General features: G+C 45.5%; 1 protein-coding gene across 8 annotated transcripts; it reads right to left on the bottom strand.

Annotated features, from left to right (window-relative positions):
- Positions 1-23,381: 23,381 nt before the first annotated feature.
- tle3b (TLE family member 3, transcriptional corepressor b) lies at positions 23,382-51,457 on the bottom strand (the record flags this gene model as incomplete). Of its 8 annotated transcripts, none has more annotated exons than XM_079998172.1 (20): positions 23,382-23,489; positions 23,865-23,941; positions 24,602-24,752; positions 24,928-25,075; positions 25,543-25,790; positions 27,479-27,728; positions 27,838-27,914; positions 28,429-28,604; positions 29,183-29,318; positions 30,727-30,882; positions 31,446-31,496; positions 32,932-33,054; positions 36,022-36,038; positions 37,523-37,727; positions 43,330-43,404; positions 43,519-43,581; positions 48,644-48,688; positions 50,060-50,123; positions 50,404-50,504; positions 51,434-51,457. In XM_079998172.1, 20 exons carry the CDS (start codon positions 51,455-51,457, stop codon positions 23,382-23,384), a joined length of 2,295 nt encoding a protein of 764 aa, XP_079854298.1. The 8 variants fall into 8 exon arrangements, with proteins under 8 accessions (XP_079854298.1, XP_079854296.1, XP_079854295.1 ...); XM_079998170.1 differs by having other exon boundaries at positions 28,384-28,604; XM_079998169.1 differs by having other exon boundaries at positions 36,022-36,083.
- Positions 51,458-72,089: the final 20,632 nt, after the last annotated feature.

Consider the following 72,089-nt stretch of genomic DNA (forward strand, 5'->3'; position numbering starts at 1 on the left):
AAAGTGCGGTGAGCATGGGCCACCAATCTGCATAGCATTTGGGATGGGGTGGGGTGGGAGGGGGGCGGGTGGAGGAGATGAAGGAGGAGGAGGAGAAAGTGATGAAAGGATGGTGGTGGTGGTGGATAATGGGGACCAAAAAACATGTTTGTTTGAGCGGCTGTCTGAAAAAGCCAAAACACAAAGAAAAACAGGTGGATTTCTATTCTCCCCGACAAGGTTTTACCTTCATCCAAGGGAACTTTGGACGAGTGTGTGTGTGTGTGTGTGTGTGTGTGTGTGTGTGTGTGTGTGCGTGCGTGTGCGTGTGCGCGCGCGTGCGATTGATGGAGAGGAAATACATATAAAAAAGGGCCAGACAATACACAGTTCATTCCTAAACATACACACACATACACACACACACACAGTCACACACAGACACACACAGACACACACACACACACACACACACACACACACACACACACACACACACACACACACACACACACACACACACACACACAGGGGACTTTACTCAGGAAAAAAAATGAAAAGAAGATGAGATTAAGGGGTGGGGGTGGGGGGGGGGGGGGTCTCATTTCCTGCTAAACTTGGACTCTAGTTTCCCAAATAAAATTGCTTTTATTCTTCACAACATGTGTTCCCAGAGATTAAGGCGCTGTAATCTTGCGTGGGGCTTAATAAGACTCAGTATGCGGAGTGCGCTGCTAAAACAGAAAATGTGGAACGAGCCACGCTCCCCGTTCTGTTCTACCCGACGACTCTAATCCTGTTTATTAAATTATAAAGAACCTTAAAGGATAAAGAATATTGAGTCGAGGATTTAAATGATTCAGGGGTTTTTTCTCTCTCTCTCTCTCTCTCTCTCTCTCTCTCCCTCCCTCTCTCGCTCTCTCCTGTCTTATTCCAAGTTATTTGATAGCACTGGATCATGTTCAAAGATGGCAGTAGTGGAGCTGCCCCCCCCTCCGCCCCGCGTTAAGTATGGAGTCAGCGTGCAGCGTCGGGCTCTGATTCCAGGGTATTAAAGTGTAAAGCCGATCCCATGTGCTGTTAATCCTCGGTGCCACGGATCCCTGTGACGACTTGAAATGGACAACAAACAAGTGAGAAGCATTTCGATATGTACGGTCTTAATTATGAATCGACGCCTAATCCAGATCCTCAACGAGCCGCGGCGCTCCCAATTTGAATCGGCGTCACCGGTGTGGCCGGGCGAGCCGTCCACAAACAAGATTCCGACGAAATTCACTACTGCGCGACGTGTTTACCTTTTCCGATTTTAAAAGGGCTTACGTATAAACTGTGAGAGTTAATGGCGGAGGGGGAGGGAGAGTCTACGTTAGACCGCGTGTTAACTTGTCGCCGGGGAGTTCCGCCGAGCTATCGCCCTAAGAGGATTCCCGGCCGCTAATCCAAATCAAAAGACACACCATGTGAATTATTATTGCATCCTGAGACAGACTATTTCACCCCGAGATTAAGGATTCACGCCGGCTCAATCTCCTCTCATCTTGCCCGATGCAGAATGGAATGGACAGACGGTTCAATTCTAGATTAGATAGATAGATAGATAGATAGATAGATAGATAGATGGATAGATGGATAGATGGATTTTGACTTTTATTCCTCTTCCTACAATTCCCAGTGTATCTATTCTTCTTTCTTTCCCTATACTCGACCCAACCCAATCTCTCCCTCTCTCTCTCTCTCTCTCTCTCTCTGTCTGTCTTTCTCACACACACAAGCTTACGTGTTTCTGTATATGTTCCCCCGAAGAGGAATCCAAACATTCTTATCTTAATCCATATAAACAGTGTGTGTGTGTGTGTGTGTGTGTGTGTGTGTGTCTACGTGCGCAGACATGTGCGCGTGTGCCCACACTACAGTAAGCCCTTTGTCATTTGGGAGCCCAGAACACAGGATCATGTTCCATTGTGACTTTCCCATGCTTGTTGGATCACCGGGAGGCAGAGCACAAACAAGGAGCTTTAATGCAAATTGCAGAAGGTGCTGCTGCTCGTCCTATTTGCATAGATAGCAGATAACAGATGGTCCCCGGTTAGACTTCCACATAAACCGCCGCTAAATACTTTAAGATATATCTGACTGTGCGACAGCGGCCTAACCACCCATATTGCAAATTAACCGTTCGCCGTTCGCCCCACACACACACACATACACACACACACACACACACACACACACACACACCACACTCACTCCCTAGCAACAAACCACTTAATATACAACCATAATATACCTCTGCATATTGGCCAGAATCAGCTGTAATGTTTATCAGAATGTGATAAATCAATAATAATAATAAAATCAAAATTAATAATAAATCCTTCAATAGTGAGCTCGCTAATTAATTTCATGTAAGACAATTAAGATTACAGTAACGTAATGTATTATGATTTAGTACGTCACTATTAATATTTATTTACTCGTTTACTGTTTAATATAGTACAATCCATTGTGAAATTACACTCATGACTAATGAACTGCTTTGTGCAAGCTGGTAGTACAGTAATAGTATTTGTGGCTGGGTGTGTATTTATATAATTATTCATGCTTCTCCTACAGTGTAAATAGATAATTATGTGTTTTTCAGAAATGTTTATTATTTGGTCATATCCTTTAAATACAGTATATCTAAATAATAGATCTTGATTTTTTTTTTGCCAGTGCTTATCTCTGGCAACATCTTTGGCAGCAGTATTCTTAATTTTTGTATCATAACGTCCTGCTCCCCCAATGGGAGATAAGTAGTCCGACACCTTGCCGCGTTTCACGTAATGGAGTGCTTGCGCAATTGTCAAGCGTTAACGTGCCCACGCCCACCACAGATCTCTGGGATTCAAAAGCCTGGGCACAAAGTGTGAAAGGGTTGGATGTTTGGAGTTTATTTTCAGACCTGCGCAATCCAGCTTCAGCATTCAGGGTTCACCTTGGCGGTGTATTATTTTGTTTTTCATTCCCAGAAGGCTTTTACTTTAACTCTGGGCTGGAGTTTACTCCACGGCCGCACATGGTACACCCAGAATTGAGTTCAGGTAAGTCACAGGGAGTTTTTGTCCAAAGCCAGAACTTGCTGTGCATGTGTTCCGGCTATGATGAAGGGGCTTTGTAAAACAAGTCCTAAAAAGAGTTAAAAACACAAAAGGGCGGTGGCAATTCTTATACACTGTATATACATAAATACTGTATATATACAGTATATTGCTCCTGACACTGTCTGTCTCAACCCAGCAACCACAACTTGTGCTTTATTTTATTTTGTGACGTCTAGAGGTCATTTGCATACTAAACCAACATCCTTCAGAACTCATTTGAATGTCGATGAATGAATTTGCATTTACCCACATCAGCTGCTAAATGGCTGCATTCTGCCGCTTTTGTGTTCTGCAACACACAGGAAGTATCTCCATTCAATGACATCATAAACAACTCAAATGTCCTCTCATCACCCTGCTAGGCTTTTATCCCATAACTTCTAAGATACCGTGCTCCAGTTCCCCTGCTTTTACATGCCGTCACAACAGACAGAGAGACATTCTGAAATCCAGATTATCTCCTCACGTCTCTCAACAAATAGCGAGGCTTTAGTACAGATCTGAGCCCCTGTCATCGGGTCCGCTGTATCATCCCAGATTGCGGAGAGTGCTACAATGACGGATTAGGATGATACCAGCGTCTCTAAATACAGACTTGTTGGTTATAATGTATCTGGCAGTGTGGCGCACTCCTCCCCAGTGTGCTGCAGAGGGTGGTGCACATGCTGGCAAACCAACTGCCGGGCTTTCCGTCATAGGGCACATCTTTGAATGAATAGATACAGGGACTGTGAGGAGCCGATAACCCTCCAGTTTGGTCAAATAAATGCATCTGATATGAAACAGGAAAGTACCTTCATTGGGTGGTTTTGTTTTGGAAAGCTCTTCAACTGAGCCATGCTCGATCTCAAATGTTGGAGCAAAACGGAGCGTAAGCAACAAAATATTCATTGCAATTCAGGTGCCAAGGATCCTATCTAAAGGGTTTTCAAGGCAACCTACAAGCATTTATTTGATTAGAAATAGCTCCACCACCCTCTTAAATTGAGACACTATTCAACATCGCACAACTCGTTCGCAGATGGATGTCATTTAGATCAAATACTGCTCAGCCCAATGCTTTTATACCGCCACTTCTGTGCATTTAAAAGGGTCAAACATCCTCCTTGAGGAAGTAATAAGATGGAATAGTAATGAAACATTATGTAATAGTAATATAGGTTGTTCCATTCTGCTTCCTATCGCATGTCATACTGAGAAGGAAGGAGGAGGGATCTTTCCAAAAGATTCAGATGGCAGATTTTATACTTTGAGCTCAATTGTTGTCATCGAGTAGTAAAAGGACTCGTGTTTTGAAGCACAAGGAGTGTCAATCTAAAAGGGCTTTACTGTTCAGAACAGCACCCCTTCCTGCCCAACCCTAAGCCCTCAGATGGACGAGGACAAACCTCGAAAAGGGGCACGTAAGAGAGAGTGTAGGGCAGGGGTGCCCACACTTTTTTGGCTTGCGAGCTACTTTTAAAATGACCAGCTCAAAATGATCTACGTGCATTAAAAAATGCAAAAAAATATGCTAATATAATATATTATTTATTTATATACTGAGTATACTTTATGTAAACAATATATGTTGGCGTGCTTTGCATCACTGCATGAACCCTTACAGCACAATACAATTAAATACATTTATGGTCACTACCTTACTCTGATGACTTGCGCTGAGTGGAGTCAGCCAGGGTTGCATAGTCCGGACAGTAGCTGCTGGTAGCCAGCCTCAAGCAGGCTTCCAAATGATCATCAGTCACGGTGGAACGGTATCTAGAGTTAATAATCTTCATGTGGGAAAAGGCTGACTCGCATAAATAAGTAGAGCCGAATAATGCAGTCAAGGAGGGAGCACATTTCCTCATGTTTGGGTAATTTTCCTCTGTGAGTAAGTTCCAAAACGGTCCATGAGCCCTGGACTTGAGCTGAATGTCAACCTGTAGTGTCAACATCTCATCTTCCACTGCAGGACAGTTCAGGTGAAACAGTGTTGCAATTTTTGATGCGAGTGAATCAACCTCAATATCTTCCCTAAATGGGCAGCACATAAATATAGCGATAGGCCCGAGTAAGTCTTGAAGCCGTTTGTCAAAGTCTGACAGACTATTTTAAATCTGCTTTTTGTAGCGCGCACTGTCAAGTTGCGCATGTCCGTCGGGGCGCTCCTCGCACTCCTCCCCTCCCTGCCTTCCCTTGGGTCTCCAGCTCTGACGCGAGGTTTTGAAAGTTCCCCAAATCATGGTGCTGCAGCTTTGAGGATAGAAGTTGCATTTTTCATTTGACAGCATTAACTGAACCGATCATGTTGACCATGTTTTTGTCTTTTCCTTGCAGCTCTAAATTAAGCTCATTCAACATGTTGGTCAGATCCGTTAAAAAAATTTAAAAAAATTGAATGGCTCGCTGCCCCTCTACCCGCACCACCTTTGCGATCTACCGCTCGATCGCGATCAACGTATTGGGGCACCCCTGGTGTAGGCCATCCGTTTGAATCTCCATGGTTGATTTGAATTGATTGGTGCATTTTTGATGTGTTTATGGTGGCCACGGAGAAAGTGCAGTAGGAGGATGGACTCACCGTGGTCTTGCCTCCTACTTTCTCAACTGAGGAGTCAGCCAGATCAAAATTTCAAAGCAAGATACTCCTCTTTCTTTCTTCTATTTCATTCTATATAGTTTTGACTTTCAAGTAATGCCCACATTATATCCCGCACAGCAACATAGACATAGACATGCCCAACTCCTAACCATGTGTAGATGTCCAGTCCATGCCCTCTGGTGTTGCTTTGTTTTATCCCGGTGGCTCTCTCTCCTGGTTAATTACTGGACGCCGCATGGTGTCCAGCGAGGTTCCTGACATGAACCCAGCATCGAGTGGTGGCGAACGGCCAGGTACAGGGATTTGGCCTTGACATTCTCTCCATTTCATCCCAAAGTCTTTGTTTATGCAAAAACAGTAGTGAGCCCTTTACCCCCAGATTACTCCCTACAGAGGGGATAAAGATACACACACAGAGCCTGGGAATGGGCCCAGAGCCAGGGTAAGCTTGGGCCAGGGTTAAGGGATTGAGGTAGGGAGACAAGAGGCTTGACTGCAAACTATCCATCCTTTTCCACATGGCCTCCACTTGTTTGCTCTCAGTTTGAAAACTGAAGGGATAAATTGTGGTGTTTTTTTTACATGTATTTTTTTCATGTGTATTAATTATTTTTTTTTGCTTTTTTTTGTCAACTTCAAAATATATATGATGCTTTATATTAGTGAGGGGTTGTCAGGAACAACAGATCCCTTGCTTTTGTCCGGTATTGCCCTTGTAAAATAATTAGTCTGTAAGAAATTGATTTATTTTCTGTTTAAACAACTGAGAATCTCTTTCGATGATCTATAAAATCCTACACCCCCCCTTGTTCAAATACCACAATCCCAGCAGAGAGTGTGTATGGAAGGCCAAGATGCTTAACTGATGGGGGGACACTTGTTGGGAAGACAGTGCCTTCACATGTCACCATGCATTTTAATGCAGTTTTATTAAAAATCTGAAGGGTTCCACCTACTATGGCTATAAAACTTGCATATTAGGTTTGTCAGGGTGTCAGGGCCTCCGTCACTAATGTACAACACAATGATACCTACAGGGGTTCTGTAGCCCACCTCACCTGCACCGCTGTTAGACCGCCACTCTTTTGAGACACAGCAACAATAGTTCTTGTAGGCCTCCAGCTCCATAATCCACCTGCGTAATCACAAATACCTCACTCTTTGGCCGCCCAAGCGCTCTCCTAGCAGTAGAGAGGTGGAGGTTGGGTGAGTTGGAAATCAGATTAGAAGTCCTCTTAAGGAACTTCACTCTACTCGTGGCGAAACAGAACTCTTTGAGAGAAAAAGCCTTTGGAACAAAGGAGTGAACAAAAAAATGATGTTTAAGCTTTGTGTGGCAATTAACAGATCATGGTCACGTTGGGCCCGGGCTGCAAAATGCACCATCCTCCCTGCAGAGCCACACAAATATTCACAGTTTTGTTTTTTTTATTCCTGGTGGTGGCGTAGATGGTGGATGTGATGATGCACCGCAAGCTGCCCGTGTAGCTGGCTGGCAGTTCTTGATGACAATAGCACATATTTTACCCGTATTCCTTTGTAGTTTTGATTCACTCGATACTAGCAGTAGTTATTGGGGACACTTTTGCCTCATCAAGTGTTCCAATCAGAGACTAAGACAATTAGACAGTGTGTGCGCACACACACATGCTAAAAAGACATTGACACACACTTTCTCCCACATTTTATTTCAGCAGGGGGGCACACATTATGCAACAGCACACATACATAAACAGAGCACTACTAACAGTTGGATGAAAAGATAAGGGGAAGAAGCCAGAATAAATAATAAATGACACCGCTCAACAGCGTCGTTAATGGTCTTAGATGATTGTAAATGGATAAATGGATGCAAATCAAGACCCTTTCAGCACTCCCTTTTGTATTACTATTTATCTCTCCCACTGGGTTGAAGGAATCAAAAGGGAGTGGGGGGTGGTAGTCTAAACCCAATCACCCACCCACCGACCCACCCATCCGTGCCTGAGGTCTCTGGAGGAAAGAGAAAAAAATGGAGGGATGCTTAAGTAAACAGGAGAACAAATGATCTCTGTGACAGCTCGGCGAGCGCTGCCTCCCTCCTCATCCCTCTCAAAGCCTGTCCTTTGTTGGAGCCTGAATGGGAGGCTGAGTATACCTTGAAATCACAGCCGCAGCCACCTCTCTGGAAGCTGCAGCTCTTCCCCTCTGATGCCGGGCCCTTTTCATATGTAAATTCTAACGGGCTTAGCGCTGGTTCTACCTCGGAGGTCGGCGTGCCATAATGAACGTCACATCGAGGGGTCAAGGAAAGACTAATGGAGCGATATTTGGGCTTCTCATCTTCAGCTTGCCTTTTTTTTGTCTTTAATGGCCTTTGTGAGATCATTCAAGTCAGTTTGACGTGATCCTATTTTTAAAGGTATAGGGAGGAACAGATGGCATAGGCCACAAACTGCAGGGTTTGGCCTTGCACTGTTGAGTGGCGGATTTGCCTGTGTGTGTGTGTGTGTGTGTGTGTGTGTGTGTGTGTGTGTGTGTGTGTGTGTGTGTGTGTGTGTGTGTGTGTGTGTGTATGTGTGTGTGTGTGTGTGTGTGTGTGTGTGTGTGTGTGTGTGTGTGTGTGTGTGTGTGTGCGTGCGTGCCTGTGTGTGTGCTAGTGTATGTGTGGGTGCTAGTGAAGCAGCCTTCAGTTCCTGGCGTGGCCATCCTTCATAAAGACCTAACTGACTAATTAATACACAATGAGTTCCTGAAAAGGCTTGACTCCTGCATACATAAGCACCCACAAAAACCACCTGAGGAAAATTATTCGTCACCATGACTTAGAAATAAGGATTATTTTAAACCTGCCGCTTGTAATATTGTAATAATACTGATATAACGCTTGACATAATTTAGTAATAACAGTAATAATTCACACTTTTTGTATACATTTGTATTCATCCTGTGCAGTATATCCATCTATATTTGTATTTTAGACCCACCACCATCCTAGTAACCAGACTGCCACCTAGCTGTTGCTATTGCCTTTAAATTATTTAATTTATTGCCTTAATTTATCCTGTGCATAGAACCGATTTTTGTATTTGGCTATTTTTATTTTTTATTCAACAAATTTATTTTTATATTTGGCTATATGCTAATTGCCTAAACTAAACTACAGCAGTGCACCAAACCTCACCAAGAGAAATTCCTCGTATATGAAAACGTACGCGGCCGAATAAAGACATTCTTATTCTGATTCTGAAAATCCCTGTCTCCTTAAACAGGGAAAAAATAGCTGCAACCTTTTGAAAGCAAGGTGCGTGAAAACAGGGAGAATGTGAGACTTTATAATTTTTCAACCGGAGGAATAAAAAACGCATTGCAAAAATAAAAATCTGAATCTGCACTTGAAAAGAAAAGGCAGGTACGCCCGCTATTTCTTTCTTGAAATGTTATTATGAGGAGAGCGATAGGCAAGGGGGTGGGGGGGGGGGGGACTCATAATATCCTGAAATAAGTGGTTGTCACAGGAAAAAAAAAAGTCCAACATACAATTTACCGTGGCCTTGGCGAACCTCCAAGTGGTACTCAACAGTTTACCGAGGGGCAGCCTGAATATTGGCTTTTGTCTGTGGCGGACAGGAGTGCAATTACCTGTAGCCTCTTTCAAGGCTCCCCCACTCCCACTACTCTTATCTCTCTGTGGAGAGGATGAGAGGAAAAAACATTGATGGTTATCCTGGAACACTCCATTACGACAGCAATCCAAGAGTTTGGGGTAGAGGGTGCACAACAAAACAAATGAATCAAGGTCACCATCGTAAAAAACAAAAAGTGGGATTGGAACAGAAACAGCCGTGGTGTCTCAAGTCGTTTCTACGCGGTGAATCCTGTATTGTGTTGTAGCTGGCGAGGCCCTAAAGAGCGGAGATGAAATCAAAGTCAAGCCAGCGTTTATTTCGGGTTGTATTACCCCGAGGTTCACATCATGAAACCTCCATTCAGGGAAAGGCAATCGCTACAATTTACGCTGCTTCCACAGTTTCCTTGTCTCAGCTTTACAATAATAATATATATAATGTTTGTTGGTGGCTAAAGAACATTCTAAGGCATAGAGACTAGAGTGTGATTGTTGACTTTTCAAAGACATTGTTTTCTTCTGGTGCATATACTGTAGGTGATGATGCATGAAGAACAAGTGTATAAGATACTATGTAGGATACTATGTAGGATAATATATACAGCGATGGCATACAACTTGTCAACTTTCTTGTTAGATTTCGCGACTTTTCAGACCCCCTTGGCGACTTTATTTACATAAAGCGACAGGTTTAGCGATGTATTCAGAACATCTGGGAAAAGGCAAGAAATATATTCAAATATCTTATATTGTAATTCATTTCCATGCATCATGCTGCTCAGAGTAATCGCAGCCCACGGCTCTTCTGCACAGCGCCAGGGTCTCCCCCTCTCCTCTGGGCAGTCAGTAGGTGTGGTCAGAGTCAACTACCAAACACTCATCACCATTTCTTTAAATAATTGTAAATATATACTGACTCATAAAAAATAGATACATAAACAAATTGTTTTAGATAATAAATAGTTGACTCTCTATAATACATAACAGTAAAGAGTAATATTTTCTCGCATGCAAATTCATGCGCAATGACGTAATCGATATGCAAGTGAGTGCATGACGTCATCTGGCAACTTTGAGTGACTTTTGGAGCAACTTTCATTGGAAAAGGATTGGCAACACTGAATATATAGGATAGCACTCAATTCAACCTGGAAGTGACAAAAAACATTTGGTGCAGCTTGTGGTGGTAGCTCTGTCAGACAACTTGACAGCGCCACATGCTTCCACATCCTCATTGCCCATTTACGCAGCCAATCCCTCCTGCTTTGCTGCCTGCTTGCTCGCTGTGTTGCCTCGCTCGCTCCACCTCTACCTCTCAGAGTCCAGACGGCCAAACTTAAATGATCTGTCAGTAATACATTGAAATATTACCACCTGTGAATGTTGAATATGTACTGCATGTAATGTAGTGCATCTATTATTGGATTCGATGTTCCATCATGTTACGCATGCACTTGCCTTCCTATCACTGTTATATTCAGCGGTGGATCTGTTCATTTTGGGACCCAATGAGGGCTTAGAAGCAAATTGTGGATTTTCATAACTTCTGAGTTACTTTAAAGCACAGGTTCCCAATCTTTTCATTATCAGGGACAGGATCACAGTGCACAAAATGTTCATGGATGGCGGGGGGAGTAAGAGAGTGACTGCAAAAGTCTCCCCGTTATGCACAGGGCTCTTTTTGTTTTATTCAATGAGGAAACAGAGTAAATTAAATACATCTACAATAAAGCTGCTGTCCAGGCTGCCATGCAGAACTTATTTGAATCATTCAAAAAAACGTAAATAAATAACATCGTTCGAGGCCTGTTTCAAATGAAACATAGGTCAGTCCGCCGATGGTTCTATTTTTGGTTCTGTACTCGTTCTATTCCTACGCCACACTGGGATTTGGGGTTCTAAAGGTATTTGTTTGACCTTAAGAGAGAAAATTAAAGTACAAAGCAGGTAACTAGGAGATTTGTATGCCTCCATTTTGGTCTTGTCTACTGAAATGTAAAGAGGAATCTCCTTCCATCTTATTTCTAAGGCTATTAATAGCTAATCGTGTCTAATTAGGGCAGGGCCATTGATACTAGGATTATCAACAGTTCATATTGTGAAATTAATTTGCTGATATGAGCATGTCATGAGGTAAACACATACTATCTTGCATGGATTGGGTATAATTAGCGTGTCGGATTTGCTAAATCCTGAATTCTGAACCGCGTCCGAACTCCCACTCAATCCTCTGGAATCACATCGCTATAGAAAAGGGCCACAAAACATGATTAATTTTTATAACCTTTGCTGAATTACTTTTTGAATGCTGGGAGCCTGGCGAGGGATGTGGGTGGTGAGCAGAAATACCAAATTAAATGAAATTAAATTACACCTGTCTCTGGCTCCCGCTCTCCTCCATCACAGTCTTAAGGCTGTTTCACATGGAAACGCAGACTTTTCCGCCCACGACGGTTCCTTTTTGGAAACATACACACCTGGTCCGGTGCGAACGTTCCGCACGTTTGCGTTTCATTTCGTGGCAAAACAAAAATAAATTGCTCCAGGTCCATTTTTTTCCCTGAGAAAAAGAAAAATTGGAAACATCTTTACAGTCTTTGGTCGGCGCTAACAGCTGATGCCATGCCATGGAAGCAGTTTAACTGAGCTGCTCTGTCTGGTTTTAGTTTGAATTGTTAATTAAGTGAGAGAATAAAACCGGTGGGTTTATAGTTGCACAGACAGTAAACCGACAAGGATTTAAATTTCCCAAATGCGATTTTTTATTTTATTTTTTTTTTGCGTTTGCGAGACAAAAAGATACGAGTGTTTTTCCCCCTCTGATCTATACGCTCCCATAGAAACACAAACGCATTTTCGATAAAACAGAACGTGTTGTGCGACAAATTCACATTCGCCCCAAATGCTGACCAAGAGATTTTGACCAAACAAATGTAACGCTGCCTCTAGTGGAGAACCAAGATATGGCTGAGTTATGATATATATGACATACAATACAGTTAAAAAACGGGGGGGGGACCTCACACTTCACTCACTGGAACCTGAATTCCTTTTTTTTTTTTTTTCCCCAGCAGGGGTCCCAAACTACAGGCCCGAGGGCCACATCCCACCCATGAGGCAATTTAGTGTGTCCCACTACATGGTGATAACATATTGATAAATCTGGCCCAAAAAAATGTTTTCAAATCACAATGCTTGGTAAATCCAACAAAAAAATGTACTTAATGTTTTCAAAATTGAAAAAAAAAATAAAAATAAAAAGCAACAGGCTGGTTTTCCGTTGAAGTGCAACATGGCCCCTCTAGAAGAAGACACCCTGGCCAGTGGCCCCTGGCTCATTTGAATTGGAGACCACTGATTTCCAGGAAAGTTGGACATAATGTAGAATGTACCCATAGTCAGAGCCTTCAGTGCTGTGTATAGCTGTAGCATGCTGATCCAGCGCCATTTGTCCTATAGCCTCCCTGTCTTAGCTGGTACGGCTGCTTAGACACGCACACGCACGCCCGCGCACGCACACACAGCAGATGGGCTCTGTGTACTGTCAACACACACATCTGCACCGCAGCCAAGCCGTGTTAGCTTCTCATCTGTAGTTGGTTTGTCTCTGTCAGTCAGGTATTATGTTTTTTTAAAGAGGATTTATTTTTCAATAATCTGCAGAGTTAAACTTTATTATTATTCAGAACTTTATTATTCACTGTTATATTCAGAAGGAGCACATTTTTAGGTGCATGACTAAAGGTTTTATGCACTTGCAGTATGTGGTTTATATGGTGAAACACACAAGTGCATACATTTACACACACCGATCAGCCACAACATTAAAACCACCACTAATAACCACTGATATTGTGTAGCTCCCCCTCGTGCTGCCAAAACAGCTCAGACCCGTGGAGGCACAGACTCCACAAGACCTCTGGAGGTGTCCTGTGGTATCTGGCACCAAGACGTTTCTTTGATGATCCTTTAAGTTGTGAGGTGGGGTCTCGGTTGATTGGGCTTGCTGTTCCAGCACATCCCACATTCATATGATGCAGAAGAAAATGTGATTCATCAGACCAGGCCACCTTCTTCCATTGTTCCATGGTCTAGTTCTGACGCTCACATGCCTTTTGTAGATGCTTTCGGCGGTGGACAGGGGTCTGGTCTGTGGCTTTGCAGCACCATACGCAGCAAGCTGCAATGCACTGTGTGTTCTGACACCTTTCTATCATATCCAGCATGAACTTTTTCCGCAATTTGTGCTACTGTGGGATCAGACCAGACCAACAAGACTTCAGTCTCTACGCACATCAATGACACCACACACCGTTGTCCTTCCTTGGACCACTCTTGGTAGGTACTAACCACTCCATACCGGGAACACCCCACAATACCTGATGTTTTGGAGATGCTCTGACCCAGTCTTCTAACTATCACAATTTGGCCCTTGTCAAAGTCGCTCAGGTCCTTACTCTTACCCATTTTTCCTGCTTCCAATACATCAACTTCAAGAACTGACTGTTCACTTGTAAATATAAATAATAAATAAATATAAATAAATATCCCACTCCTTGACAGGTGCCATTGTAACAAGATGACCAATATTCACTTCGCCTGTCAGTGGTTTTAATGTTCTGGCTGATCGGGTGTATATGTTTAAGTGTATATATACATAGATATTATATGATATATATATAGATATATATATACAAGCACAATCTCTTACAATCAGCCATCGTCACACACAAACACACACCACCACAATTTCCCTCTCTTTCCAGAGGACAATAGCCGGGCAGTGAAGTGAGACAGAGGAAAAGCATTTAGCCTTGTCCGCTGGTGCTGATGATCCTTCCTCCCCCCCTCGCCTCTCTCTCTCTACCTCGGGGTGAACAGTGGAAGCTTTGTACTGGTCCTCCAGTCAGGAGGGAACAGTGTGTGTGTGTGTGTGTGTGTGTGTGTGCGTGTGTGTGTTTGGAGGGGGGCAGTGGCAGGTGGACTGTTGTCACATCGCACACAGCTTCCTCAGGCTGTACTTTTGACATGTGTCTAGTGACATTACGCCTGATGCAGCATACCCCCCCTACCCCCACCCCCACCCCCTACACACTGTCTCCTCACCCCACAGGGGTAATGGGGTGTGAGACAGGTCGAAGGAGGGACGGAGGGTGGGAGGGAGGGGGAGAATATGCTGTGTGTGTGCGTGACGGGGAAACACAGAGAGAGTGAGAGAGAGGGACAGAGAGATTGGAATGGCTCTGTTATCCTGCAGGATACGCTGATCTGTCCATGCCACTTCCACTTAGATCACCGCTGGATGGATGATGGATGGATGGATGGATGGATGGGTGGGTGGTGGATGTTGGATAGATGGATGGAGGATGGATGGATGATGGATGGATGATGGGTGGATGGATGATGGATGGTTAGATGGATGGATGGCTGGATAGATGGATGGATGGATGGATGATGGCTGGATGATGGCTGGATGATGGATTGATGGATGATGGATGGATGGATTCTACCTCATATTTACTATTTTGGTGGATGGATGATGGCTGGATGATGGATGGATGATGGATTGATGGATGTTGGATGGATGGATGGATGGATGGATGGGTGGATGGATGGATGGATGGATGGATGGGTGGGCGGGTGGGTGGGTGGGTGGGTGGGTGGGTGGGTGGATGATGGATGGATGGATGATGGATTGATGGATGCTGGATTGATGGATGGATTGATGGATGGATGGATGTTGGATGGATGGATGGATGGATGCTGGATTGATGGATGGATGGATGGATGGATGGATGGGTGGGTGTGTGGATGGATGGGTGGGTGGGTGGGTGATGGATGGATGGATCGATGATGGATTGATGGATGGATGGATGAATGGATGGGTGGGTGGATGGATGGATGGATGGATGATCTTTTACCTTATCTTTACCTATTCTACCTCATATTTACTATTTTGAGTGCAATGTGTACACATTTCAGTGTTCAGTCGTTGTATTTATATATCTACATATTTTTAATTTCCATGTCAACATTTTCTACTTTATTTTAGGATCGCTTCTCTCATCTGTATATATATTTTTTTCTTTCTTTTTTTTGTTTAACAGCTGTAAACATAAAAAATACAAAACAAACTAAAAGAATAAAACACCCTTAAAGCCTCTCTGCTTCCGGGTTTGAGACCTTGTTCAAGATGATGGATCACCGCAAGGGCTTTCCAGAGCAGCCTCGGGGAGGAGGAACAAATCTTGGGAATAGAGATGATGTGTTTTATTTCCCGGGATGAAACTGTGGCCGAATTTCATCACACAACTCCAAAACTAATCTGCCCCAAAAGTCATTTTCTCCGTGCATCTCTCTTACTCGACTGGCTTCGCTGTTTGGTTCGGCACTGGAAGTAAGACTAGTGGGCTGACACTTCCAGCTGCAAATTTAATTAAGTCATCTTTTTTTTTTTTTCTCTCCAAAACATTTTTTTATTTCACTTAAATAATAAATTACCAGGAAGCACGAAAATTGGCCTGACAAAAAAACCCCAAAACAATACTTTCTTTACTTGATTACAATATTTGTATATTTTGACAATTACTATCACAACACCTATACTATTTTGGATCATCTTTTCTATTTTTTTAATGTGATTGTTGGGTATAGAAGTGAAAAGGCGAACGTGAGGATGTGAGCCAGCAGTTATGTCTAGAGGGGGCACAAGAATAATACAACAGCCCAGGAAGGGAAGCAGAATGTTTTACTGACTGTTTTGCTCAGCGTGTCCCCACCGAGCTGAGAGCACCTGCTCACCTGCTCACCTGCTCACCGCAGCACAAAGCAGCGCGCCACGCAGCCTTACATAAGCCCCGGCCCAAACCATCTAGGTAATACACACAGGGGTGCCACAAAACACCAAGTGATATTCAAGGTCGGCTATTCCACAAAAGTTACTTATTTAGTCGTTTACAGAAACGATACATAAACAGGCCGGGGCTGATCCGAATATAGCCTGGTGGGCTAAAATGAAATAAAGGAACAAAGAAAGAGCAATCTCCGCCCCTCGATCCCACGTGGTGGAGCCCCAGCTGGAGACACCTGGGGCAGTCTGCGGCGGCCATGTTGCCTCGTTCGTGAGCGCGCCGTCTCAGCCGGGATGTGGGAACAACGGACGAACAACGGTTAGGAAATGGAGAAAAGCGAGTACAACAAACACACTGGATGACTATAATAACTTAACAGATATCAAAGAACTATAGGGAACTATACCCTCGCGGGTTTCAAATGACAGGTTCTAATAAAACGGCTCACCCTATGTGTGAGGGAGTGGGTGCAGCTCTCCCACTGAAATACAGTACCACTTCATGATGGTTATGGTCTGTTACATTAGGGCACTGGATTTGATAAGTACTGTATTTTTGATCCTGATACTTTAAGGTCATGTACACGACAACACTTACACACTTTTACCGGAGTGGAAATGTCAATGCAGGGGTCACTTTGTGTCGGGGGGTTTGTACTTTTACTGAAACAAAAGCTGTGAGTGCTTCTTCTGCGTGTCCACCTGGCTCGCTGGGCGGCTCCGTATGATGGTACAAAAAAAAACAACCTCTCGTCCCGAGGAAGGGCCCCCGTGTCATTCTCCAAACGAATGGAAAGACGTGTTGCGGCGGCGGGGTGCACGCAGCTTGCAGGCTGCATGGATTAAGCGTGCGGCTCCGTGCGCTCACCCGCGTCGCCGGGCGTGTGCGGCTGTGGACGCGAGTGTCCGCAGGTGCAGGCGTGTCAGCGCGCACACGCGTACCTGTCGCCGGATCCCCGTGGCTGTAAGCCCGGACGCCCGTGGGCGTTTGCCTCTCCTTCGCTCAAAGGGATGGTTTGCGTTTGTCGTATTCTGCGCGCCCCTCCTGCAGTACGTTGGTCGGCTTCGGCCATTTTCTCTGACTGGACGTTTGTCTCCATCTTGCATCGATCCTCCCGTCGGGAGTTCAACGCAAGTAACGGCGGACAAATCCACAATCTGCCATAGGTGCAAAAAAGTCACTCCAGATTTCAGGCAAATGTAACATGATGCCCCGGCGGATTGACTTTGCAGACATGTGGTGTTTTATTGTAAAATTGACTATTTTCTTTCCGCTACATTCCTTGCTGTGCCACAGTGTTTCTATCGGCGTTGCATCCAACCGGGTGAATTCCCTGTGAATCAACTTCAGGTTCTAAAATATTACGGGGCACAAAGATGAGAAGACGGGCGTCCCAGGAAAATGAACACGTAATCGACATATTTAAAAGGTCTTTTTTCACCGGAGTCTGAGAACATAGTTTGAATGAATCTGCTGGTTTGTGTCAAATCAGCCTTCTTCCTCTTTGTGGCCCCAAGCCTCCATTTTACCCCTCCTTCTCCCTCATGTCTTTCTTGCCTGTTTCTCCACTCACCCAATTTCACGTTTGTTTCGTGTAATTTTAGAGCGCATCTCGCTCATGCGCTAAGTTAAGTGGCGTCACGCTGGAAAAAACCTCTGGCTTCACAAAGCACCAGGTTCTGCCTTTTTTTTTTTTTTTTTTAATGTCGGCTCAGATCATCAAAATGCAACTTCAGTGGATGTTAAATGTATGTGTCTGTCTGTTGGACATAGGCTTACTGGATTTGATGTTGTCTCTGTTGTTTTGTATTTATATACATTATATATATATATATATATATATCTAATGTAATATTATTATTATATAAATGTATTTGCATTTCATTGTATTCTCATTCTATTTTAAGCTTACTGTTTACTATTTAAAGAAAATGATGATGCAATAATGTCGTAATCTCATGTTTGTTACCGCTGTAGCGTCTATTTTTGTTTAAGAAGAAGTGAGGAGAGATGAATATATTAACCTTCAAGCGCTGGGTGTGTTAAAGGAAAACACACAAGGACGTACTGCTGTCACACACACACGAAGATGCACAAACATGCGCACTCCCACACCGACACGCACGCACGCACGCACGCACACACACACACACACACACACACACACACACACACACACACACACACAGAGACACCCATGCACATACAAACACACGCACATGCACGCTCACGCACACACACCATCTGGCATCTGCCACTGATCCAAAGAGAAGCCAGTGCAGAAGGCAGAAGCGTCAAACTTGTATGTTTACTTAGTGTTTATTTTGTTTACTTGTGTGTGCATGTGTGTGTGGGTGCGTGCTGTTTGTTTAAGGAAGGGGGTTTCCTTGTGTTGATCCACCAACGGTCACAAAGGCCAAGCAAACACACCTAGACATCTGTGGATGTCCGTGGCGAAGCTCCGTGTGAAACCATCAAACAGGACGCCATCCAGCGCACACACCTCCACTTACTATTGCCCAAATGACAGAAACACACACACACACCCACACACACACACCTCGCAAGTTCACAGAATCCACACTGCACCTGCAAAGCGTCTACTGACCTGATTCTGTTGGCAGAGTTTCGGGTTAAAGTGGTATTTCCCTCAGATTATTTTGTTTATTTATCTCATATTCGCTACATTTATTAAGCCGCCACTTTTTAAGAAACTGCCATTAAATGTATCTGTGCTTCGCGTGGCTCCTCTATAAGCCGTTTACGTTGACGGCGGGGTCCGCCTTTTCCTGGCGGTGGGTAAAGACTGCACCGATCCGAGGGAAGGTATCCTGAAACTAGATATCTGACCCGCACATATAAATTGTCGTTTAGGGTAATTAAGAGAACGTCGCAATATCAACCTTTTCACTCTGCTAAAGCCAGCGGTGAGCGCCGCTCTGATCCTAATCGGCGACGAGGGCGTCGTCGCCGCTCCTCCCGCTGATGGAGGAGGAGGGGAAAAGCAGTTTACAATCATGTTCAATTAGCTTCTCCTTCACATTTCATCTCAGCCTTTCCAGCGTCTTAATGACTCATTTGTACTAATTATTTGCTTTGCCGAGCTCGTTAGACCCCCATCAGCTTCACCTCGGCGGCAAAAGTGATTGCTGTCCTGAGTGCCTCGCGCTTCCCCGTTCTGACGAGCGACTTTCAATTTGTGGAGGGATACGACTTGTTTTGAAGCGGTGGGGGGCGTAGGCGTGGGCTGCGCATGGGTCGCTTTTAACGTAGAACAGATACTTGGGTTTTTTTTGGGAACCCCCCTCCAAAAAAACCCCGCCAATAAACGCAAATGGAGTACCATCTTTTCATATTAGTTGTAAGATGACTAACTAGAGTCAAGAAGTAACTCCTTGTTCTGAGACGCCGGAAAGTGTGAAATTTCACAGGAGCTAGGCTAGTTGCTTCCCTCTGCAGCCATGCATTACGCTAACACAGTCAGCATGCAGCCCATCGCTCCCTCAGTGCTGAACACTCCCTCGTCTGAATCCGGGTAAGACAGACAAAAGATAAAGACGCATTTCCCTAAAAACGTACAAAACGACGACCTTCACGAGCCAATCGCATGGTTCCCCCCCCAATCACCCTTTTACGTTTGAATGGTATCGCAGTAAAAGACCAGGACATACCCTCGTTATTTGCCAATATGAAAATCTAAAATTCCATCCGGTATATAAAAGGCGAGGCTGTGAATCCCTAAAACACAGCACAGAGCGCAAAACAAAGCCTCCCTAATTTAAAGTGAAGTGGGCTCTCGTGTCCGGCGGAGGCTGATGAAACCCTCTCGTCTCTGGGCCGGGTCAGGAGGATGAACGGGCGCCATCAAAGGCACCCAAATGACCTCTGGAGCAGACCGCTCCACTCCACGCACTCCCTTTAATCTCCCGGCGCTCTCTGCGGCCACTTGGTTATCCAGCCATTGAGGAAGAAAGGGAGAGGCTCTCATCACCCCCCACCTTGTTTTTTCCCCCCCCTCCCCGTCCCTATGTTTAGAACACACAGAAATACACACTTTGGCTCTGACCTCTCACTACCCTCTGCTCCATCTTTCACCCAACTCATTTTTTTATTCCTTCTCAATCTAAGCACTTAGAGGAAGAAGCCACTTTGCCGGGGCAGAAATAAGCGCGGGAGGTGGATGGGGGAGGAGGGGGAAAAAAAAGCATAACTGAAAAAAAAGATGAGGAGAGGAGGCAAAAGTGGTAGATAGCAGCTTTTTGGGGAGAGACGGGGGGGGATGCACATCTTCCTCAAAGAGAAATGAAATGGGCATCAGCACCGAGAATGAAACTTTTGGCAGGAATGGAGGGCGGTGGAGGAGGAGGAGATGGAGGATGCAAAGGGCCCTTCGTGGCTTCCCTTCTCTCCCTCTCCTGATTGTTGAAGAGAAGAGGAGGGGGGAGAAAAATGGACGTCTTGTTGGGAGTGTTTTCTGCCGCGTGAGTTTGTGAAGGTCTTCCGAAACCCCCTTTCCCTGTTGGGGGGGGGGGGGTGTGGAGGGGCGTAGGAGAGGAAAGTCGGCGAGAAAGAGACAGGAATCAAAATCAAACACCGAACTACGACAGTAGTTCGCTGACTCAGCAGATTCGAACATAAAACGCAATCATCGACTTTTTGGGAGGTTCAGGAAGCAGCGAGGCTAGGGTGCACGCGAGGGCGGGTGTGAGGCAGGAAATAACCTAATTCGTGGTTTAAAGAACGGTATAAATACGGATACGGGTGGCGGGACGGAACAGACGTATCCGTCTACGTCCAGGGTTCTTGGGTTCTCGAGCTTCCTGGGTCTGCACCGGGGAGGTGGATTTGCTCGTCATGTATTTGTTCCAGAGAACGAACCCGTCTGGGAGAAGGGCAGGTTGCTCGGCGCAACCCCAAAAGGTAAGAACGGCATAGAAACGCTCTTGTCTGCCGCTTGGTCAACACGTGTTAACGCCGTTCGAGCCCAAAATAAATGGACAGATTTGCATTATCACTCTCGTTCTGGGGTCAACACTGAAGTTTGGTCACAGTAACTCAGAGGGTTAAACACGTGGGGAGGAATATTCCCACATGGATCTCCCAAAAAATGCCGCACTTGGCCCCCGTAACGGAGTAAAGGTTGGGGACAGGGACAAATAAAACAAAAGAAAATGGAGCAAAAGGATGAAACACTTCCAGATTGGTCACAGTGCCGAGCAACAAAAGGAGTCTTGTTTTTTTACAGAAACGGCAAGATAACGACTTTGGAGTCCATGGGACCACAAATGAGAGAAAAAACAAAACAAAAACCTTTAGCCCAGAGGAACCGCTTTGGAAGCGTAAATAAAATGGCTTTGGGGACCCCCCGTTGACAAATAAAAGCCTCTTCATAATTCAACCCTGTACGTCGGCCGCACTGAAGGGCGTTTTTCAGTTTTCACCCTCTAGTCCCGTGTCTCAACACGCCGCACATCATTGCGACACAAAGCCACAAATTCCCCAAGAAACTAGCACGGCAATGTTTTGTTTTTTTCCCTCCCCCCCCTGTTAGAAGTTTGTCACTGCCTTCATGTCTCCATTTCTTCTGCGGTTACGTGTTTAGCAGAAGTATCAGTCAGGCCACATGACCGTGTATGCATCCCATCTCTCCCACTGGTATTCATGTCAGCAAGTCACAAAAATCCCACAAGCCAACTCCGCCTGCAAACACGCCCAATAACTTACATGACTTCAACTACACCCATGGATCCTGGTCCAGGCTTAAATCCCACTGCAAGACATCATCCGTCCGGTCGTTCAACGTTGGCACACTACCCCGACCCCAAAGGTTTATCCTCCGCCAGCGGATCGAGCCTCAACAAATGTCACCGTTGGAGTTACAAAAGGAAAAGACTCTCTACAAAAAAAAAACAGTTTTATTAATTTATTAACAAATGTACAGGTCTATTCAGTGCTGACAGTATTCGCTACATACTTTGGTGTGAATCGGAGGGACAAGCAACGTTTCATCCGCTCGTATCGACAGTGGGGGAAAGAAAAAAAATAAAAATAAAAAGGGCTGATGAGGATCAGCAGCACGGGAAAGTAATCGCACCGTTCGCCGTGGCCTTCCTCCCTCCCTTCTCTTTTCTGTCCGTGAGCTCATTTTCTCGCGTTCATTTCGTTCGTGACGATGTTGGATGAGTACCATTCCCCTGCTTTAATCTCAGAGGCACCTGCCACCTCGGCAGGAGCGTTGGGTGGGGCAGAAGGACTCCAGAGAGGTTTACGTCAGGATCAAGCTGGCGAGTACATCCTCAAGCGAGGTCCTCGTCTTCGGATGAGGACGTTGCCTCGTCCAAGAAAAAAAACAAAAACCCCAAAAAAACCAGGGGATTGGATGAAAGCACTGACAGAGTACACTTAGAAAAAAAAAAAAATAATAAAGAGAAAAAAAGATTCAATATGGATCAAAATTTACATTCCTCTCCCCCCCAAAGCACAGCCTTCATGGGAAGGTCCGGCTGGGCTCTCGTGGAAAAGGCGGATCAATCCCAAGTACTGCTGCTGCATTGTGGGATGTTTAGTAGTTCCGTGAGGACGTTGTATCCAAAGGACGCCTTTTAAAATCCCGTGAGACTCCCATCGTGCTCCTTTCTGCACTTTGAAAGACATCCGTTTCGTTTCTGATAAGGACTTTAAGTCTAAAATGTGTTCCCGAGAAGAGAAAAAAAAATCAAGCAGTAATAAAATTCTTAAAAAAAAAAAAAAAAAAAAAAGAAAAAATGAAAAGTTATATTATTTTCTGCTCTCTTGCTCTTATCTTGCACGTGGGAAAGAGGCAAAAGAAAAAACCACCACAAGCACACCCAGGACATGAAAATATATATATATATATTTATGATATATATAAAATGTCTTTTCTCCAGTATGTACACTTTTAACAAGCAGTCCAGGTAACAAGGTTCTCAGATGTGAAGCACCGCTTCGTATGAATATGTTCATCTGGTTAAAAAAAAAAAAAAAAAAAAAAAAAAAAGTAACCCAAAAAAACAGAACCTCAAGACGAAATAAAAATCCAATTTTTCCCTCAGCCGACGTCTTCGTAAAATCTCATTTTAAACACATCCGATCCTCGGCTCCGGCCTTTGACCCGGTCCTCTCCGTGAAGGAGGAGTCACGGGGCGGCGGGCGAAGGGGTCGCGGGCGGAGGGAGGTGCGTGGGGTCGGGCTCCCTAGTAGATCACCTCGTACACCGTGGCCTTTTTGTCGCCCGAGCCCGTCACAATGTATTTGTCATCAGCCGAAATGTCACAGCTCAGGACAGAGGACGACTCCTTGGACTGTTGAATCAACACAAGAAGGAAAAGGACTCCGTTAGATTGAATAATATTGTCATTTCAGTTTAAGTAAAACATATAACATTTTGACAGTAATTGCTTGTGTGTTATTACATGAAGCGATGATTTTTTACTTATCCTGACATTGCAATAACAAAAGATCAGATTTCTCTTTTTAAAAGCATCTACAAACTATGGAATCATTTCATTGTTCGATGGTTTCGGTGAATGCTTCAGGGACCTTGTTTTACTACACAGGTTGTACATCATGTTTGACAGTAAACATCCAGCCACATGCGGATATAAACAGTTCCACGGCGCCTACCAGTTTGCCAGTCAAGGAGTCTGATCAAAGTATCTGATTGAATTAGGAGTTACCTGGAATATGCTGGCGCCATATGGAGTCCTCCATGCGTTCAACAGGTTGTCCTTCCCTGTGCTCACGAACCATTTCCCTGGGAACACAAAGAACACGTGAGCATATCCATACAAAAAAAACCCCCCCAAAAAAAACAGAAAAAAAATAAACACAACATGAGGGTTGCGCTAAGGTTTGCATGGATCCGTATCTCCAACCCACTGTGACGGCAGTCATAATTCCGGGTAATAACCTTATCAATCAATGACTATTAACAAAATCTAAGATGGGGCCATTACATAAACAAGCGTTAAATAACACATAATAAAGGAAAACCCAAAGCGTTTACACTCCCGTAATTATTCAAATCAACCTCTGATGAATTAGCCAACTCACTAGTCAGATAATGATTTAATTAGTGACAGTAAGAGGCTGTAAAGCAGCGTGCCTTATTTGAATTAGTCAGCTCTGAAACGTCGGAGATATAAGACTAAGCTCCGTACGGCCACGGAAGGGGGATCAAAAATGCCAGGGAAAATGGAATGGAATGAAGTATAACGCTGTTTGGCCAAAAGTAAAAACTGAAAAGCAGCTACCTTGTCTGAGGCATAATAGGTTTACACGAAACAAGGTGATTATTGATACAGACCAAACACTTCTATTTGTATATCTGGTTGTAGTTTCGTCCTCGAAGATCTACACACGAAACGCTGTGAAACACCAGGAGAAAACGAGGGCTCTCCGCATCATCACTCACCACAGTAGGCAAATTTGAGGGAGAGGACGCAGCTTTCGTGCAGGTGGAGCTGGTACTTGTCGGGCTTGGTGTGGTGGAGCACCTCCACGTTGCTGCTCTCCATGCCAACGGCCAGCCACTCCCCAGTGGGACAGTATCCCAGAGAGAAGATCTGGAGCAGGGGACAGACGATGGCGATCATGAGCCAGAGCAACAGACCAATGTTCAATACAGCGAGGTCACTGGTCCAATGGAAGTGCTGCATCTGTGTCAAAGCCCCTTCATAGCAAACACAGCTTCTTGTTTATCCCCCCTCATACTTTATCTGTAGTGCTCAGTGTGTGTACCTGGGAGGTGAAGTCATGCTGCTGGAGCTGCCGTCCCTCCCTCAGATCCCAGGAGCGCACGGTGTTGTCCAGCCCGCCGGTCCACAGCTTGGTTCCATCGTGGGAGATGTCTATGCAGCTGGCACCGTCCGTGTGGCCCTGGAATTGCCTGGAACACCGGGAAAATATAACATCTGAGGTCAGCGTTGGACAGGGAAGGTGGAGATGTCTACAGAAGCACAATCCGTAAGGAACCATCGAGGTCGGAACTGTCACTTCAGTCCTCAATGTCCTGCAAACAGAGTTGCCTTGGAAATGGCTGCCGGGTGTTGCTTTTGCCTAAAGTCAGGGCGCCAACCGAGAGGTTCTCCAGAATTGTGTCGACGAAAACTTGGGGTTGAATGATGAGTTTGTGCCAAAGTCATAAATGTTGTCTTTAACATCCAAGGTTAATACTAGAAAGGTGAACAATTTTTGCCTGAATTAATGGAACAACGATGAGACCTTTTGGAATTCTCTAACTATACCACACCCCAATCCCAGATCCCCAAAACCGAGGTTCACACCAAACACTGCTGACCTCCCTCCTCCAATTTTTAGTTTGGGTGAACATGCTACCGTTTTGGCCGCGCTCACCTGACCAGCGTCTGGTTGTGGAGGTCCCACACGGCGATGTTTCCGTCCGAGCAGCAGGAGAAGCAGACCTTGGCGTCGGGGCTGATGGCCAGGGCGTAGCAGGCGGGGGCGGATGAGGTGAGCTCCGCCTTGATGCGGGGCGTCTGTGATGCCAGGTCCCAGATGGTCAGCGTGCTGGCCTCGCCGCCCACGATGAGGGTGCGGCCATCGGGCAGCAGCTTGCACGAACGAATGTAATTGTCTCTGTTCTGTAGGGGGGGGGGGGGGGCAGAATGTGAAGAGATCATCAGGATGCTGGTACCAAAAATGACAATATTTGAGTTCGATAGAATAAATAACTGTGACCTAGTTATTATGTATTGCAGGGTTATCACAATTCGAAGTTTGATCAAGTACTTAAGTATGACACTTGATATAATTGAAGACAGCCTTGTTGGTGCACCATTACACTTTGCATTGAATTATTAAATATTCATCATTAATTTTAATGGCCTAGTAATAACAACGTAATAACAAAAGTTGTCATCATGTAATCAATTACTACAAAATGCGGTAAACCTTGTTACGTATTGCATTCCAGATGTTTATTACAAAATGCATTTGTCATGTATGTATGTGAAGGTCAAATCTATTACGATTTGGCAAGTAAAAACAATTTAAAAGCACAAAACACAATCGCCAAGCTATTGGGCTTGAGAGGGGATTGGCATACATAGAATTGTTTTCAATAAAAAATGGGTAGGAGGTGAAACTCAAACAAAGGCAATAAGCATCTTGGCAATAAACCTAAAAACACACACAGATATACATAGTATATACATAGTACACACACACACACACACACACACACACACACACACACACGATTCAGAGGGGACGCAACCTCCTACTCAATTATGGTGCGGCTGTGTGGCACACAAGAGTTTTGGGGTATACATTAGCGAATCCTTGAGTGAACTTCACTAACTCCTCTGCTGAAGATAAGTCCCATCCCTACTTATACACAAGAACAGCTTTTCGCTGACAAGCAAAGTAAAAAAAAAAAAAAAGGAAAAAATGCAACTCCCTCTGCGTCGCGTTAAGAGTGAAGTTGCAGTTGTCAGCTTTAAGAAGAAAGGCAGGAGGGAGGGAGGGAGAGAGCGAGCGAGAGCGAGAGAGAGAGAGAGAGAGAGAGAGAGAGAGAGAGAGAGAGAGAGAGAGAGAGCAGAATCCAGGTCAGAGAGTAAGGGATCAATATGGCTAGGGAGGCTGGCGGTCAGATTAAAAACACCACTCTGACGGCTTTGTACGACCCCCATCGTGCCCTGATCTCACTTTACGCTCCAGCGACATATGGCTGGAACACCGCGGAGCGATGGTGTCAAAGGAGCACTCGGGAGGAGGTAAATGGACCAAGTAATGGCGGACTGGGTTGACCAATCAGAACGCTGCATTACGTTTCATTTCCCTCCTCCCTGCTAAATATTATCACAGCGTGATACTGGGGCAGTAAACTGGGTAATTCACCGCATTTGACAATGGAAGGGTAACCGGGGTCCTTTTTGGGGTGCCATACAATGGTTTGTTTTGAGGAGCTCCACTTACATCCGCGTCAGCATAAGAATCACTAAAAACGGCAACAGACACGGAGAACCTTGCTAATTATGATGGCCTAATAAAAACGAGTGATGCATGAATATTATGAGAAGTCAGAGGTGAAGGGAGTCGTCACCGGATGGTTCACCGGAAGTCAAATCAAACGACAAAGAGCCAGAAGATTGAATGGATATTCAAAATCAGGTCGAACCGCACACCGCTACTACCAGCGGTCGAAAAACACTGCCGCGGTAGTTCTACGTGGTTGTGCGACACTCCGTTTTCCATTGAATCCATATCAGCGCCAGACTCATCCAATAAAAAAATCAGCTGGATTGTAAAAGGAAAGCGGTATTTTTACCAGGCAGTCCAGCTGGGACACGGGGCTCTTGCTGCCCGGCTGGCTGATGTCCCAGATCTTGACGCAGCCTTTGCCGCCGGTGTAGACGTGCCGTGTGGGGTTGCTGATGGTGACGGCGCACACCACCTCGCCGTGACTCAGCGTGTTGATCTGGCGGGCGTGGCGCGGGATGCCCGGCCCGATCAGCGCGTCCGGCGGAAAGGGCACCGGCTGCATCTGGCCGTCCGCGCTAACGTGAAAAGAATAGGCCCTGCAGAGGGACGAGAAGAAGGGCGGGGCTCGGGTCAACGGCTCAGCAGAATAATAATAATAATCATAAGATTAATAAGTCTTTGGATGTTAACATGGCGAGTACTCACGGTTTGCCTCCAGATATGGAGGTGAGGCTGGCTGGGAGGCCCGGGGCTCTCATGTGGGGGTGAGGATCAAACCCCGCCTACACAAGTGGGAGGAGCCAAAAGGTTAGGCAAACACCCGGTAAATTAGGCCCACCAACTTAATTGGGCTAAGCTAATAGTCAAACAGCAGACTTTGCTCAGCTTCATCCGCGGCGGGCCCCGAGGCACGCTCGCGTCTTGAGTTTCGAGGCGAATTCCTTGAAAGGCACAGATTTCGCCGCATATATAGAAGAAGCTTTTACACAAGACTACACAACACCCCCACGTGCTAATGCTAATGAAAGCCTGGGAGATTTTCAAACATGAAATGCATTTTAGAGGAAGAGACTCCTTTTCTTTTTTTGCAAGGCAGCAGCATGCTAACTAACCAACATCAAAGCAAAAAAGGCACCCGGGCTCCTTCACAGTTTTCCATTATTTACATACAGCAAACCAGAAGAAGAAGAAATATTGAAACAGGGAGCTACCAAAAATGGAAATGAACGTTAAATGTGAAATGATTCATACAGGAGCGTACGAGACACATGTGACATCATATCCAGTTCCCCTCACCATCGGCGAGCGTCCGTAGGCGGCGGCAGCCGCAACGCTCATCTGCGGCGAGATATGGAGGCCGGCGTAGACCCCGGGGCTGGTGAGCGAGCCGTTCATGTCGTGGTGGCCCATCATGGCGAAGGGCGTGGCGTAGGAGCCCGCGATGGAGAGCGGCGTGCGCAGGGCGGGGGCAGCTGGAGGAAGAAAAACGTTTAGTTTTTTTCCCCCATTTGATTTTACAGAGAAGACGCAGATGTGAAGGCTTCTGGCACTGAATTTCCAAGCAATAGTCCAGTACTTATTGGCATACGTCAGATTAAAGTCTTCGTTCATCGTTTAAAATCTCTGATGATATGAGATGGTGAATGCTTTCTAAGGGAGTGGATTTTTTTCGGTTGAGATATGGACATGAGTTCTGTTTAGATACTTCACTTGCATGCTTTTTGGTGAGGGTCGGGTGTTGGGCAGGATCTCACGATTTGATTTTGATACGATTCTATGTCAATATATTGACATTATATATAATTCAATCGATTTTTTGTAATCCAGCCCGATTTTTTATGTGATTTTGAATACACAAGCAGATAATGATATATTTCTATACATATTATTATATATACATCATTATAATTATTATTACTATATTTGTAAATTTCCCCGGTGGGGGACTAATAATGGTTTATCTTATCTTATTTCAATCATTATCACAGTGGTCAACTCTTCCCTTTACATAACAATATATCCGCAGGTGTGTGTGTGTGTTTGTGTGTACCCAGTGCCTCCATGCCAGGCGGCTTGCCCATGGCCAGGGGCCTCAGTCCTGGCGTGCTGCTGGTGCCAGGCGTGGGCCCCTCGTTGCGGGGCGTGGGCGTGTTGGACTTGAGGCCGGGCGTGGACGACTTGTCGTTCTGAAAGAGAAAGAAAGACACCCATTGACTTTCTGTCGCTATCGCTTACCAACAGACGTGGTCACATGAAAGAAACGGTGTCCCTAAAATAAGGGGGGGGGGCTGCGGACACATCCCTTAAGTGAGTTAAAATTGGTCCCGATGGAAAGAGGAAATCCAGAGCGACAATTGGAGTAGAATGCACAGGGTAATCCAATCTACCAGTGACACTTGATTACCATGAACACTGTGTGTGTGTGTGTGTGTGTGTGTGTGTGTGTGTGTGTGTGTGTGTGTGTGTGTGTGTGTGTGTGTGTGTGTGTGTGTGTGTGTGTGTGTGTGTGTGTGTGTGTGTGTGTGTGTGTGCCTGTAGGCGTGTTAGTGGTGTTAATAAGGGGAGGCAGTTGTAGATGCTGCATCATCCCCTGCTTAGAAACTCAACTCAGAAATTACATTGTAAAAAAAAAAAAATATATATATATAATTAAAAAAAAAAAAAGGAAAATAAGGAAGGTGTCAGCCAAGATGGCTGCCCTCGTTTTTCTCTAATTTGCTAATCCCAATTCTCTCTGGACGGGCAAACGGGTTTAAGTCCACTGACAAACAAGGTAAAAAGGCAACAGAGAAATGAGGTGTTGGAGAAAGCAGAGACCCTCAGCAACATACACGTCAAAACACTTTATTACTGTTTAAGGCCTGCCAGCCTGTGTGTGTGTGTGTGTGTGTGTGTGTGGGGGGGAGGGGGGTAAAGGAAGAAAAGGTGTAAGAGAGTGGGGGATTAAGGGTGGGGGAGGGGGGGTGAGACAGAGAGGTTGCACAGTTTCCCCTCACTGTGTCCAGGTTATTTAATGGGGGGGTCAGGCTCAGGTAAGAAATCGCTGTTTATGGCTGAGGGTGAATATACAGCGCAGCAGAACTTTGGATCTCACAGCTTACGAGACACGGGCCAGCCATGAGCTCGGAGCTAAAAGGTTTCAAAATGTCAACATCGCCACTTTCAAAACCTCTGAATTTCTGGAAATTGCAATACTCCCATAATAGCAACACGTAACCCAATGAGTAAGCTAGATACTGCATTTATTAAATGAAAAATTACGATTTTTCTTTCAACCTAAACCTTATATCCCCCCCGCCCCCAAAATCATTGGGGGTCAACCTCCGTGATTGCTGCCGACAACATGGTGCAATGGGGCAATTGCGACCATGATTGCCCCAGTGCGTGGCAGTCGGCTCAAGCTACTCTCTCAACGCTGAATCAATTTAAAATATTCTGATGCTGAATGACTCCTGACGATCAAAATTCGTATCAAATCAAAAAGAAAATTCCCTGAGACTTCTTAAAAATAAATAAATAAAATAATTTCATAAAAAAATTAAAAGTTTATGCCGATGCCCTGCCCCTGGTGGCGAACGGGGACAGCACACTCACGTGGGCGTGGTCCTTGGCTTTGGAGGAGGGCGTGCTGCCCGACGACGCCACGGAGGCGGGACTGTTGGGGGCGCCGTCCTTCTTCAGCACCCGCGACTTATCCAGACCGTTTTCCGGAGGGGAATGAGCAGGGCTGACTCGAGGAGTGGCAGGATCCTGGAGAGGGAGAGATTCAAGATGTTTATTTAGGACATACATACACACACACACACACAGTGACATGTCATGGGGGGGAGGAAGACAAAGAAGGACATGCTGAGCAAACAGACTGGAGGAAAGCCACTGGCATGTACATGTAGGTCAAACAAACTGGAGCCACATGGGCAAATAGTCTCACACACACACACACACACACACACACACACACACACACACACACACACACACACACACACACACACACACACACACACACACACACACACACACACACACACACACACACACACACACCCCCCTCTTGGGATTCTTTGTCTTCGTGTCAGTGTGTTGAGAGACAAGGTAAACACACACACAGTTTCTAATACATACAAAACACTCACTAAACACACACACGCATGATTTTTAGAGACTTCTCTTTTTCCTTTTTGACGAGGGTGTGAAATGTGTCAAGGCATCCGGAGAGCGCTGTGTTTTAATTGCTGTGCGGTGTTTGTGCTATGGAATGTGGCCAGGGCACAGTGTAACTTACACAAACACACACACACACTTCACCTCACCTCGTTGGAGACGTCCACCACCAGGTCGTCACTCTTCTCACCGTCACTGTCCTGGAAGAAAGAACAAAACAGGCTCAGCTCGTCCTCCACCATATGGGTGTAACGGGCTACATAAGAAAACATTTCCTTTGTCCCTGGAGGGAAATTTAACCGCTTGGCACCAACCCAGCGGCTGGCCCTGGGCAAAATCAGAAGCGGCACGTCAGCGTCACAAAAGCGCTTCAGATACGATGCCGTGTTCAATATGGAAGGTCACACCAAGCAGAAGAGTCATTGTCGCGAAAGTGACGCCCCTAACTGTTTTTTCTTTTTTTCTTTTTTTAACGCCTTGGCTATATCATTCCGGGCGCAAAGCATAAACTGGAGCGTAAATTCCCATAGCCGGCCATTCCAAAAAGACCAGAAGATTAGTGAAAATATTGAATTACCAAGCCTGGAATGCATTAACCACATGTATGAAATACAAATATGAAATACGCTGACGTGCATTCCGGTGGATTACCGAGTTAAATTAACAAACACGTTTTAAATGCAACTTGAAAAACGATGTAAAGACAATATAATTCCAGCAGGAAAACAAATACCACACCCAGGAATAGTCTTTAGATTTTACTTGGGGAGCAGTTTGATGAACATTATTGGTCTGGTATACTGTACCTGCTGGCAACACGGAGGACAATGGAAGGGGCGTGGTCTCCTTGCTGCTTGTAGTCACTACACACAGGCTCTAGTTAAACTGACTAGAGCCTGCACGGAGACTTTGCAAGGAAGCAATAGATTTTGTAGTAGAGAAATCTGTCAATTTATTTTTAAGGTATTAAGCTTATTCATATGTTTTATGGAATGTGCAAGAATATATCCATTTCATATTTTTCTTAATTTAATAATCAAACCACAAATAACTGATAACAAGAAAATTATTGAAAAACACTTTATTACAGAAACAGCTCAATAAATACACATTTATACATTGTGAAAATCTCCTTGCATCCTTCTCTGGTTAATGAGATGGACCCACTGCTGCTGTCCCTGACTTCTCCCTCGGAACCATGGAGAAGAACCGGCACCGCCTTCCTCCTGTCAATAACCGCAATGTGTTTATAGATCATAACTCAGTCCAGCAATAAAATGTGTTGTATTCAAGCCAGAGGCTGCTGTGTGAAATATAAACAATAAACGCTAAACTCACAAACTCATCCAACTACATTAATAAACAAACGCAAGACGTTGAAAAGGAAGCAAAGATTCACTTACCCATTGAAAGTTGAGAAATTTCAGAATTTGAAGTTTAAAGTCTCAAGAACGCTGCTCACGCGAGAGCGTCGTGGGCGGAACAAAGACGGATGGGGAAAGGAAACGACCAATCGTCAAATGAGGCGCCGCTTTGGTGTTGCTGACGATGTCGCTTCTGGTGTGGCCCCAGGGGTACAGCAGAAGCACACCATGGGGAAGAAAACAAAAAAACAAAAAACAGCAGAGTGCTTACATATCGGCTCATGCTGTCCTTGTCGTCCACCTTGCGCTTCTTGGGGTCCATGCCGTAGTCAGAGGAGCCGCGGTGCTTCTCGCTGGCGGTGCGCAGGCTGTCCGACGGCGACACAGAGTTGTTCTGCCGACGACAACGCGCAAAACAAGTTTAAATAACAACACAAAAACATTCATCCAAAGAGCAACGGCCCGTGTCTGATCTCGTATGGAGTCAGGATTCCTCACTCTCTCTGCGCAGAAGCACAGGATATTAGCGCAGTGATGAAGAGTAATACACAGACACATGCATCTTATATATTACGTGAGAAATGTGTGAAATACATTTTTCCTTCATTCAGCACTGCAGAACCAAAGAAGAGTCGAGGCTCTGTCTTCCGTTCCACATGATACGAGGCTTAAAAGGCCTAATGACTTTAGATAGGACGCTCGATCGATGGGTGAGGGGGAATTCTGGGAAGGCTCAAAACTGCTGCAGCCAACGCACTGGTGCATGAGTACAGATAGAGCTGAGGAACCCCACACACACACACACACACACACACACACACACACACACACACACACACACACACACACACACACACACACACACACACACACACACACACACACACACACACACACACACACACACACTAAAATTAGCCCTTAAGCGCTCGAAAAACGAAGGGAGAGAACATTGCAGCTCGACATGCGAGCGCATGTGAACGCTAGCGTCACGGTTCCGATTCGAAAATTTATCGAAATCACATAACATCTCTGCGCGGGCCTGTAGAGCGGGGAAGTGAGATGTGATTCTTCCTCCCCCCTCTCCCCTCAGGGAAAATAAATACATAAAAATCGTCTGTCATCAATATCAATTGCGAACGAAAGAGTCGATCGCTGATAGACGATTAAATCGTAAATCTGCCAAGCCTACCTCTAAGCACAATATGAATGAGTGCGGGCAGATAAAACAATAAAATACAGCACGACAATTATCGCCATATTCTTTTCCCTCAATGTCGAAATAAAATAGACTTCATCATTTCGATAAACAGTTCTGTTAATTTCCATGTTCAGCAAGTTGTAGCAGAAAGCCAATCAGTTTGGACAATGTAACGCTGACCTTTCACCTCTAACCAATCAAGTGTGTGGATATAGAAATAAGCCCCGCCCTGCGCTTGTAAACACAGTACACAGAGCGGAGACAGCCGCAGCGCAAATCATGCCTTCATGATTTTATTATTCATATAGCCTGCCTATCAATTGTTTTTAAGCTCAATAAAACACAGATCATATTTGACCGGAATCCCTCCCTTTTGTCCAGGACACTGAAATCTTCCAGGACACGTGGACCAGCACCAATTTTTGCGGAAACTCTGCCATGGAGTGGATTTGGGTGTGTGTGGGTCTATATGTGTGTGTTTGTTGTGGCAGGGTGTCGACTAAGTGGCAGAAAACGAGTGCTTGGAGTCCATGAAAAAGCACCCGGGGAAGCACAGGAAGTGGGTGAACAAGAGGGAGGCCTGACAGAGAGCGGCATGTGAATGGGAACAAAAGAAGGGTGCGGAACAGTGCCAACGCAGAAAAAAAAAAAGAAAGGGCCATGAGAGAGGCAGGGTGAAAGATGAACAAAGTGGGGGGGGGACAAAAAAAAACAAAACAACAACAGGAAAAGGGACTTAGCCGGTTAGAAGCCAAGCCGTGTGGCACAGAGCTCTCCTGCTAGCGGGCCATGCCTGGACAGGCTGGCACCCTTTTCACAAGCTGCAAGAGGGGGGGGTTTATAGTCTGGGTCATGCTGCCAGGGAGCTAGGAAGACACCGAGAGAGAGCTCCGAGGCCATGGAAGGATTTTCATGCCAATCCGGAAGAGAGACGGACGTGGTGTGGGGTGATTCGTTGGCTGTACTTGCCACATTATTGAACCCCCCCAAATGAAAGGGGGACGAGAGAGAGAGAGAGAGAGAGAGAGAGAGAGAAAGAGATTTAGAAAGAGGAGCCGGTCAGTGTTTGGCCAGACTCTTTCCCGCCGCCACTCCATCGCTCCCACATCACCGCTTAGATGAACATGTATACCATGTATATAACGAACCATCAGTCTGACTATTTTTTTGGCCAGAAACTAGAACATGTAAAATGGACGTCAAGCATTGGATGGAACAACCCAGACACCACGCTCAGTCTTTACTTATTAATGGGGACGTTTCAGTCCGTGACCTCTTAACGTGTGTGAAGAAGCTCTCAGACCTGAAATGTTGAATAAATAAAAATGGATAACTATTGGGCAAGGCGGCTTGGCTAATGCACCCGTCAAAAAGACTCCCATTCAGTTATGTAAGAGACTGGGGATCGTATTCGAAGCTGCTAATCGCCAGGAACGTTGAAGGGGGGGAGGGGGGTTAAGGTTCCCTTCAGAGATGAGTGGGTCCATTCAGCCGGGCCGCTCAATAGGAACTCAATCTGTCTGGACTGAGTGGACAGAGCGTCGCGCCGTGGAGACGATAGAGATTTAGGAGACAGTCCGGTAAACAGGGATTTTAATATGGGGAAGAGAGAGAGAGAGAGAGAGAGAGAGAGAGAGAGAGAGAGAGAGAGAGAGAGAGAGAGAGAGAGAGAGAGAAGGAGAGAGAGAGAGAGACCAGAAGAGCTACAGGGAGATGAGAGGGACACAAAGAGTTAGAGAGGAAAAGGTAACAGCAACGCATCATGTAAAAAATTGAATGAATTAAAAAAAAAAAAAAAAAAAAAAAAAAAGTCTAATGACCCACGATGGAGCAGAGTGGACTACGAAGGCAGTCAAAGTCTCTTTTAATTGTGTTGGAATTTGAGACGTGAGCCGACTGCTAATCCTCCGCCGGTGATTTGAGTCGTTTTCCGGGTGGATCGGATGGCTGCCGAGTTCATTTTTTGATTCCGGTCGTTTAAAGCCTCCAGAGCGGGACACAAAAGAAAGTCCATGTTCCGACAGTGGCGGCATGGATCTGTATGGAACAGCTGACTTCAACACACACAGAGACAGAGAGAGAGCGAGAGAGAGAGAGAGAGAGAGACAGAGAGGGAGAGAGAGAGAGGGGGACGGACTGAGAAGCAAAGTGTCAACGTACCGTGCTCGACTCGCGCTCTTTCACCAGAGGAATGGCCAGGGGCGAGTGAAAGGATGACGGGCCAAGAGAGAGAAAATTAAAACACAAGTTAGTACGGGTGTAGCTTCAGTCCAGGAGGAGTAAGAAACTGAACAACACCCGTGCCGTCGGTGAGAGTCACAATATGGCAACAACATAGTGTAAATACATAAAAAGCATACATCCCTTATTTCACTTTTTCAAGGGTTTTTAAAGCTCCACCTCAAAGCAACGGTAAATACCTTCAGTCCACCTAAGGAATCTATTGAAAGGGGCACTAAGCCATTGTGAGGATTATTTGGAGTAGTCCAAGACTATTCATTTGAGAGACATGATGATTGAAAGGCATTTGCTGAGGAACAGTCGTGATCCCTCAATGTCTAAATTGATATTGATGACAAAACTGAAATGGAATATAATATTTACCTAGTTTGATACATTTTGCTTGTCTGGATTATTTTTTTTATTGCATTGACACATGAATTGCATTAATGTTAAGCACCTTAAGTTTCTTGGTATGTATGAAAGGTGCTATATAAATAAAATGTATTCTTATTATTATTATTACTACTACTACTACTATCACATTCTTTTAAAAAGTTATGAAGAAGTCCCACTGGCGTTTAGCTTTATACCTAGATAGACAATAGACAGTTTAGCAGAATTCCATTGGTTGTAGAGGTAAAGCAGGAAGTCAATGCACAGAGCTACTGCAGCTAAATGACTCCATCAGTTATTCACACCATATCCATCTCATAAAGAGGCTGATGCCATTGTATGCCAGCTACTATGGATAACTATAAAGTATACAAATTCATATCATTTGGATATATCCCTTGAAATGCATCATCTTGCAAAGTTAACCCATGTTTACCAACTAGAAATGCACTGACTGCAATTTTCTTGGCCCATTCCTATTTCTGTTTAAGTCTAGACCTGCAGATTCCGATTTCCAATCTGCTGTACATCAATGACAAATACATCACGCGATCTGATCACACTCACGTGAATGGACAGCTACCACAAAGGTGAGACTGCTGATTTTGACACTGTGTGTTTATTATTGTTCATTATTCACTATGGAACAATAATAGAACATGAAACTGTCACTGAGTACCAATAAAATTGAATATAGGACTGTCAACAAGTTTCAGTATAATTCAACCTGTAACTCTCACTGAGTTTTAGGAGGGACCTACATATAAAAAAAAAAACATGGAAATGTCCAGTTCAAACTTCAAATGAATGTCTCCTTCACTTTAAGTGCAAATATACATTTATATAATATTTTTATGGTACTTCGCAAATAAATTGCAATAATAACAAAAAAATAAACATAAAATAACCGACTAATTTTTGAGGTTCAACTACATAACTATGTTACATTATGTTGGTATCAGGTTTGAGTATTGGAGTATTTTTATCAGTACAGTACATGATCACAGTATCAGGTGTGAACATTTAAGCAGGCGGTGCTCCTCACCTCTGTGCTCTAGGTCGTGGTGGTTCTTCTCGTCCTTTACGGGCAGGTGGGCCTGGCTGCCCAGGGCTCCCAGTGCCAGCAGGCCGGAGCCGGCGCCCGTCACCGGGGGGAGGCCGGGGGGCTGCAGGCCCGTGGGGTGGGGCGGCAGCTGGATGGGCGGCCCGTGGGCGGCGTGAGAGAGGTGCTGGGCCTGGAGCTGCTGCTGCTGTAAGGGTGGAGGGGGAAGGGGGAGGGCGGGACAGAGGACAAGTGGGTCGGCTGGGAAGACGCTCCTGGACAAACTGGCTTCTTTGGGCAGATCTGACTATTTACACCCGGGCAGAGCAAGACTGCCTGCCAAACTACTTAACAAGATTAGTGAAAGGCTGTAAAACCTGCTCACTGGTATACACACATTCTTATGCACATTTGCAAGTAGCTGGCTCAAAGGTCAAGTCAGCAATTCATCTGTTCATACACACTGAAAAATAATGGTTCTTCAATGGTTATATTTGGGACCATCGTAGTCTGAAGCGCCACTTAATAAATGGATAGTTGTTAATAATGCTCATATGGTTATTTGGGATGCTATTTCAGTTATTGGACGGTGGGTGATGGCACACCCTCTCTATGTTCCTGTGTCTAATAGCGGATATTCCATATATGTGCAGCATCTCAAACTGGCCTGTAATGAAAAATACAAAGGCAAGGTTCCTCATCGAACAAAAAAGTTCTTTGACAGCGCCACTTGAACCATTTCTGGTTCCAGTCGACACCTTTGACACACACATTTTTCACTGTGTGTCACCGAGTAATTCAGCGAGAGGCTATATTTGTGGCCAAAACCTACACATTTCACATTTTTATACAGCGAATATGCTTCATGGACCAAATCAGTCACTATGTTCGTTTTTTGGGGATGATGTGGCCAGTTTTGACTATGTATATCTGCATCTTAAGCTTTGAAAACAACAACCTCATTGAGCCAAGAAAGTGCACCCCCCCCCCCCCAGAGAGAGAGAGAGAGAGAGAGAGAGAGAGAGAGAGAGAGAGAGAGAGAGAGAGAGAGAGAGAGAGAGAGAGAGAGAGAGAGAGCACAGAGAATGGGAAGATGGACAAGAGTTAAATAGCCACTCAAGCCGAAGGGAAGCAAGTGCTTTAAAACAAGGTTAAATAACACTTAGCACATCCATCAACTGCTGCGCCAGAAAAAGAGAGAAGGCTTGCTACTCATACACAACAACAATTACACCCAACTCTATTTTGAAACTAATTACGATCAATAATTGCTCTTTAAGTGGGTTATTGAGCTTTGTCCCAAGATATTCTTCAGCATTCTCATTATGCAGACCTGCCAACCTTTGAAAATATTTTGAGTACCACAATAGTTTAACGGAGTCTCTGTGGCGTTGGAGTTAGTGCAGCTAAATGACTCCACCAGTTATTCACACCATATCCATCTCATAAAGAGGCTTGTCACATTGTATGCCAGCTACTATGGCTAACTGCATACAGTATACTAATTCACTGTATTGATGGCTGCATCTCAGCGTCAAGCATCTCATGGCGCGACACTCTTTATACTATATACATCTCATCACGGTTCTCAATCGCATTCCCGCAGTCTGTCAGTATTCACTACACTACCGTTCACAATGGCCACGCCCCCTTACCGTGAAATAACACGGTCTGCTTATCGACCAATTCACTTAATGACCTGGTCCTAAGAACGGAACTCGGTCGTTAAGTGAGGAGTACCTGTATTGGAGCATTTTTACATTAGTGTACATTTGACCGGCACAGAATCAGAAAATATATCTGACACTGATGGGCTGGTGAAAACCGACCAATTCACGTTCTGTATGTTAACATATAGGTCACATTTTTGTGCTTAATTATAACTCTCCCACTTCCCATTTTACCTCTCAATGCAACATTACACCTCGGTGGATAATAAAGTACCGCTGCCTATATGCGGATGTTGAGTGAGAGGAGAGGGAGGGCTTACAGAACCACAGGTCATAGCATCTAGTCAAATCTGAGGGATGTAGTTTAAATACCCAATAAATGTACGCTATTGTTTTGTGTTGATTGCCGTCATTAAATTACAATTTATATCTATATATAGATATAAATGAATAAATAAATAAATAAATACATACATACATACAATTCATGTAGCTTCAGCTGGCATTTAATACCTGTGTATTTTGTCTAAGAATTGCGTAGTTGGCACACAAAATGCATGCAGGTTGGCAGGTGTGATTATGTTGAGCTGGACCCAGAAATCTGACACACAGCTTTGTTGCAACCATATTGTACGGATGTGACAGGCAGAGGGCAATCGTGAAAATAATAAGTGAGCAAAGCAAAACAATTTATATATAAAAAAATAACTGTGGGAAGGGAGAAGACAGGGGTTAAGAATCTGAAAAATAACAAGGAAATGAAAGAAAGCAAGAGAGAGAGAGCAAGAGAGGCAGGGGCATCCCTGTTGAGTGTGCCTAATGAGGAAAGCATGCAGGGATCATCATCAAGAAGTCTCATTAAAGAACCATCGCTGAGTGAGAGTGAGAGTGAGAGAGAGAGAGAGAGAGAGAGAGAGAGAGAGAGAGGGAGAGAGAGAGAGAGAGTGAGAGAGAGATGGTGAGAGAGAGATGGTGAGAGAGAGATGGTGAGAGAGATGGTGAGAGAGAGAGCAAGATGGAGAGACAGCAAGATGGAGAGAGAGCAAAAGAGAGATGGAGAGGGAGAGAGAGAGAGCATGCGCGAGAGAGAGAGGAGACAGAAAAAAAAGTGAAAATAAATTGCTTCCAATTCAATATTCACAGATAAAGAGCTGGCTTCGATTCACACTTATCTTTTTTCATTACGTGTAAACGCCGCCCCGGCTCAGGCAACTTCCACAGGAAGCAGGCAATTAAAGTAAACTAGGTGAAGTGGACTCCCTGCAGAACACCACCGTTAGGTGGAACAAGCAGTCGAGAAATGAATGCCAGGCCACCCATTCATCCAAAGCCCCGGCACCACCTTCCCTGGCTTTAGCTACTCTACACAAAGTTCGTAGAGGCAAAGGAAAGAGATAATAATGTGGACCAAGAAGACCCAGAGAATAACTCAAACAAATGCCTGCAAAGTACTGTCAAACTGCTGTTTTTGTCCTTTGAATCTTTCGTCAAACCTCTGACCATAGTAAGAAAATTTCAATGCCAACATGTCCATACACACTTTTCATGCTTTGGCACATGGAATATGTGCCAAAGCATATTTCCCCAAACCAAAATTCCTCGTCAGCAGCAGGAAGAGTTGAACACGCTTTAACAACAAAATTGACACTTTAGCTCCCTGTAAATCGACCATTACGATTGGGAGGAGAGCCTGTGACTGCTCCCATGGAATCGGTGACACTGAGCCAATTTTATCATTACAATCACATAACAACCTATAACAGACACTTGCATCCAATAACACAACAAACAATGTCAAGTCATTAAGTATTTCAAAAACCAGGACTGGGCCGTAAGGCTCGCACAATGAAAAACGGAAAGATCCCTTATATGTTAACGATTTTAATAAACCCTATAGATGCAATGGCATACCACGTGTTGAGGTAATGCTTCAAAATTGGAATACTCATGCAAAACAGAAGAAATCCCGCCAAGTTCCTCCTTATCAAAATGTGCACAACCAAAAACAGGTATAGTCAGGGATGACATTGTGTGTCTGACAGATTAGTATTCACAAGGCTTTGGTCCGATAGATAAGCTACGCGGCAACTGTAACTGATTTACTCGTCATTATCAAAAGTACAACCATGCGCTACGTTAACGGCGTAAAATATGTGGGTGTTGCTATGGAAAGAAGAGTGGTCTACCTTTTAAACCTCCTAAATGAATGGCAGTACTTCTGCCCAGCCATGTTTGACAGTAAGCCGGGAACCATAGTGGGCTGCTTCGTGGTCGGGCTGAACGCTCCATGTCAACAAATGCTAGAAGAAGCACTTTCTTATTCATCAAAATACAATGAGCCGCATTATGACGGTCTAAAGCGCCACAGTGGCCAGGGATAGGTGAGCAGTAAGTTGCAATAAGCACTAAAGGAATTTATTGTTCATTCACAGTCACCTTGACGGTGGGAGGGGGAGGATGAAAGGTTGTGCGTTTCCTCGTGTTACGCCGTGACACGAGGCACCTGGAGCCCCCTTCCTGGCCCACGTTCAACAGCGGATTATACTCTGCTTAGAACCGCTGCAGCGGGCTGCCAACTCCTATTGGCCACTAAATATCACAGGGAATTTAATGACTAAACGCCTCCACCTCTCCCCTCAGTCCCCAATGCTGGGAAAACATTAAGATTGATCACCTGCCATGACTTCTGACTAATTAAAACCCCTTTTTTCCTGCGTGAGTGTTCGCAGAGGTGCGCGTGCGAATGTTCTGGCAAAGCAGTTGAGTTAGTGGCCGTGCCCCACTCCCTCCGTCTTAATGAACGGGGAGGGGGTGGGCTGACCGGTGGTAAGACAGTCCGTCAAAAACAGAGGAGAGGAAGTAATTACCCTGGAAACAGGGGGTCACGCTCCTGGCTCATTTCCCTTAATTGAATTTCGATATCTGCCTCTCATTAGACTCGACTTCTACTGTGGGGAACGGCTAACCGCTGGCTAACCTCCGTGACAGAGGGCTAATCAAAGGGGTCAGCTATTGGTCTGGGTCCAGAGTGGCTATTAAAACCCAGCAAGCCTTTTAGCTTTTTAAATAAGAGCAGATGGCGATGATCTGGGAGAGACAGAGTGCGGAAACCCGATCACTGAGAATTCTGTTTGGCTACAGGGGGGTGGGACCGGTAGGGTCAAGGACTGGGCCAGCAATTCAAGGTTGGGAATTGCCAGAGTTTTAAAGTACCAACTCTTCCTTTAAGGTGGTTTCTGCTGGCATAGTGGCTCTCAAACTGTTTGTAAGTGTAATAATCCGTTCAACATTTGTAGTTGGCAAAAAGTTCAACTTTCCAAACACCTTGAAACCCGGACTTGAAGAAATATCCCAGCGCCAAACAAAACGCTCCATATCTGCTCCGATCTCTGTATGAGACTGGATGTCAGCTCCCATCCTGACTGCTGTAATTCCTGCGTGCTAAGGGGTCAGAGGTAGGGAGGGGGGCCCTTATCCAATTAAAGTGGCCCGGCAAATGTCTAAGCCAGACACTGTGATACTGTCGTGGTCTGGCTAACACTCCATCAGGAGTTGTGAGTCTCCTGTCTACTTTGCCTAAACAAAACCAGTGAGCTGCTTTGCAGGACTCTACACTTGAGCACTGGCCCAGACATGATCAAAACAATACATAAATGATCAAAAGAATACATTAAGTTGGTGAACCATGACACCGACAGTGCTAAAGGTTTATGAACACACATAAAATAAACAACAACACAATAATAAACCATTAGAGACAGGAACAATTCTGCACGGGGGTGAGGTTGATGGCGTTGCCAAACAAACTAAAAGATGAAAAATAAATTCAAAAAACTTGTAAAGATCTGGACGTAAAGTGCAAATTGGGGGAGATACAGACCCAAAGTAAATGATTAATTCCCACTGCGACTGCTGTCTGTTGCACTCCTCCAGATCACTGCCATGTTTTAACAGCCACTTTAAATCACTTTGGTGACCATGACCCATCAAGGCAATATGTTAATCTTGAAAAGCCTTCATAGCCTGTACTGGTGCACCACCAGCCCCTGTGTGTGTGCAGGTTTGCCCCTGTTCTAAGGTCAAATGAAGGAATAAGAGGGGTATACACACGGTGAGAGGCAGATTGGGAAGTCCACGTACCCCGATGATGGCATTCAGCTCGGTCATGGTCACCTGCTTAGCCCGCTCAACGGCCTGAGCCACCTGCTGCTGGTGCTGAAACGCCCAGAACACGCTTCATTATTCAGGGAAGATCACATTGACTAACCATTTCAAAAACATTGGAAGTAGCACACACGCACATCCACACACACACGCACACGCACTCACCTCTTGTGATAAGAAAGGCATGATCTGTGCCAAGATCGCATTGAGCCGCTTGGCAATCTCAGTCTGTGAAAGAAGAGAGAGAGTAGCATATGCATGTCAGTGACTGGGTATACTGTACAGGACGAGGACACCGCCGAGATGAAGAATCTGCGCTACTGGACCTGCATATCGCAAACACTCATTTTCCCACAGTCCATCTGGCATGTCTAATTGTTAACTAAATGGGAGCTGTCCATGAATACATTTGGTCACTCCTATCTCCTGCCTCCATTAGACTGGACCCTTATTTCATTAGGAGACTAGAATATGCTAATACCATCTGGCTGGAGAGACCGTAATGAGAGCCATACTTCACAATTACTGCCGATGGAGAGAGGAGGAGCAGGCTGGGGCAGCCCGGAGATGTAAGGCAAGACAAGTTAACTTACTGGCCTTATCCATCAGAGCCACTGAGTTCCCCCCCTCTGAATCGAGCAAAGGGATAGACACTGCGAGCGTAAGACGATACCTCGGTGTCAGACTAAATGCGGAGCACTTTACAATGCTGGCATCGGACAAATGGGATATGCTGTACCCTGCGCAGCATCCAAATGTCTCAGGAACCGACCGCACCGTATCCATTTCCCCTTTTAAAAATCTCTGGTTTCCAAAGAGGAAAAGAAGAGGCGGGGGGGGGCACAAATGGAGAGAAAGGGACAAAGGAGCGAAGGAAACTGGAGATGTGGCGAGCAGGACGAATAGTGTTCAGCTCAGATTTGATACAAAGGTAATGTGGCTTGACTGAAGCGGGAAAGGTGAACTAATTGATTGGGAGGGATTAGCTCAGCAGGTGTATGTGTGTGTGTGTGTGTGTGTGTGTGTGTGTGTGTGTGTGTGTGTGTGTGTGTGTGTGTGTGTGTGTGTGTGTGTGTGTGTGGAGGGGGGGGGCTAAAGGGTCTTTCCTTTCCCCCTCCTCTTTGTTTTGCCACAACTACAGTGTCACTCACTTTGGGCGAGGGGGTGGGGGAACGGGAGACCTTTGCCGGCCTGTCAGGAATTATCTCACAACCCCTTGTCTGACCTTAAGCCCTCTTCTCTCCCTCTCTAGCCTCAACACACAACCCCCCTTCTTTCTAATCTTTATAACCCCCCCCAGCTTGCCCATCCCACTCCCTCCCCCGGTGCTCTGTTGCCGGGGCAACGCTATCTGCCGCAGCTGATCGTTATGTAAATTGGGCTTGGGCCCCTGACCAGAACAGCCTGTAAAATCATATTAGGCACACAGAGGCAGGTCATTAAATTGAATTTTCGGCCTGTCGATCTGATCGGCACGGGAAATTAATGAGGGATAACTGGGAGACATGGGAAAAGAGGGGGGAGAGTAGGGGGGTAAGCCAGACAGGCAGAGCGAGCAAAAGAGCTTGAGGGAGAAGCGAAGGAGATATGGAGAGAAAGGGAGAGCAGAGAGTGCGATGGAAACTCATAAGCCACCATCGTTAGCGGGTTGGGGAGGAGGGAGGGGGTAGGAATCCGATGACACACAGAAGGATCAGAGTGCTTTAATATCACGCCGTTGGTTTTTTTTGTTTGTTTTTCTGGAAATGGCTGCCAGGGTGGGAACGTGGCCTTATCGCTCTACACTCAACCCTTTTTCGCAATAGTATAAGAGCACGTGCACCTCACAGTAACACGCTAGTGGGGGGGGGGGGGGGGGGGTGAATATTCTCACCACTCAAAATGGATTGTTTGAAACAACATGGCCTTTTACCGTCTGTATTGATTTTTCCAGTATACAGGCTCAAGCTGTTTTCTTTTTGTATTCCTGGTCCGGATAACCACCGACTACCACAGCAAAGACCTGCTTAGGTCCATGAGGTAAAACGTTGCCAAAATGCATAACATTTTCGGACAATCAAGCGTGTGAACCATAAAGACACAGGCTTTTGTGTTTTATCAGATGCATCACATCCTCTTTTTCAGATCCAAACAACTCCGCCCTAACAGACAACCATGTACACACTTATTATACAGGGTGAGGAAAAGCTATGCGAAAAAAAAGGACCTGGATCTTATTTATGCATGACATTTTGAAAATCAAGAAAAGGAGAGGGATGAGAAAAAAAAAAAAAAAAAAGAAAATGAATATATAAATAAAACACCACAACCGACGATGCCCAGAAACCCCTCAATGACTTCCACTTTTCTTTGGAGGCGCCATTTTCGCCAGAGTGCTTTTAGCTGCAGGGGCAGCGGCTGGATATAAGCGTTTGTCACTTTAAACCGAAGCCCTTGAGCCGACAGAGGCTTTTCACCGGAGCTCCACAATTACAGGTACTCAGGATTGTCTGCTAGCGACAGAGCTTGGAGAGGCGCTCGCTCTCTTTCCACGCCGCTTCTCCCCCCGTCAATGGTTCCCTGAAAGCCATTTGGCTGTTTGTCGCTGCAGCATTAAGCGCCCCCCTCCCCCCTCCCCCCGAGCAGGGAGGAAAGACTTTGACGAGGATTCAATTGACGAGGGGAAACAAGTGGCGTATGATGGCAGAAGGAATGAGATGTTTGGGAATAAACCAGTGAGTACACGTGCATGAAAATAGACCCCCCCTTATTTTGAAGCACGCCGTATTAAAAACGCACCATTACGGTTAGATGCAACGGAGACACGTACGACAAATACCCTTCTTCCATTTCGACGACGCCGGCTGCTTGGGTAAACACGGGCCGCCCAGACTCCAATCGTGAAGCCGTTCTATCATGATAATTCCTCCCTCGCAGCCCGCGGTAACCTCGCCAATTTCCTGTGATAGACCGTGTGCGGCGGTGTGTTCCTCCGGTTAGTTTGTTTTGGCTCACAGACAAGTCGGACATCATCACCTGGGCAAACAGTTCCAAGAATCCTGAATAAATTGTTCATTTGCAGAACCCCCACCCCCACCCCACCCGCCCAAGGAGACGTCACTTTCCTTGATTAACCATTTCTTCGCTTTCCCCTCCCCGGCCAACCTGGATGGCATAATCCCAGACCGAATGGCATCACCAGAGCAAAAGTGGTATTGGGGACTTCAGTGATACACGGAACGGAGTGATTTCATTGACAAAAGTGGTCTTTTTTTTTTTTTTTTTTTTTTTTTAATCAAATAAGCAGCGGAAAAAAATAAAGGAAATTTTATGATTGGAGATTTGAAGGTAGGAAACAACGTTCTGGCAAAGAGAGCCGAATAGGGTTTAGGAAACAAACACACACCCATAGAGTGGGGGGGGTGCAGTGCGGAGGCAGCCTAATGAGTTGTGCTAATTAAAATCACTTATTGACAGCGAGCGAGGGCGATTACCTCCGCCAGCGTCATAAGAGGCGCTGTCAAAACAAATCACCCCCCTGGCTGCCGTACACAGCAGCTCTACCGGGCTCTACGCCTCAGATTACTATATACTATAATACATGTCTGTATAAAACGGGGATACAGCCCAGCCCAGCCCCACCCCCACATTTAAACTGGACTGTTTTTCCCTCTCTGTTACATAATAAATCTTCGGCACCGGGGAAGTAATATGCCTCTCCTGCATCCAATAATCCACCCCCCCATTCCAATAACGGCAACAGCCGCGGGCTGTCTGTTTACCTCTCGCTGATGTCATCACAAATACTCGTTCGGCGAGGGGGGATGAAGGGGAGTGGGGGATGAAGGGGAGTGCGGTGGTGGGAAACATGCATTATTCACAGCCCTCCGTCGACTCCGTGGGGCTTATTGATAGACCGAGGCGATGCGTGGCAGAGCTGGGAGAGAGAGCCAGTCGATTAACCTGTTTACACCGCAGCCCCTCCTCTCCTCCCCCACCTCCTATCAACTCATCCGTTAACAAAAAGAAAAAAAAAAAAGAGAGAGACGCCACCTCCTTTGCATATACACACACATTCCAACCCCCAACAACAAACCATCCCTATGCATCATATCTCACAGCTAATGACACAGGGGGCTGTCGTTGGTGGAGGGCCGTGTAGGGAACGGGCGGAGATGAAAATTGGATGGATACAGGAGTGGGAGGGTGGGAGGTGCCTCAAGGGCATGAGGGGAGGAGGAGCAGAATCAGAGAGAAAGGTGACATGAGGAGAAAGGACAGGCCTGAAACAGGAGACGTGAAAAGCGGGGTGGAGGGGTGGAATGGTGACGGAAGAGCGGACAGGCACCAAAAGAGAAAAAAAAAAACACCCTGGCTGAGCTGAGCAGGTGTTTCCTCACTCCACTGTCCGTCTACAGTTGGTTCTGTTCTGAAGACTCAGAACAGAACCATTCCTCTTTGAAATCAACGGATTAAAATCATCAAGCCCCGCCGTTATGAACTTAAATGTGGCATATTTGGGGGAGATCTTGAGTCCGAAACCACAGAGTTGGTTGTGATTCAGTACCGGGAGAACTTCAGCAGATCAGGTTCTTGCTGATGGAGCGCCCCCTGATCAAAGGACCTGCTGGCTATCTAGCCATTCTATGGCTATGGCATCATGCATCTCAGTGGGGCGCCTACACCAAACTCCACATGCTACCTGTTCACAGTAAAAGCTCTATAACAACCACTCTAGCTAGAGCTCTGCAGTAAGCCAGGTGCACTTGATGCTTTTGTGATACCCGGGGGCTTTATGACTCCACGTTTCAGGTCAACCGAAACCTCTGCCTTGTACCAAACATGTCTGGGTTCTATTCAGCCCCCGGTCCATGTCTGCTCCCTGCCAAGTGAAGCCGGTTTCTGGGTGGCGGCTGAACTAATGAGCTTTTAGCTTAGCCGGCGCTTGTTGCAGCCCGGCTCCAATGTGTGCGAGTGCAAACACTCTAGCGGCTTCGAGTGTGTGTGTGTGCACGCCGAAGTACAATCAACGGGGGGGGGGGGAATGATCCTCTCAGACTGTCTGCCAAAGCTTTCACTTTAATCTTATCAAGGCAAGCCCATCAGGCAGCCTGCCCTTCGTCTTGTTTAGCCTGTCAGCGTTTTCACTTCAGGAAGTCGGTGGCTGCATCCTGAACGCATTTGAGGATGAGGGTAGAGACTAAGGTCAGCCGTGTGTGTTTGTACTCTGCACGCCTCACAGGAAAAACAAAAACAAACAAAAAATAAAAATAAATTGTGACACGGGACGATGTGCGGGGTGTGTACCTACCTGTTTGTGCATCTCAATGTTGAGTCCATAGGACATTTCGTAGTACTGTGAGAAAGAGAAGAGAGAAATGCTTAGAAGACGCCAATGGGAATCCCAACAGAATTACAGTAGGAAGTACAGTACAAAACACCCGCCCGCCTGATCTTTTACCCCTTTGTAGGCCAAGATTCCACGGCATTCCCAGCATTCCATCTGCTTAACCGCTCTTTGTTCTGCCTTTTCAAATCTCAATGGCCTTTCGCTGCACACTGCTAATCCCTATCCCTCAACGCCAACGGTGCCTAGAAAGGTGCAGTTTGTAATTCCCCAAAATGATGGCGTGCAACCTACCGCCGACTGCCATTTTGATAGGAGCAGCACAACACAAACTGAGGCCTTATAGATTTTTCCCCTCGCCCCCCCCCCCCCCCCCTGCTCCCGCACTCCCTCCCTCCTGCCCGCCCAGAGCCCTGGTTTCCTCGAAGAGCAATAATATTTAACAAACATACTGAGTAGGGCGTTTGGTTAAAGTCAATCCTTCCCGTGTACAAACAAGATAAGCACGCACCTACACGGGGTAAACGTTTGCCCTTAGTTCCAACGTGGGGCCGGAGTGAGATTGACTTGGGTCATTTTCCATGTGTTTGCAGAGTGTCTTTTCATGTACTACCCAGAACCTTTGAGTCAGATCAATGCTGCAGTCAAACAGACCCTAGAAAGTCACTCCCCCGCCCCCTTTCGTCTACAATTGACCAGCAGGGTGCTTTGACAAAAATGCGAGACGCTTTAATTATTAAAGCTAGTTTCCATTTTACATTTTCTGAGCAGCCCTGAAACTGTTATGGGAACAACGCACAGGAAAATCGACACAATTTTAAAGGGTGGGTGACATATCTACAGCATATCTAAATCTTCATTGAATAAACAATTACAACACACACAGACACACAGTTAGGTCCAAAGTGTCCCCTGGTTAGCCTTGGAAGTTATAATAAAAAGAAGAGAGGAAGAAAAACCTCCCATAAACTGCCTGATTCAGCAGGCCAGTCATTAACCCCCGGGGGGTCATGAGGGCTGGGTGGGAGAGGTGGGGTCATAAAGAGGGCCCTGGAACAAAAGGAGCTGGGAGGGGGAAGGGGAAGCCACACACCCCACAATCAGCAGTCAGACATTTGACCCCTGCCGCATTCCACACACACACACACACACACACACACACACACACACACACACACACACACACACACACACACACACACACACACACACACACACACACACACACACACACACACACACACACACACACACACACACACGTGTGGAGCATGCTAGCAAACATGCCCCTCAGCCATACACTAAATAACACCAAGTGTTCACATAGTTCAGCTACCGCTTTACACCAAATTCAAATAACTAAAAGGCTGTTTTCCTTACCATGACGTAGTGGCGCTGCATCTCTGTCTTCTCGTTAGCCAGTTTATCGTACTCCACTTTGAGACTTGCGGGAAGAGGAGAAAGGTTAATTGGACGGGATTAGAAATGTTTAATGGTTTAAAAGGCAGATAAGAATATAGATATTTAGTAAAGCATTTTAACTGGGCGTGGATTTATTGTTAAGTCACGACAGGATGTTAAAACGTATTCTCGACATTTCACCGGTATTTTCGCATCCAGACCATTAATAGAGCTCTACAAATATAGAACGACTCCAAGCCACAAGACAGAACAGGCTTCCTCTTCCTGCTCTTTGTGTAAAACCAACGCTGCTCAATGATTACCTGTGGTACTGAGCTTGCAGGAACTGAAATTCGTCTTTGATCCTATCGCAGGACTCTGCCACTGTAAACTTGAAGCCAGGCTGTCCTGGCTGGTGAGGTGCCTGCGCAAACAAATTTAAAAAAGAAAAAACAACATAAATAACGCCGCTGACACAAAACGAGCTGGACACATCCTCTGGCTCTGCACGACCGCACCACGCTCCAGATTAGCGTCCAATCGTCGGTGACCGGCGCCTCGGCTGTGTTTTTATAGGCTCTAATCCATGCCTTTCCGTGCAACCTGTTTCTTCCCCGCCGGCTGAGCGGTGGTTTGTCGGTGTGCGCTGTTAGCCGCCCAAGTGTTCCCAAGAGCCCTGCCTGGCGGTCGCTCCCATAATAGTGGGAAGAGCCACTATCACTCAGCAGCGTGTGCGATGACAGAGGCGGGTCATTGAATCGCTCTTCAAAGCACACGGTCTGGGGATTATGGAGGAGGAGGGGTGGCGGCAGGGAGCGGGGGCACCGGAAAGGAAGAAACGTGCATTCACACTGCTTTGGGGTTTTTAAAACGCAGGCAAATCAAGCCACAGCCTCCATGCAGCTCTAATGATTCAGGGTAGTGATTCAGTGATTTTTTTGTTAAACGTGGACCACAGAGCCCAATTTGTCTCTGGCAGCCCAATGTTACTGTTGAATAGGATTTAGTCCAAATTGCCACACCTGTCAATACTAAAGTTAAGCAGATAAGAACAAAACTAGGATCAAAACAGTCGTTATTGTGCGTCAGCTGATGGTGATGATGTCTTGTAAATGAAATAACGGTGAGGTTTGACTATTAATAATTTCGATGGGGACCTCCTGGAACCTCTGGAAGGACCCCGAGGGGGGATCCCAGGACCCAGGATTGAGAACCCACTGTTGTAGGCCAAGGAAGAAAGTGTGGGTCATAGTCAAAGAAGTTATTTCGGACGGATGATCGCCTGGAATTGGAAGGTGTAGATGCCTATGAGGCCACTTCGAAAGCAAACAGTGACAAAGGGGGTCTACTCACCGGGTGCCGGCCTTGTGGATACATGTCGAATCCCTCCCCTCGGATGGATCGGGTGTTATTTCACTGTGTTTCCCTCTCTCTCAGTGAAGGTAGGGCAGCTTATCACCACCACCGCCGCCGCCACCACCGCCACCACCACCAACCACCACCCCTCCCTTTGCACGCACGGAGGCGGTGGACAAAGCCCTTTTAGTGCGTTACACCAGCCCCCCCACCCCCCAAATCTCTGGATAGCCCCCTCGTCCTCGATGGCCTTTCACTGTGCCTGAACAAACACACAAACAGAAAAACACCGTCAACGACTCATTGTGGTTTACGGCAAGAATATTTCAGAGTGATCCAGGATTCAGGATGTAACAAGTAATGAACATAATCTGATTTTGCGTCACTGGATTTTGTTTTTTTGGGGGGGGGGGGTGGTAATGAAAATACTTATTTGTAATGTACCCATGTTTATCTGGTGCACAAAGCAAATTTAGCAGAATCTGAACATATTGTATTTTTGGATTATTTTTTTTTTTTTAAATGATCATTTTTTTATGCGACTCCTCTGTCTGCGCTACAATGCACCAACTCATCCCAACACCAATCCCTGTTTATGAAAATGTACTTGGCCCAATAAACACATTCTGATCGACATTTGTTGTTGTGTTATTGTTTCGCTTGTTGGCCCATTGTTGACCATTTTCACCAGGAAATAGCCGGCACCGATCTGCTTTCCAACAAGCGGAAAGGGCAAACACGACAATTTGTTTGATTTTTTTTTTTTTTTTTTTTAATGAATGATTCAAAATAAGATCCCGGGTGGACTGGATTGAGCCATCACAGTGCGGCCCGGGCTCCGATCTAACGAACCGTCTTCCCCCAAAGTGAAAACAGACGCAGGTCCGGAGGATCACAAATACAACCAACACCCGTCTAGTTAGCGCGCGCACGCACGCACGCACACACACACACACACACACACACACACACACACACACACACACACGCGCACACACACACGCACGCACCTTTTTTTTTTGTGTTTGTTTTTTTTGTTTTACCTTTGTCTCTCCTCTCTTCCACCCCGGTAGAAGGCTTTCTTTTTGGAACATCCAGAGCGGAATAACGCTCAGTATCCTTTACGCCGTCCACGGAGCGCGGGGGGGGGGGGGGGGAGAAAATCGCGGATCGCGTCTTCACCGGAGAGCGACTCTCCGGTGCGACCGGGGCGGCGGAAATCCCTCGATTGGAAAGAGTTGTTGCCGTCGCTGTCGTTGTTGTTGGGGGAGAAGGAGAAGACGAAGGAGGAGGAAAAACAAAAGCTTTTACCGGGTCCCGGGAGAAGAGCGCCGCGCGGACTCCGGGCTACACCCGCTCCGGTGGGTTTCGTTCGGGCGGAAAGCGGGACCAGCGTGGACGGGAGAGCTCGGGAATCGAACCGACGCCGCTCGTCAGCCGCTGCTGCTGCCGCTGCTGCTCCGCCTCGCGCCGTGCCACACACAGACTGGCGCGAGGGCGACGGCGAGGGGGGGGGGGGGGGGGAGGCGGGAGCCAATCGGACGCCCCGGAGGAGGTTTGAGCGGCGGCGGCCAATCGCGGCGCGGCGCGAGCGGGCCCCCACGTGGGGGCGGCTCGGCGCGGCCGCCGTCCGATTGGAGGGGCGGGTCGGGCGCGTGACGTCGCCTCGCCGCGTGCGCCATTTTGGGTTGGCTCGCCGAAGGTTCCGGCGATGCCCGACAACTTGCTCGGAGTGAACCGGGCCCGCGGCTCCGTGACCCCGGTTGGAAGTTTCGAAAAGCGAAGAGGCCTTTTTCTTTTATTATTATTATTATTTTTATTTTTTTGGGGGGGGGGGTTGATTTGGATCAAACTTTGATCACACACACACACACACACACACACACACACACACACACACACACAGTCCTTCCGAGTAATCTCTGCCTTCCAACACGAACGTTCTTTTTGTTTTTGTTTTTGTTTTCGTTTAGGACCACACCACCACCGCGGTGAAGCAGCGGGGGGAGGTGGGGAGAGGGGGTTCCTTCTCAGATTTAAGAGCCGCGTTTAATTAAGATTTTTTTTTTAATAATAATAATAATAAAAATAATAAAAAAAAATAAAAAAAATAAAAAAATAAAGTGCTGGGAGGATCATGCGAGGGGCCGGGGACGGACCGGGCGTGTGAGCGCCACTTAATCTGCGGCGGAATGCGCGCTGAGTGATTTCAATTGATCTCGCCCTATTTCCAACCAGCCCTCCGCGCGCGCCCGCCCCTCACGCTACGGAGGTGCCGAACGACCCCGTGCGCCGGGAACGAAACCGCGAAACGACTCGGGGGAGGGGGGGGGGGGGGGGGGGGGTCGTGTCGTGAATCCCCGACCCCCAGCAAACGGGAAGCGGCCGGCGGGGGGGGAGGGGGGGCGTCGTCGTCATCGTTCACGTCGAAATGTGCCCCCCCCCCCCCCCCCCCGGAGTGCGCCCTCGCTGGCGAACAAAGAGTCGTGCGAGAGGAAGAGTCGACTCCTTTTTTTTTTTTCCTCCTTTCGTCGTTTTGTTTCGTTTTTGACTCGTCGACGGTTTCAATCCCCGCGCGGGCGGAGTCCAGCCTCTCGCCCGCGCCGCCATTGGACGCCGGCCCGGTCACGTGTCGCTCGCCCCACCCCCCCCTCCACCCCCTCCACCCCCATCCCCCACGTGGGGCTCCGCCGCGCCGCCATTGGGCCCCGGCCGCGGCCCAATGGCGGCGCGGGCCGTCTCGCTCGCGGCCTCCCCTCATTGGTCCGCGCCGGGCGGACGCTGTCAGCCGGGATCCCGCCGCGTCGGTCAAAGCCACGTGGCGCCGCGGCGCTGACGGGGGGCGCCTGCGCCGCTCGGCGCTGCCTCGCGCTGCGGAGAGGAGCCTGCGATGGCTGCTTAATTAGCTCCGAACGGCTTTTCCTCCCAGCGCGAACAATCTGTCACTAGCATGTGGTGAAGAAGAAGAAGAAGAGGAAGAAGAGCCGTGCGTATAAAAACTAAATAAATAAAAAAAAGAGGGGGGGGTGGGGTAGTACGGTCTAAATATCAGTTTGATCCCCCCCCCCCCCCCCCACACAACACATTTGTATACGCCGCAAAAACAAAGCTTTTACTTCGCTCAGACACCGCCTCGTTAGACGCGTGTTTCTGCCCCTTTTTTTTTTTTTATTATTAAAAAAAAAACAACAACTCTACGTGTTTGGTTATTAATGTGCCCCCGCGGTTGTTCCCCACCGCCTTGCACCCGCGACTAGATTTGGTGGGGGGGGGGGGCGGCTTTGAGTCCGTGGCGTTTTCCTTCTACTTGATTGATTTCATTATTGTCTTGTTTCAGCGTTGTCCTTTTCTTCATGTGGGGTTTGCCGTGTGCCAAGCATTGAAATAACAGCGTATATAACGTCCACGTCTTACTTAATATCATTTGAATGACTGGGGAACGCACAATCCTTTCGAATTGATAATATTTTGCATTTTAAATCATTTTCTAGCATATCAAAATATGGGCCAATATCTACAACTATAGCTAGTATACTGCAAGCGATGGCTGTTGCCTAGCAACAATTCTCTCCCAATGTATGTGATAGCATCCGCCCATGCAAGGTGCTGTGTGTTGTGTACGTGCTCCACAGGCACTGGTGAAACCACAATTTATGAAATGATTATTCATGGGTGAGCCACAAATGGGCTTAATAATATTTAAGGATCATTTTGTGCAGCGTTTGAGGAACCGGCAGGACCACTACTGGTCTATTCCCTGGAAGTTTTAACCCAAATAATATTTTTCACTTTACTGTTTCTGGAGGAAAGTCTAATGAATCCCAGGCAGACCGTACAGTCGATCAGGGGCGGACATTCACAAAAAAAACCCCAACAACATTTCTTTGTTTAAAATGTGATATTGGACCGTATATCCTGCTATTAGCAAATTAATCACCTCAAAAAACGGCACTGACCCATATCATAGCATCATGGAAACCTTTAGTTACGATATCGCATTTGATATCTGTAGACGTCCCCTGTGGGTTTCATAACAATTACTATTCAGCGACATTGTTTGTTCCCTAATTTACTTCATCCATTGTTAAGAGTTATTTGTTTGTTTTGGTTTGTTGTTGTGTTGTGTCTTTTTTCTTTTTTTTTTTGTTGCTGCTATTGTTTGAGAGGACGTAATGAGATGAGCGAATTACCGCTCATCATTCAGTCCTGGCACCAGGCCAGGACTGAATGGTCCATGCTTGGACTATTTTGCGGTGGTCACCCTAGCTTTTTTTTTTTTTTTTTGCACAATCAATGTTTTTCAACATGTTCAAAGGCATCATGCAAATTTGTCTAAGGGGCTCAAAACACATTTTGTTTTTGTCATTTGAAATGATTATCCAATCTTTCTCTGCGGTCCAGTACAAACACAACAACATAGCACGATGACAATCCAAAGCATGTGACGTGACATAAAAGAGCCGCGCTCCAGACGCCCCTCAACCACAGGATTTCCAGACACATCATGGATTTTTACTGTTGACAAGCAGCTATGTCAGGCGAAGCTATTACCATGCGCACTCTAGCACCCATCAGCAAATTTTTCATTCACATATTTCACAGTTGAAATCCCATTACTAGCGAAGTACAATCGCATCGCCGTCCCTGCGGACCGTAACCGAGGTGGGAGGCATTGTTGATTCATGTCAAGTTGTGTGTTAGCGGAATTGACGTTCGGCGGCTTGCCCGGTTTCGAGGTCTGGCGTGTGTGGGTCCAGTGCAAGGACGGGGTCTGCGGTTGGCGCTGGACCTGGCAAACAACCCGGGGGGGGCAGATATTTCCAAATGCACAAGACATTCAAGAGCCGCATACAAACAGACATTGTCATAAGGCTTTGTCTGACACTTAGACCACTGTGGATTTGCCCTCCTCATACACGCACAAACACACACACGCACACGCACACACACACACACGCACACACACACACACACACACACACACACACACACACACACACATACATGCCCAAATACAGACCAGACCCACTTTTCCTCCCACTCAATAAAAAGTGGCCTAGATTAGGCAGCAACAAAGGAGTGGGCTTCACCTTTGGGAAGATTGGGTGGGGATGGTGGGTTGGGGGTGGGGGTGGGGGTGTAGGTGGTAGTGGTGGGGGGGGGGGGGGCTGTCTTCCACCCTTCAGACCTCTGCACTGTTTATTTACACGGGAACCCCAGACGCTGCGAACCTCCCACCCCGAGGCACTACGCAAACATACGCTATTTGCAGAGGTGGTTTTAATTCTATACAGAGCCATGATCCCCCCCACCCCCCCCACCACCACCACCACCACCACCACCACCAACTCTGCCCGGGCCTGACCATCGGAACCCCCCCCCCCCCCCGCCCAGCCCTGCTTACACCCCTCCCCCCACCTACTCCCAGTCTCTCCTCCAACAACACCAGCTCACACTGGCCTCAAAATAAATATAACAGCTGTATATTTTCAATGGTTTTAGTGGCCGTTAAAGACTCAAATCCCATTTGTTCTGCCTGCGGTGTCGTGTTCTCTGCTCAAACAAATCTCCAGCGCCGAGACCACAGCCTCTTCGGCCGACCATAACTCCGGTTCCATCCGGCTTCTGTCGGCCATCGCCGTCCCCTTCCCCGGCGTTTCTGAGACAGGAAATAGCTTCTTTTTTTTTTTTTTTTTATTATCTTCAGGGGTCTATGTTGTAGAAAAAAGGAGGAGGAGGACGAGGATCTGCAGGTGTGAAGGTTATTGATGAGCCCAACGCGGCTTAGAGCCTGGGCTGTCTGGTAAGTAGCCTCGGCCTTATGAGGGTTGCTGTTTGAATATAAGCCTCCATCCATTAGAGGTACTGGGTCATCCCGCCAGCTCGCCTTTCGCTCTTTTCAACCCCCGCCCCCCCACCCCCAGTCGGTCGGGGGCTTCCCCTTAGTGGAGCGGAAAATGAGGGCCTATTTCCACAGCGGTCGGCTAGGCGGAGCGGTCGCGGGCTCCATTGTGGAGCGACCGCTGTCTAGGCGAGTACGCGCCATGAAAGGAGACACATTCCTGTCCACAATGGGTCCAGTGTGCGGCGTGGGGGCCCGCCAACCCTCCACCCCCCCCCCCTTCTCCCCCTCTTCCCCCACCCCCCGGATCGTGGCCCCCTTAGTGCCTCTCCGTGGCTCGTCGGTCTGTGATCAATACAAACAAGATGAAAGGACCTTATCGAAAGGGGACAAATGCAGACATGAGTAGTGTACAAAACAAAGGGTCACTGAAGCCCGGCTCATTCATTTGTTTGTACTTCCTCGCTCATTTGCCGCTATTGTGGGTGTGTGTGCGTGTGTGCGCGCGCGTGCGTATGTGTGCGGACGCATGTGCTCGAGTGGAAACGAACAGAATAAAGAGGAACAGTACAAACAAACGAATACGATCAACCATTTTGCCTCATCTACACACAGTAGGAAGTCGCACCGTTAATGCCAGCGGAGTCTTCCTCTCGGGGTGTTTCCTGATGCCTGAGCGTCAATGCCAGACGAATGTAAACAAACAAAATCATTAGGAAATATATGTCAATAAAATGTATAAAATATACATGTTGTAGTTGTTGAATCACACTTTGAATGTTATTTAGCCACGATGGACTTGCTGTAATCCTCACCATGAAAGTTTTTATTTTCTCCCCACAAGAAACCCTGGCTAAATTTCTGGTTTATATTTATTTTGACATTTTTCTATATTTTTTTATATTTGTTTTTTTATATAAATGTAATATATATTTGAATATATTTACACATTTTATATTTTCAGAACCATATTATGGTTCTAAATAAATATCTATACGTCTAGGGAATAACTTTCTTAAAAAGGTAAAAATATAGAATTGATACACAAGGTTCTAAAAAATGCATTCAATTGTTTGTGTGTCATTAAGGGAAATGACTTTTTTTTCTTATATTAATGAATTTCCAATGGCTCGGTCTTCAAGGGAGAGGCTGCGCTCGTTGTGAGCGGTTCGGAGGCCGGCCCGGGTGTTAGGCTCTTTAGAGGGCTGGTGTTATTTTTGGTGATTACCGTCCAAGTGGCTGCTCTCAAAAGCAGGTCAACAAAGTGACCCTCTCCTGTTCTTCAGCTGGAGTGTGAAAGAGGAGCCGGTGTAGGATGGCGAGACCCTGGCGCGGCTCTTCCCATGCAAATGAGAGCACCACTAGGACAATGGCGGCCGCCGCTTCTGCCGCCGCTTCAGGCGTTACTTATGCAAAGGATGTCGTTAAAGAGCTGATATACAGTATGTTCCGCTGGTGTGACATATTGCGGGGCCACTTTGAATGTTTGAGTGTCGCACTTCAGTTTCTATTAAACCACAGGTGTCAAAGTTAAAGCCTCCACACTGCAAGCAGTCCTCTTGCAATTTTTGGGTAATGCTACTTTAATGATAATTTGGATAATACTTAGATGTTGTTAAGTCTCACCTGACTGTTTGCTTTAGAGGTTATGACTATGGGTGTGAGTCTCTGTTGCCCCACGAGGCACCTTTAAGCACTGTATGCTAATCAAATGCCATCCTAACGCCCAAAACATACAATCACAATGCAGTCTATAGAAACCAAACCAATACCAACCCATTCAAGTACAGTTTAGCCATTTTTCAGTATTCAAATGTTGGTTTCCATCATTTATAGCTGTTTGTTGCACAACCTCACTCGCCAATTAACTTTGGCAAAACGTACCACTCTGCTGCAGCTTCAATGCAGTCTAACGGGGCAAACATTAAAAATACAAAAAAAAACAAAAAACAACATTTTAATCTTTTTTTTTTTTTGAAAACAGGAAACTGACATTATACCTGTCTTAGTATATTTTTGAACATATTTTAAGTTACAGTAATATCACATTGTATTTGAAACGACTAAAATAGATCCTTTAACGAAAATAATGACCTATGGCTCATATAATACATAGTGATAATAAAGGCAATCAATTTAGCAAGAAGTCACAGAACAAAAGATTATTTTTATACTAAATGTAAAACTTTCAGTATAAATGCTAAGTGCTTTTCTGCCCATACAATATATTCATGAAACTTGCTTGGTTTTATGCAAAATAAGTTAGTGTGCTAGGTAGTGAAAATGGGTTTAGGCCTCTTGGCTTTCTGTGTGGTATAACTGAGTAATTCAACACGGAGTATAGAACGCCATATGCAATTATTTCTTACACATATATCATCACATATCATCTCATCACACGTCATCTAATAATATCTACAATTCTGTTTTAAGACATTGTATATCTGTAGCTGCGGTATTGACAGATAAAACTCAATGAAACGCAGTAACACACAGAAAGCCAATGGTTAATTTCTCCGAGCAGGGGAGTTTGATAGTGCGACAGCTCCATTTTCAGTCCAGCTGTCTGCCGAGCTTGTCGAGGCACCGCAAAGAAATGTTTTGCTGTGATGAAGATGAGAAAGTCTTCCTGCAGCTCCTGCCTGACAGATTAACACATTCCCTCCATACTTAATGTCGCCACAGCTCAACGCTTAACAGCTTGGATCATCAACTTCTATTAGCGAGAGCATGCCGAGCAGTGACGGACTTGGATCAAAAAACAGCCCTGGAATTTGCAACAGAGAGAGGCCTTATTTTCAAACCCGACACCAACCCCACCCAAATGTTAACATGGTTACCATGGGTCGATTAGTGCTTCGCCTCTATGCCTATGTAGGACGACCAATTTGCACATCGGCAGTGGCGTAGCTTTTGTTTGAACATTGGTGGGGCAACACATCAAGTAGAGGATCTAGGGGTCGTACTCAAGGAAATTTTCAGAGTCAAACACTTAATTTCCTGCATTCTGATGAAACCTTTCCGGCATCAATTATAATGGAATAGTCTTCGTTTACGTAAAGGAAAGCTTCTCTCAAAATAACCCTACGCTGCGTGCCTGCCTGCACAGCGAGAATCGTGCACGACAGTACGCGCACACAACACCACTGACAGGTTGTGATTACTATCACGGCGATCATGTAATTTACAAACCCGCTTAGACTGATAAGCATCAGGGCCAGGTAGGCTGCCTACTGTAAATTATCAACACCTAGAATGTTTAAAAAAATTGGCACGGCAGCCTATCAGTTCATCGAGTACTAACCACTATTTGAAGGGCACACGGCGAGCCTTGCGCTCCGCAAAGTCATCCACAACGGCCCGTTGTCCAACTTCTTTGACCGGTCATTTTCAATTATTAATAACATGGCCAATCCCCTCAGTCTATCCTGTCCCATTTTGCTCCTTAGATAGTTTTAAATTTATTTTAGTTTGAAGAATGAGCGCCTGGCATTGACGGGAAGAGTCAGAAACTTTTGATAAGTGACCGATGATGACGTACGGATTTTTTGGGCAATTTTTGACGACACAGCATGTACTGTATAACCCGGCATACGTGTGGAGGGGATTCACCCGTGCATCTGCATGCTGTAATATTAACTGTGAGTGTGCAAATCAAACAACATGCAGCACAACATTTAAATTTTTTTAAATTCATGATTCAGTCATGATGTAAATTGTTGTCAATTTACTGCCAACCGTGACCCACTAATTAAAGGTACGGTAATGCTTTAAAGGTGACATGGTATCAGTGCTCAAACCGTGTTATTGGTCTGCCCGATGTGCCAAGGGGCCAGCCACGCAGTCTACTCGGGATTTGGCGGCCCATAGTAGGGCGGCCCTTCAGGCATTTGCCCAATTGCCAGATGGCCAATCTGTTACTGGTGCCAAGTGTCTGTGGAGCAAATAGTGTATATAATAATGTGTCAAGCTAGAGATACAATGTGTAGAAACACAATCACACTACTGGTGTGTGTCAAAAAAGCTCTGATTTAGCAGCTAAAGTACATTAATCACCTATTTTCCTCTGTTGACTGAATGCATGGAAAACAAATTATTTTGCCTGCCCAGAACATTGCACAACCCGTGAGCTGCATACAACAATGACAACAACAGCCGGGGGGCTTTGGAGTTTGGCCAGGTCAAAGATCAAGCCTGCACAGACAGATGTGACCTTTGACCTGAGCAGTTTGGTGGGATAAGACCGGTATCACTCCAGGTGCCATGTAATAGATCAGATAAAATACGTCATAAATGCTTATTTTTTTGGGAGAACCTGAGAGGTAGATAGAACAGTCATAGAGAGAACACAAGCTGAGGCTTATGGGTCGTCGAGGAGCATTTCGGGAGGAAAATAAAGTGGTAGTAGGGGTCAAGATTAGGAGGTTTTAACGAGCATTCAAATACATTTATAAAAAGAACGCGCAATACTATACTACGTTCTGTAAGGGGGAAAAACAGTAAAGCTACAAATGTACTGCTGCAGTGTCATGAATCCTCCCTGATCTCCCTGTGTTTATATTTATTTTCATGTATTATTTTCATCTGGTCATTTCCTTATGCTGTGTCACTAACCTCCATGTCGTAAAATGCTTGAGATCGCGCTTGACCAGATGAAACTGCGAGTATGGAGTTGCAGCTGTCCTGAGGTTAACATTTGAGGGAACCAGCCACTAGAACGTTCGATTAGTGTTTCGCCGCTACGCCCAGGTCGGACAACGGATTTGCACGTCAGCAGTCCTCCGCTCACGAACGCTTCTCTGGAGCTCCAGGAACCTGCCGGAATTGGAATTCCTCATCCCTGGCCAACGTCTTTCACCATGGGTTTTGTCATGTCATCAAGGACGAGCTGGTGACTCAGGACCCGTCGGCAGATCTGAACACTCATCGCCATGGCCATCCACATCGACGGACATTTCCTGGAGCGGAGGCGTGAGAGGCCGCTGACCGGTCATTGCCGAGGTCTTCCGCAACCACCAGCATCGCCTCCTCATTCCTTGCCGGATCCTACCTTCGGAGCCCATGCAGCTCAGCAGGACCACGCTGTCATCACGTGACGCTGGCCCCATGCTTTGTAGGGCCATTCCCCATAGCCAAGATCATCAACCTGGCAGCTGTTCACCTGCGTCTTCCCCGGTCTTTCCACATCCCACCTTCCACATCTTTTCATCCAAGCCGCTTAAGTAGAACCTGCTTCAGCTCTCCTACAGACCCCCACCGCTCACCTGATCATCAATGAGTCTCCTGCTTATACAGTCAGTCGCTTACTGAGGTGTCGGTGCAGAGGAAGGGGTATCCAGTACCTTGTAGATACGGTAACGATACGGACCCGAGGAGAGGTCGTGGGTCCGTACACGTGCCATCCTGGACACACCCCTCATCCAGGACTTCCTCCGCGACCATCCGGGCCAGCCTGGAGAGATGTCTGGAGACGTCCCTAGAGGGGGGGGTCCTGTCATGAATCCTCCCTGATCTCCCAGTATATATCTTTGTGTTCATGTTTTATTTTCATCTGGTTATTTCTTCATGCCGTGTCACTAACCTCCATGTCATTTCAGATCCGCCCACTCACTTTTGCTTTGCTGTCACTCCCTCCACACCTGGTTTCCCCGCCTGCAGCTCATTCCCTTGTTAGACTGGCCCATTCTTTTGGAATAAACCTTGTGGACTTTGACTTCTTACCTAATTGTTTTTGTGTGGTGCTTATGGCTTCACATCTTTTCTGAGTCCAGTGAGCGTAACATGCACAGTCAATAACCATAAAGATAGACCAGAGAAACAAATACACAAGATATACTGATTATTTTGGGATATTTATTTGCAGGATGAACAATAATATAGATACAATAATATAGGCATGTATAACCATGAATGTGTAGGTCTAAATCATTAGACTTACACACCTGATAAGTGTCTTCAGATTAAGTTATTACTATGTTATTACAATGTTATTATAATATATTGCACAGTTCTATGTACACAGACCATTCTGCTGGTATTAAATTATTATTCCCTTAATTTACAAGGGAAAAAGAAGTTCCATAAGGAGAGTTTCATGTTTTTCTGCTGTTTGGCCACATCATTTCTGTGTCAATAACATTGATACAGAAATGATGTATCTACAGATGGTATTTTATGACATAATTAAATTTCAGTTTTAGGTAGAAATAAACATGGTCTGTGAGAATAACATAACATCTTAAAGGGATTTCATCTTCCTCAACAGGCCCCCAGACAACAGAAACCATTTCCAGGGGAACAACCTCCACATACTCCCCATCTTAGACATAAAGGCTGCATCCTATTAGACATAAAACTGGAATGCGCTCCTTTGTGTCCTGTGCACTCTTTTTGATACCAAGGGGTCTCTGGGTTTTGCCAATACTCGTGTGCCCTAGCACTTTAGTGCACATGGGTGTGCTCTCTCCGGCGTGATAAATGAAGGAGGTAAATCACCTGGGAGATTGCAGCCGCTCCATTGATTTGGCGGGTCATCAGATAACGTCCGGACTCGCTGAGCGCACGCCCTTCAGCGCGGGGGGGAGGCTATCATTTAGCCAGATCAATAGCTGTTATTACCCCACTCCACCCAGAGCAGTAAATTCTGAGCCCAACGTATTGTTTGCGAGGAATTGGAATGGGAAACATCTCGGCAGAGCGGAGAGCGATAATTACAGTATTCTCCTGGAAGAACGGAGGGCGAGGGCGCAACCTGACAATTCCCAGCAAATCATTGACATACTTACTTATTATTTATCACCAGGCATTGAGCGGCTTAATGGAGGAAGTTGCTTATGTTCTGTTTAAACGTAGCCGATATTTAAATGGAAATAGGATCAGGACAAAAGATAATAATAATGTTACATTTTGGCAAAGAAAAAAAAACGGTAAATATCGTAATTTTTGCACAGAACAGCAGTGGCCCGTGATGGTTGCCATTATGTACCAAAACAGCATTTTTATGAATGTTTGAGTTTCATTTGTATTTGTACACCGCGGAGCTCCTTTGAAAGATTGACAAAAGAGTTTTGTCACTAAATATGATATATTTTGTATATAAAAATATTTATATAACAATAATATCTATTTATTATTTGCACATTCTACCTCTTTGAATATGCTGCTTTCCTATATCACTTTCTCTTTACTATTGTAATTCTTATTTATTATAATTATAATAATATCTTGTTTATTTTTTATGTATTTTATATTATTATTATTATTATTATTATTATTATTATTATTATTATTATTATTATTATTATTATTATTATTATTATTATAGGTAGTCCTCACTTAACAACCTACCTGTTTAACGACTGTTGGGACTTACAACCAGCTCTCTGAGCTGATTGTGGTTCTCATATAGAAATTGGCATTGTGTTCTGTTGTTTGAAAAAAAAAGAGACGATAAACTAGCAGCCCCGATAAAGGATCAGAACCGCCTCCTCACATGTTAAAAAAACATTGCGAGAAAGACGAGGCAATGTGTTGCCACTTAATAGACTGCACCCCATTCCCACATAATCACTACATATAACACACACGCACACACACACACACACACACACACACACACACACACACACACACACACACACACACACACACACACACACACACACACACACACACACACACAGCCTGACAGCATCTTGCGTTAAAACCTCCAAGCTGTCCACTTGAAAGTAATGCTGTTGTCAGGGTTGTCCGTGTCCCCTCCCTCTGTTCTTCACCTCTAACATGTTGAGTGCTGCCATCCAGCTATCATGTTTCTCCTCACTCCCAGCTTTGCAGTTGTCCACTTATCACTGGGCTGGCAAGTAGCCCAACAGCCATCATTCTATTTCTCATCCCTCTCTCTCTCTCTCTCTCTCTCTCTCTCTCTCTCTCTCTCTCTCTCTCTCTCTCTCTGTCTATCTGCGTAGCGCCCGCTCAGGTTAAGCGCCCGGGCTCTTTCAGTTATGAGGTGGCAGCCCACTTAAAATGTTGAACAGCGCGGTCTAATCAGGAGACAAGAGCGTGTGTGTGTGTGTGTGTGTGTGTGTGTGTGTCTGTTAGTGTGTGTGCACCTGAGTGCGCTCCAAGGTGTCATCACTTGACGGTCCGTTAATGTCACAAAGGCCTGGTGGAGATTAATCACTTTATAATTAACTTTGATGAGGGGGATGGTCTGTGTGTGTGTGTGCGTGCGTGTTTGTTTTACTAAACTTGTAAGGACCACTCTCCGAATTGAGTATTTTTTTTGCTGTAGCAGTGCACCAGGGACACGGGTTCTCACTTTGATACCAGAACAAGAACTGAGTCTCTATTTGCGTGTTCATCCACCAAGGCCACTCTGACACATGGTGCCACGCACGTAGACACTTACAACAGCTGACCCCGAGGCCCCGGCAGAGCTGTTGATGCTGTAATTCCGTTCTGATTAGAACGCCGCCGGCGGTGAGAGCTGGACCTAATGCGGCCGTTGACAAGGAGGAATAAAGTGAAGTTAGAGAGTCCGGGTGCTGGTCCCAGCTGCCGTTGGGGTTTCTTTTGACACCCCACGGCATCGGAAAATAGAGAAATGAAGCTGATGACTCTGTCCAGGGGGCTCAGAGAGGATGAGGGCTCCTGGATGCTTATGGATTATGTTCCATAGGCTCTATAGCTCTGAGTCAGCACTGTTAAATAGCGAATTGTATTTTTATATGGCTATATATGATTTGCTACATTCCCAATGTAGACACACATCCAAATCAGAGGTGATACAACATGACGTGAACGTGAGATAAGATACGATAGAATGTCCTTGAAATTCAAAATTCAAAGCAGTAACTCGTCCTCCCTTGTCTATCAAATATTGTCGTTTCAGTTGGGAGTGGGTACAGCCAGTGGTGGTAAGTAACAAAGAACTTAAGTCACAAAGTATATATTTTTTAAGGTATCTGTACTAACTCAACTTAACTGTATTCAGTTCAGTGGGCTTTCAACTTTGACTCTACTATATCACTAAGACTAGCACTTTAAACCGTATTATACTGTAGACTTGGATGGATAGGTGGATATGACGAGTAGTTTTACTTGTAATACTTTCACAACATTTAAGAATGAGCACTTGTATACTTTTAATTAAATAGAAATGTCAATGTTTACTTTTACTCCATCAATTTTGAGTCCAAACTTTAAATTCTGTACAAGGAACTCGTATCACCACTGGGTATAGAAGGGAACAAGGTGCTCATCTCAAAGTCATCCAGAGTTGAGGTAATCCTGAGCAGTATCTACCGGTCCATTGGAGGCCCGCGCAGACAGGGGCAGTTGCCGCTCTAGGCAACCTGTCGAGGGGGCGGGGGCTGAGTGAGGGAGTGTCCCCGTTGCGCATGGTGTTTTCTAGTTTTCTTCAATAAGGAGACGGAGTGGCACGGGCACACACAGCGGAGCAGGGGAGACGTCGCCACCTTTCAGCGCCCTCCCCCAGAGATCCAACCTCCATGTTTGATTGAGCGTCCCTGCCCTTCTAAGTGCCGTCCGATGCACTTAATGAGTTGTTAATAATTCCCAGCTACTCACCATCCCTCAACAAAATAACCATTGTTCTGCTCTCTCATCCACGCCGCTGCACTCTCCCAGAAAAGGCTTTTAGGTCCGACAGACGGGGGAGGACGGAACGTCACTTTAAAAAAAGAATAGGCGAGGCCGTATCTCTGTTATTTACATTAGTCATGCAGAAGAATGCATTTAGTTCTCTGCCCCCTTTTAAACCTGGTCTTATGTTAATGAGGGGGAGGAATCTGCAACGCCATGGCACACTTCACACGAGGAGGAATGAATTTGCGCCTTTAAACTTTAAAAAGATTACTGTTAATGTGCCCCGTTGTCACTTTTGTACACATTCTGTTTGACGCTAATGGTCCATCTATGTCGGGTTCATTTCTGCAATGTGCTCCCTCATGCGAAGGGATAGATTTTTCCGCATATGGAGATGTAATGTATTGAAATTGAAGGTATTTCATTATTCATGTGAATTTAACACTGATTTATTCGCACAAAGATGATGAAATTTTCAGCATGGATATAATATAATATAATAATAATATTTCCTGCGCCGTTAAGCAATGGCGTAGCACAGGGTTCTATCCTGGTGCCTCGCCATTCTTAAATTCCACACTCCCCCTGAATTTCCGCTTTCAGATTAATTAGTGTTATCTTCATTTATCCTATCTGATCGTATTATTCCATCACATAACATTTTGTAATGATACTTTGCTGATGATAATGTACTTGAAAGATCCTTATCACTGCTATGCTCAAACCCTGACTGACTCTGGACTTACGTGTCGGTGATGCCAACATCTCTTTTAACTGAATGATAATTCAACTGTTGTGTCATTTGACTTACCAGTCACCACCAGTTTATGTCACTGGTAAGAAATGGACCTCACAATTGATATTAAACCACCTGTGAGGTAGGTTGGAGTCATTTTGGAATTTGTTCTCAATTTGGAAAATCAGTTTCTATTGCTTAAAAACCTTAAATTGATAGTTTGAATGGAGATATATTCTGCATCCCTATCAGTCGAAGATTAAGTAAGTTGTACACAATGAAATATATATTCTATCTATCAACTATGAACAAACTAGTATCAGGTTATTATAACTTCTGCTCGCCTCGACAGCTTCTTACGTGACGGCATTGCAGATATTGACAGTCGACATGTGTTCCGTGAAACCATGTTCCGTCAGCGCAAGAATGAATATGCAAAGGAACACTTTCCGTTCCATCAGTAGCACCGGGCTGTCAAGTGGAGAAGGTTGTTGCCAGAGGGGTCTTGCCAAGATTACAATTAAGCCGTCACGGGCAGAGTCAAGGACACCCTCTTCAAACCTTTCTCTCATTAATTGGAATTTTTGGACGTACCTCGGTCTCCCTGGTAGCAGGGTTCAAGTGGCTGCCAGTGAATGACAGAGCAACTCTTCAGGGCGATTCATCTGGCGAGGGGGGTCGAGGTGGTTACAAAACGTGATCGAGAGCCCCCGAGGGGTCACAACATGCCGCTTTAGCCTACACACGTACGCGCGCACGCGCGCATGCATACACACGCATACACACACACACACACACACACACACACACACACACACACACACACACACACACACACACACACACACACACACACACACACACACACACACACACACACACACACAATAAAAGAGTAAGTGCTCACTTACATGAGCGTTGTGGAACATACAGTACGCGCGATAGGATCAGATCGAACCCGAGCCTTGTAAACAAAGCATGGACAGAACACAACACCTCACGGCCTTCACTGAGGCGCTGGCAGACAGCTGGGAAAGTCAACCAGGAGCTTGTTCGTCGTATCACTGGAAGACTCTGGTCCAATTTTGTTCAGAAAATGTCTGTATAATATTTCATTACATTTAAGCACATTTTTCTTTTGCATTTACATACACAAAATGGAACAATATTTTAAAACTTCATCAATTCAGTTTACCTTCCTTCTGTATTTAGGTAAGGATTGTGACACTGGACAGACAGACAGACAGACAGACAGACAGACAGACAGACAGACAGATAGATAGATAGATAGATAGATAGATAGATAGATAGATAGATAGATAGATAGATAGATAGATAGATAGATAGATAGATAGACAGACAGACAGATGTTTAGATCAATAGATAGATAATAAAGTCATACGATTTATAAATAATAAAGTTATACAAAAAAAATCGAAAATATAAAAAAATTGGCAATATGCAATAAAACTAAAAATGACCAATAGTCAATAAACCTCTATCAACAATTCTGCCAACAGTCCAATGATGCGAGTTGCAAGTTCATCTGCCATCACTGACATTAACTAGCTGTGATTATCAGCGAGTCGCCAGTCAGATCACAGGGAATTTGAACGAAAACTACACAGATGAGAGGAGGAGGAGGAGAGAACATAATTTTTTTGTGGCAGCTCTGCCAAGTGACACAGAGTTTAAAGTTCGAGGGCTTTTTAACCCGACGGAGATGGGTTTTTTTTTAACCGTGAGTGGATGTGGGGATGGGTTCTAGGAGATCCAGTGAAGGACATGAACGTGCGGTGGGTGGGTGGTGGGGGTTGTGCTAATTGGAGAATTTCACATGATGCAGCGTTGTCCAATCTGGTTCACTTTAAGATTACATCTCTGAGAACGTGCCGCCGCTCCTGGAAGATTGATGGCATGTAAATTGTAACATTCTCCTTGTGTTGTTTTTCCTACCTTTTCCACAGATGAGAAAATTGGCTCCCGGGTGCTGAAATTAGGCCGCCTAAGTCATCATGAGAATCGATTTGAAAAAACCCAGAAACAAAACAAAACAATCTTTCATCGTAGGGGGAATGGATTAAAGGCATCGCCGTCCAGTACCAGACAAGAAATAATAATATGATATCTAAGAGGTGTGAAAACTCTAACCCTTCCTTATGTGGATGAGCTTCGCTCATACATGCAGGTGGAAGTGGTTTGTGGAGTCATGGAGAAAAACCTTTAAAAACAAGATTAGTTGTCATTATGAAAATTTGAAAGAACACAAATATTTTTTTTTAATAAAGTAAATAAATCAGAATATGTTTATAAAATATCTTATATTACTATATAGATTAAATCATATTTATGCATGCATTATTTAACACTAATGCATGGATGTAATTACATTTAAAATATATAATATTATAAGCTATAATAATATTATAAAGACTCAATAGATAAATGCTCAACAAAAAACAGCATTAAAGCCTTTTGGATTATGAGGACACTAAATGTGTCCTGACAATGCTAGTGTCCTTTTGATGCTGTTGGGTATTCCTGTATTTTGTCCTTTCAAACCAGATGAGCGCGTGCATGGGCACGCACACACACACACACACACACACACACACACACACACACACACACACACACACACACACACACACACACACACACACACACACACACACACACACACACACAAATCCTTGAGAAGAACAAAAAGGGGACAGGCTTATACGTCACACTTGTACCTATGATGGCAAAGACAAAGGCTATCTGTCTCTGGAGGCTCGGCTTGCACACGTCTCTCAAATGTAAATTCCACGACCTCGCAGAGAAGAAAAAGAGTACACTTTCCCTCTTTTTGTTTCGTCTGCACTCTTCTTCCCCTTTGCCTTTGCCACACAGAAAGACAAGCAAAAAGTCCCTTCAGGGCCATATAGACTTCACACAAAGCTTCCCCTGCTTTGAGAGTAGTGGAGTGGGGGTGTTACAAGGGGCGTCTGGTTAAAAATACACTTTCTCTTCTTCCCTTAACGCTGATGGATCACTTTGGAGCAGCATCCGCTGTCAGCCTGCGCTGACAAGTAAAAAAGAAGAGTAGAAAATAACGAAGGTTGATGGTTGGACAAAATAACAACAGCAACGTTAAAAAGAGAGTCCAACCAACAGTGTTTTTAGGATTTGACAGCTCACCGTGAAGTGCCAAAGCAAGAGCCTCCCAGAAATCCCTGTTAACACCTAGAGGACCAACTTCATGTGACCTTCAACAGTCCACAGAGGGCGTGCACCACAATCCTCCTCCATTATGTTTTGGACAAAGACTTGTGTGGTGGCTTTTAAGTCTCCTCCAACGTGTGTCATACTAATTCTTGAAAGAATGCCGCATTGAGAATCCAGCACTCCATCATTGATCATCTGGCTCATCAGCTCTGTTCTCACAATGCTGGCTCCACAAACATGCTGTCATCATTCCTGAAACCATTCCATGAAGATTCTTCCGCATTTCCACAAACATGCAATAACAATTAGTGCTGTCATGACCATGACATTATGGTTGATGATTGATTGTCTCTTTTTTCATTTTATGCCACTATGTAATAGTGCAATAATATAACAGCGTAATAATAATAATAATAATAATAATAATAATAATAATAATAATAATAATAAGTGTAATAATAATAATAATAATAATAATAATACGTGTAATAATAGTGTAATAATACATGTCTATCTATTTCAGAAGAACCTCTTTTGGCACTGAACTTTGCATTTCAACATTCAATTTTCCGAAACCAAACTGAAGGAAACTCATTTGAACTCACTTATTTCTAACACTGTCTTCAAATTCCTCTTATTTGGCTTTATTTTATTTTTTACATGATTTTTGAATCTGACGATTTGACCTTTCCAAATGGTTTTGTGATGTTGCAATTACAGAATCAAAATTGACATATAAAATTGAATAAAATGACAAATTTCTTATCCTGGTCAATACGATTCAGCCTCTTGAAATTTGGTCCACAAGTTAAAAAGCTAAGAAGTATGCATCATGTTGTGGTCCATTTGCTTTTAAATCCTCCACCTTCTACTTGCCTTTAGATAAAACTGACGGATATATCAAGATTCTTCATTTTTCACATGGAGTCATACAAGTAAAGCCAAAGTGTGAATTATACAATGACAATGAGGGAGGGTCAACTTTCTTTCCCGGTTGGGTTAGCACGGTTATGCACAGTTACACACGGTAACGCGCGGTTACGCACGGTTGCGCACCGTTGCGCACGGTTACGCACAGGACTTGTTTTTGTTTAATTCAATGAGAAAACGGGGAAAAATAAATAAATCTGCAATAAAAACACACTGTTTTTAATGGCTTTATTTGAAAAAAAAAAAAGATCGCTCTCATCTGAGCCGCGGAGCGCGATGCTCAGCGCAATGGTACGGTCCACTTTAGGGGTGTCTGAACATCATAA

This window comes from Zeus faber (genome assembly GCF_960531495.2).
Source record: "Zeus faber genome assembly, chromosome: 3".
NCBI lineage: Eukaryota > Metazoa > Chordata > Actinopteri > Zeiformes > Zeidae > Zeus > Zeus faber.